The following is a 72,089-nucleotide window of genomic DNA, read 5'->3' as shown; positions in this document are numbered from 1 at the left end:
GAGAAAGACACAGATGAGATGAGCACACACACCCGGCCGTTGCTGCATCCTTCCTGTTGAATGGTGCCTGCAAGCTCAAACTGAAGAAGAAAACACGTGATGACCTTATCCATCATCAGTACCACCGCACAACGCACAACGCATCAATGCATCACCGGGGGAAAACTACCTGCCCTCCAGGACACCTACACCACCCGATGTCACAGGAAGGTCAAAAAGATCATCAAGGACAACAACCACCCGAGCCACTGCCTGTTCACCCCACTATCATCCAGAAGGCGAGGTCAGTACAGGTGCATCAAAGCAGGGACCGAGAGACTGAAAAACAGCTTCTCTCTCAAGGCCATCAGACTGTTAAACAGCCACCACTAACATTGAGTGGCTGCTGCCAACATACTGACTCACCTCCAGCCACTTTAATAATGGAAATTGATAGAAATTGATGTAAAAATGTATCACTAGCCACTTTAAACAATGCCACTTAATATAATGTTTACATACCCTACATTACTCATCTCATATGTATATGTTTATACTGTACTCATTTAAACTGCTGCATCTTGCTGCATCTACTGCATCTTGCCATCTCTATGTAATACATGTATCACTAGCCACTTTAAACTATCCCACTATGTTTATATACCCTACATTACTCATCTCATATGTATATACTGTACTCTATACCATCTACTGCATCTAGCTTATGCAGTTCTGTACCATCACTCATTCATATATCTTTATGTACATATTCTTTATCCCTTTACACTTGTGTGTATAAGGTAGTAGTTGTAGAATTGTTAGGTTAGATTACTCGTTGGTTATTACTGCATTGTCGGAACTAGAAGCACAAGCATTTCGCTACACTCACATTAACATCTGCTAACCATGTCAAATTTGATTTGATTTGATACCACAGAATTTTTGACAAGAGTATTTAAGTTAATGGAGCACGTGAAGAGGTGACACTACAAGTCCCTCTTGAAATAGCCTACTTGGCTTTTAATTAAACATGTCAATGCGACACTCAATGCTTCCATTTCTCAGAAGAGATTCTTAATGAAAGAACCTGGGTGAAAAAATAGGGTGAAAACACTCAACACATAACAGTGTAAGAACATTGTCATTTCACTTTGTCTGCGACGGACTCGAACTGTGAGAGAGACAGAGGATGTCTTTTTCGGGCATTGGACATTGTGTCTTGGGTTTATTTTCAAATGAGTCTATAGATAGCGCTATAACAAGACTTTATTGGAGAGAAAACATTTCTTCTGGTTTGTTGTTTTTAAACATTCTTGTCCCTTCTGACCCCTTGTACTTTTCGGGAGATGTGGCAGCCAGTGGCGAGGTGTGATGTCACTGACCAGAGCTAGGCTAGGTTTCTAGTACAGAGGCTCATGAGGCAGGGTAAATTCAAAACAAAATAGATTTTATAAGGTTCCAACCTAAACGATCTCTTCAAGAATCAAGAAATGTTCAGCAAATAAAACTTGCAACTAGAGCTACCTGCTCTCTCAGTCCTCTTCCCCGTGGGAAGGGAAATCAGCAGCTGATAAGTGTGGCGCCTGACTGAGTAGCCAGCCACACCCTTAACGAGTTTGTTGAAGTCAGCCGTGCCTGTTCATCTTCAAGCCAGTGTGCGCATTCCCGGCTGACTGGTTGGTTTCTGGTGCTGGTGAGGACATGGACATTAGGTGGATGGCCCTCATGGTGCCATAGTCCTTTCTTCTCATGAGGGAAGCCGCCAGGGGACCAATGATGACCCATCCCAAGGATTCAAGCTGATAGCTGAATTTCAGGCTGACCACCTGACTTGTAGTGCTGGTCGTGGTTGGAGGGCCCCTGACAGCTTCACAGGAGAAAAGAGAGGGGAGGAGAAAGGGGTGCATGGGGTTCAGAAAAGAGACAGGGATGATTTAACTCAAGTCTTCTTCCCTTTCACCCCACCCCTTTTACTGGGTCTTGCATAATTGTCTAATTTCCTTATCTCCTGTCTTTCTCTTGTTACTCTTTCTCTCTCTACCACATCTCTCTCTCTCTACCCCATCGCTCTCTAACTCTCTCTCCATCTCTCTCTCTACCTCATCTCTCTCCCCCATCTTTCTCTCTCTCTACCTTCCTCTCTATATCTAAACTCTCTCGCTCACCTCTCTACCTCATCTCTCTCTCTCTACCACATGTCAATTCAATTCAAAGGGCTTTATTGGCATGGGAAACATGTTTACATTGCTAAAGCAAGTGAAATAGATAATAAACCAAAGTGAAATACACAATGAGAAAAAAACATTAAACATTACACATTTCTCTCGCTCTCTCGCTCTCTCTCTCTCTCTCTCTTTCTTTCTTTTTCTTTCTTTTCTTTCTTTCTCTTTCTCCCTCTCTCTCTCTGAATGGTGAGGTGAGGCTGTTTATTCTACTCTGGGCTCCAGTCAATAAGGATTATGTTTTGGGGGGGAAATCACACCATCATGTGTCACAATATACAAACATAGAGTGATTGAATTAACAGTGACAAAGCTCCTTTGCTGTGCTGTAATCTTTTCAAATCTTTACCTTCCTTATCTTATCCTATCTTGACTTTATGTTATCTTTGTTGGCCTACTTTGTATGTCACCAAATCATTCACGTGACTGTTGATGAACCCCTTGGCCCAATGTACTTCATTGCTATGCTCGCTCCCTTTGGCCAACGTACCTCTCGCTATACTCTCTCTTGGCCTAGCACTACTCCGATCTCATCCACCCCTCCTTTATGTCTCTACCCATTCCCATCATTATCTCTCTTGTTATGCCCCTATGTGCGTATCTCTCCCCCAATTAAAAACAAAATCTGTTTTAAAGCTAATTTGCAGAAATGTTACATATTGTCACATGGCTTAGGCCCAGAGTGGAATTTAAAAAAAAATCACAGGTCAGGTGTATTCAGGATTTTTGAAGTTGAATTCACGCTCAAAACTCGATGACTTGGTTTGAAGATTATTTGGGCATGGAATTTAGATAATGCTAACTATTAATATTAGGTGGCAGTGGCTAACCATAGGACAGATTGCAGTTTCTCCTTGTCCATAGAAACCAACAGGCAAAATAATTAATACATTTGGGTGAATGATCCCTCTAAAATAGGACCATTAAAAATCCTGCCTAGAGGTGACTCTCCAAAAGGGTTGGCTGCCCATCTCTGATCTATGTTTCCCAAATACTACGGGCTTGAATATGTTCATGTGACATTTGACATTATACAAATGATCCCACATTTAACAAAAATCAATCTTCAGGTGGTTGAGGCTGATTTTCAAAAACTTGCCATCATCTTACTCTACATAGGCAAGATCTTTTGCAATTGCTCTTACCATTTCTGTCTGGCAGCTTGTGCACAATACTAAAATGACAAAACAGGATATTTGAAGCAAGGGGCATTTCAATATAGCCTGTCCTCATTTTATCATTTAATTGGTAAGAAGTGAAATAATAAAATATCGGGAATGACAGTGTTTTTGCTGCAATAAGCACACTAAGTAATTATTCTATATTATAAACCGAGTGATTTGAGCCCTGAATGCTGATTGGTTGACAGGCATGGTATATCAGACTGTATACCACAGGTATGACAAAACATTTATTTTTACTGCTCTAATTACATTGGGAACCAGTTTATAATAGCAATAAGGCACCTCGGGAGTTTGTGATTAATGGCCAATATACCACGGCTAAGGGCTATGTCCAAGTACTCCGCTTTGACTCTTGCCTAAGAACAGCCCTTAGCTGTGGTATATTGAACATATACCACATCCCCTAGGGCCTTATTGTGTAATTTTAGCCCAATGTAGGGGATGAGAATTATTCTAATGCCTTACATCAGCTATTGTGAAAGACCAGATAAATTAAACTGATAACAAAATCTTCTGAGGACAAGATGGCACAGGCTAAATTTACCCCTACACTCAACACAAATGATCTTTCAATGTACTGTCCCCAACTAGAATCAGTTCCGCATGTGGGTTTAAACTTCCGACTTCAACTGTATGTCCAAAGTTTGGGGCAGAACATGCATAAGGGGAATGTGAAGATGAGTCCAAGTAAAGTGCTTTAATTGTGGGGGTGCCCACAGTATTGCATATGGGGATAGTGCAGTGATGAAAAGACAGGTGGAAGTGCAGCAGGTGTGGAGTGAGTGTAAAATCTCATGTCAAATCAAATCAAAATGTATTGTCACATACACATATTTAGAAGATGTTATTGCGGGTGTAGCGAAATACTTGTGTTCCTAGCTCCAACAGTGCAGTAGTATGCAGAAACAGTGAAGGCAGTTCACACAGAAACAATTGGGGCACCTAGAAGAGCAGATAGGGATGCAGGTTGGGCGTGATGTAGGGAGCAGATTGGGGGCAAACATTTAAACGTGTTAACCCTCGCAAGGCTGCAGGCTCAGACGGCATCCCCAGCCGCGTCATCAGAGCATGCGCAGACCAGCTGGCTGGTGTGTTTACGGACATATTCAATCAATCCTTATCCCAGTCTGCTGTTCCCACATGCTTCAAGAGGACCACCATTGTTCCTGTTCTCAAGAAAGCTAAGGTAACTGAGCTAAATGACTACCGCCCTGTAGCACTCACTTCCGTCATCATGAAGTGCTTTGAGAGACTAGTCAAAGATCATATCACCACCACCCTACTTGACACCCTAGACCCACTCCAATTTGCTTACCGCCCCAACAGGTCCACAGATGACGCAATCGCAATCACATTGCACCTATGTAAGAATGTTGTTCATCGATTACAGCTCAGCATTTAACACCATAGTTCCCTCCAAACTAGTCATTAAGCTCGAGACCCTGGGTCTCGACCCCGCTCTGTGCAACTGGGTCCTGGACTTCCTGACGGGCCACCCCCAGGTGGTGAGGGTAGGTAACAACATCTCCACCCTTCTGATTCTGAACACTGGGGCCCCACAAGGGTGCGTTCTCAGCCCTCTCCTGTACTCCCTGTTCACCCATGACATGCACGCCTCCTACTCAATCATCAAATTTGTAGACGACCCTATAGTGGCTTGTTTACCAACAACGATGAGACGGCCTACAGGGAGGAGGTGAGGGCCCTCAGAGTGTGGTGTCAGGAAAATAACTTCACACTCAATGTCAACAAAACAAAGGAGATGATCGTGGACTTCAGGAAACAGCAGAGGGAGCAGCCCCCTATCCACATCGACGGGACAGTAGTGGAGAGGGTGGAAAGTTTTAATTTCCTCTGCGTACACATCACGGACAAACTGAAATGGTCCACCCACACAGACAGCGTGGTGAAGAAGGTGCAGCAGTGCCTCTTCAACCTCAGGAGGCTGAAGAAATTTGGCTTGTCATTAAAAACACTCACAAACTTTTACAGATGCACAATCGAGAGCATCCTGTCGGGCTGTATCAACGCCTGGTATGGCAACTGCTCCGCCCATAACCGTAAGGCTCTCCAGAGGGTAGTGAGGTCTGCACAACGCATCACCGGGGGCAAACTACCTGCCCTCCAGAACAACTACACCACCCGATGTCACAGGAAGGCCAAAAAGATCATCAAGGACAACAACCACCCTGTTCACCCCGCTATCATCCAGAAGGCGAGGTCAGTACAGGTGCATCAAAGCAGGGACAGAGAGACTGAAAAACAGCTTCTATCTCAAGGCCATCAGACTGTTAAACAGCCATCACTAACATTGAGTGGCTGCTGCCAACATACTGACTCAACTGATTTAATAATGGAAAAATTGATGCAATAAATGTATCACTAGCCACTTTAAACAATGCCACATTATATAATGTTTACATACCCTACATTACTCATCTCATATGTATATGTATATACAGTGCCTTGCGAAAGTATTCGGCCCCTTTGAACTTTGCGACCTTTTGCCACATTTCAGGCTTCAAACATAAAGATATAAAACTGTATTTTTTTGTGAAGAATCAACAACAAGTGGGACACAATCATGAAGTGGAACGACATTTATTGGATATTTCAAACTTTTTTAACAAATCAAAAACTGAAAAATTGGGCGTGCAAAATTTTTCAGCCCCTTTACTTTCAGTGCAGCAAACTCTCTCCAGAAGTTCAGTGAGGATCTCTGAATGATCCAATGTTGACCTAAATGACTAATGATGATAAATACAATCCACCTGTGTGTAATCAAGTCTCCGTATAAATGCACCTGCACTGTGATAGTCTCAGAGGTCCGTTAAAAGCGCAGAGAGCATCATGAAGAACAAGGAACACACCAGGCAGGTCCGAGATACTGTTGTGAAGAAGTTTAAAGCCGGATTTGGATACAAAAAGATTTCCCAAGCTTTAAACATCCCAAGGAGCACTGTGCAAGCGATAATATTGAAATGGAAGGAGTATCAGACCACTGCAAATCTACCAAGACCTGGCCGTCCCTCTAAACTTTCAGCTCATACAAGGAGAAGACTGATCAGAGATGTAGCCAAGAGGCCCATGATCACTCTGGATGAACTGCAGAGATCTACAGCTGAGGTGGGAGACTCTGTCCATAGGACAACAATCAGTCGTATATTGCACAAATCTGGCCTTTATGGAAGAGTGGCAAGAAGAAAGCCATTTCTTAAAGATATCCATAAAAAGTGTTGTTTAAAGTTTGCCACAAGACACCTGGGAGACACACCAAACATGTGGAATAAGGTGCTCTGGTCAGATGAAACCAAAATTGAACTTTTTGGCAACAATGCAAAATGTTATGTTTGGCGTAAAAGCAACACAGCTCATCACCCTGAACACACCATCCCCACTGTCAAACATGGTGGTGGCAGCATCATGGTTTGGGCCTGCTTTTCTTCAGCAGGGACAGGGAAGATGGTTAAAATTGATGGGAAGATGGATGGAGCCAAATACAGGACCATTCTGGAAGAAAACCTGATGGAGTCTGCAAAAGACCTGAGACTGGGACGGAGATTTGTCTTCCAACAAGACAATGATCCAAAACATAAAGCAAAATCTACAATGGAATGGTTCAAAAATAAACATATCCAGGTGTTAGAATGGCCAAGTCAAAGTCCAGACCTGAATCCAATCAAGAATCTGTGGAAAGAACTGAAAACTGCTGTTTTGCAAGGAGGAATGGGAAAAAATGTCAGTCTCTCGATGTGCAAAACTGATAGAGACATACCCCAAGCGACTTACAGCTGTAATCGCAGCAAAAGGTGGCGCTACAAAGTATTAACTTAAGGGGGCTGAATAATTTTGCACGCCCAATTTTTCAGTTTTTGATTTGTTAAAAAAGTTTGAAATATCCAATAAATGTCGTTCCACTTCATGATTGTGTCCCACTTGTTGTTGATTCTTCACAAAAAAATACAGTTTTATATCTTTATGTTTGAAGCCTGAAATGTGGCAAAAGGTCGCAAAGTTCAAGGGGGCCAAATACTTTCGCAAGGCACTGTACTGTACTCTATACCATCTACTGCATCTTGATGTAATAAATGTATCACTAGCCACTTTAAACAATGCCACTTTATATAATGTTTGCATACCCTACACTACTCGTCTCATATGTACTGTATATACTGTACTCTATACCGTCTAATGCATCTTGCTTATGCCGTTCAGCCATCACTCATTCAATAAGTTTTATATACATATTATTATTAATTCCTTTACACTTGTGTGTATAAGGTAGTTGCTGTGAAATTGTAGGTTAGATTACTTGTTAGATATATACCGCATGGTCGGAGCTAGAAGCACAAGCATTTCGCTACACTCGCATTAACATCTGCTAACCATGTGTATGTGACAAATCAAATTTGATTTGACTTGATTTGAGATTGGGGGAGAACACAAGACTGATAGTAGACATGAGGAAGGTTGTTACATTTCTGATAGCAGCAATCAATTGCAAAGAAACATTTAAATCTAAAAATAAGAAGATACAGATAATAGTGGAACAGGCAGTGAAGTATCTTGGGATCACAGGACTGACATGGGAAAATGCACAGGATGACTTCAATAAGATTGAGAATCAGTCCAGAGACGAATCATGTACTGCTTAATTTGCATTATGGTGTTAATCCTTAAATGGAATGCAAGGAGTTTGATGGTTAATGGGAAAGAGTTCAAACAGTTTCTTGAGGTGTTACCAGCCTAACCTGATGTGATATGTTTCCAGGAGACATGGCTTAAACCTACTCTGGATTTTGTAATACAAGGTTATGTTGCAGACCGTAGAGATTGGGTGGCAGGGGGAGGGTGTGCTACCTTTATAATGCGGGGGATCCCATATAGGTGTGTATGAGAGGGAGTTGGACAAATGTATGTCAGTGTAGAGGTGTGGTTGGGAGGGAGGAATATGGTAATAGTGAGTTGATTACCCTTGGGAATGTAGAAGGTCAAAATAGAAGACGGGTAATGTGGTGTGGAGATTTTAATGCTCATAGTACGCTCTGGGGAGGGGTACAGACTGATGTAAATGGACAATCATTGGAGGACCTACTGTATGTGAAAGGGATTGTGAGTCTTAATGACAGCCGGGGAACAAGGATTGACCCAGGAACTGGAAATAAATCTGCACTGGATCTTGCTCTGATCTCAAGTTCAATGGCAGGCAGATGTAGTTGTCACGGTTCATGAATCCACTGCCTCCCTCTCTCTCTCTCTCTCTCTTTCTCTTTCTCTCTCTCTCTCTCTCTCTCTCTCTCTCTCTCTCTCTCTCTCTCTCTCCCGTGTTTGTGTGGGCGTGGTTCCCAATCTCGGCCTGATTGTCTGTGCCAGCTGGAATCACTTATCTTCCCTTTATATGTTCTGTAACCAGTGTTTCTTGTTGTCAGATCGTTGTTACTTCTCTGAGGTTGTGTCGTGTGTCTGTGCTCATCTCTCACCGCCCTTGTGTGGATTATCTGCTGTGCTTCCTCCTACCCATCCGGACACACTCCCTGGATTTCTCAGCACGCTATCTTAGGAAGATGCGCCCTAGTCCCTGGGTCGGATTCCGTCTGAGTACAGTCTGTCTGTCCTGTTGCTGCTGTAAACTGTATTTATTAAACCATCGTTGCTTGCATCTTGCATCCGCCTCTGTATTGTTACAGAACGATCTGACCAGACCATGGATGCAGCGAGTTCAACGAGTCTGACCGAATTCATTTCCCGCAGTATCACGAGAATGGATCAACAAGAGGAGAACATCTCCAGCACAGGTCGGGCAGTACAAGCCCTTGCGACGCAGGTATCCCAGCTGACCCAACAATTACAACATCTGAGGGGTCTCGATGCGCCACCTACACCGGCAGTTCAACCCGCCCCGCCAGAACCGGATTCCCAGCTAGAGCCACGGCTACCGACACCAGAGGGTTATTCAGGTGATCCTGACTATTGCAGAGCTTTTCTTACGAGATGTTCCATGCAATTCTCGTTGCAGCCACGGACCTTCAACCGTGAACAGTCTAAGGTAGCCTTCGTACTCACACTGCTATCAGGCAAAGCGGCTCTTTGGGGAACGGCGGTGTGGGCGAACCAGGACCCATGCTGCACCTCTTTCCAGACACTCTCCGAGGAGATGAGAAGGGTCTTCGATCGGGCCGTGGCGGGTAGGGAGGCGGCCAGACTACTCGCTGACCTTCGCCAAGGAGACCGTTCAGTATCGGAATACTCCATCCAATTCCGCACTCTGGCCGCAGAGTGTCAGTGGAACGAGGAGGCGCAGTGGGACATGTTCCTGCATGGGCTGGAGGACCGGATCCAGAAGGAGATTTATGTTCTGGACCTTCCCAGGAATTTAAATGGACTAGTGGAACTAGCCTTGAGGGTCGACGCTCGTCTGAGTCGTATTGGCCGCCGAGCATGCCCTAACAGACCGTATAACGACACGGAGGGCTGGCATGCCAGCGGCGGGAACACGGCCAGTTCAGCATCCGCTCACGAACCCATGCAGCTGGGGAGAGCTCGGCTCTCCCGGGAAGAGAGGGAGAGGCGGAGATCCCAAGGACTCTGTCTCTACTGTGGTAGAGCGGGCCACTTTATCCACTCCTGCCCGGTAAAAGATCAGGCCCGGTAGTAAGCATGAGGCTACTATCGGGTGGTGTCACCACAGAGAAGACCTCATCATCTACTCTCCTCCCGGTAAGACTAAGATGGGCCACCCACACACACGACACCCAAGCCTTACTGGACTCAGGAGCAGAGGGTAATTTCATGGACTTCAAGCTCGCTCACAAACTCCAGATTCCCATCACCTCACTCTCGCACAAAATATCCGTCAACGCTCTCAATGGTCAAGAACTCCCCAACATTTCTCACACCACTGAACCTATTACACTCATCACTTCTGGCAATCACACTGAGACACTATCATTTCTACTCATGGACTCACCCCTTGCACCATTAGTTCTCGGCCACCCTTGGCTCACCCAACACAACCCCAGAGTTGACTGGGGTCATAACTCTATATCCATGTGGAGTAACAAGTGCCTTGAGTCCTGTTTGGTGTCTGCTTGTTCGTCTGTGTCTGATTCTGTGTTTCTAGAGGAGGCAGTGGAGTTGTCTAACGTGCCCGTTGAATACCTCGACCTGAAGGAGGTGTTCAGTAAGTCCCGTGCTGCTTCTCTTCCTCCGCATCGTCCCTATGACTGTGCAATAGAATTATTGCCAGGTGAGTCTCCGCCTAAAGGCAAGTTATATTCACTCTCTGTTCCTGAGAGGGAGGCTATGGAGAGATACATCTCTGGTTCTCTGGCATCTGGATTCATTCGTCCTTCCTCTTCTCCAGCGGGGGCGGGGTTCTTCTTTGTGGGGAAGAAGGACGGTTCTCTGCGTCCTTGCATTGATTACCGTGGGTTGAATAACATCACAGTGAAGAATACCTATCCCTTACCGTTGATGTCCTCAGCCTTTGAAAGGTTACAGGGAGCATCCGTGTTCACTAAGTTGGATTTACGGAATGCATATCATTTGGTTCGCATAAGGGGGGGGGACGAATGGAAGACCGCGTTTAACACCCCCAGAGGGCACTTCGAATATTTGGTCATGCCTTTTGGGCTATCCAACTCCCCAGCGGTTTTCCAGGCACTCGTCAATGACGTGCTGAGAGATATGATTGATCAGTTCATATATGTTTACCTGGATGACATACTGATTTTTTCTTCTTCTCTCCAGGAACACGTTCAGCACGTCAGACGAGTACTTCAGAGGTTGTTGGAGAATGGACTTTTTGTCAAGGCGGAGAAATGCATTTTTCATGCACAATCCGTTCCATTCCTAGGTTACATCGTCTCGACTGAAGGTATTCGCATGGATCCTGACAAGGTTAAGGCTGTGGTGGATTGGCCAAGCCCAGATTCCCGTAAGGCCCTACAGAGGTTTCTGGGATTCGCCAATTTCTACCGGCGTTTCGTTCGCAACTTTAGCCAGATAGTCGCTCCTCTTACTGCCTTAACCTCCCCAGAGTGACGTTCAGGTGGTCCGATACAGCCGAGGCTGCATTCGCCAAACTCAAGAGCCGCTTTGTTTCGGCTCCCATCCTCATAGCTCCCGATCCCTCGCGTCAGTTCGTGGTGGAGGTGGACGCTTCAGAGGTGGGGGTAGGTGCGGTACTTTCCCAACGTTCCTCTTCTGACGACAAGATGCACCCTTGCGCGTTCCTTTCCCATCGGTTATCACCTGCGGAACGCAACTACGACATTGGCAACAGAGAGTTGTTGGCAGTGAAGTTAGCACTGGAGGAGTGGCGCCATTGGTTAGAGGGTTCGGGGGTACCTTTTTATAGTTTGGACCGATCACAAAAATTTAGAATATATCAGAACCGCCAAGCGACTCAACTCCAGGCAGGCGCGGTGGGCACTCTTTTTCGGACGTTTTGACTTCTCTCTCTCGTATCGCCCGGGTTCCAAGAATGTCAAACCCGATTCTCTTTCTCGCATTTTTGACCATTCCGAACGCCCATCCACTCCCGAGTGCATCCTACCCGGGACCCTAGTGGTCTCCACACTCACATGGGAGGTTGAATCGAGGGTCAAAACGGCCTTAGAAGGGGTAACGCCTCCGCCCGGTTGCCCGCCTAATCGGTTGTTTGTGCCGGAGGGGTGTCGGTCCGATGTTATTCGGTGGGGGCATTGCTCCAACGTAGCGTGTCATCCAGGAGTCAGCCGCACTAGCTTTTTGGTTAAGCAACGCTTTTGGTGGCCACTGATGGCTCGTGACATTCACAGTTTTGTCTTGGCTTGCTCGGTTTGTGCCACTGGGAAGACTTCTAATCGACCCCCAGATGGGTTACTCCAACCGCTGTCGGTCCCTTCGAGACCCTGGTCCCACATCGCGCTAGATTTTGTTACCGCCCTCCCGCCCTCCCAGGGCAAGACGGTTGTTTTGACCGTGGTGGACCGGTTCTCGAAGGCGCTCATTTTATTCCCTTGCCTAAATTACCATCTGCCAAGGAGACAGCGGTAACTGTCGTGGATCACGTCTTTCGCTTACATGGCCTGCCGATGGACGTAGTTTCTGACAGGGGGCCCCAATTTGTGTCCAAGTTTTGGCAAGAGTTTTGTAGGTTACTGGGAGCGAGTGTCAGCCTGTCTTCAGGGTTTCATCCCCAGAGCAACGGTCAAACGGAGAGGGCCAACCAAGATTTGGAGAGAGTGTTGCGATGTTTGGTTTCTAAGAATCCCTCTTCCTGGAGTCAACAACTCTCTATGGTTGAGTACGCTCACAATTCGTTGCCAGTGGCAGCCACGGGTCTCTCTCCGTTTGAGTGTAGTTTAGGTTACCAGCCACCTATCTTTCCCAGTACGGAGTCCGAGGTCACTGTTCCCTCCGCTCACGCTTTCATCCAGAGGTGCCGTCACGCATGGAGCAGAGCCCGTGAGACTCTTCTCCGGGTGGGGGCGTGCACCAAGGCTAAGGCCGATCGCCACCGGTCGAAGCCTCCGGTATACGTCGTTGGCCAAAGAGTGTGGCTTTCTACTAAGAACATTCCACTCCGATCCGTTTCGAACAAGCTTGCCCCCAAATTTATCGGCCCGTTCAAAGTCACCAGGATCATTAGTCCGGTGGCGGTCCGGCTCAAGCTTCCTCCGGCGTATAGGAGAATTCATCCTACCTTTCATGTGTCTAAAATAAAACCTGTGTTTCAGGCACGTATTAACCCGCCGGTCCCGGTTCCCCCGCCACCACGACTTGTTGATGGGGAACCCACCTTTTCTGTCAATTGTATTTTGGACTCTAGAAGGAGGGGACGCGGATTCCAGTACCTGGTGGACTGGGAGGGTTACGGCCCGGAGGAGAGAAGTTGGGTACCTGCTAGGGACATTCTGGATCACTCCCTTATCGATGATTTCAATCGACAGGTAAATTCGCCTGGGAACGCCAAGAGGCGTTCCTAGGGGGGTATTGTCACGGTTCATGAATCCACTGCCTCCCTCTTTCTCTCTCTCTCTCTCTCTCTCTCTCTCTCTTTGTGTGGGCGTGGTTCCCAATCTCGGCCTGATTGTCTGTGCCAGCTGGAATCACTTATCTTCCCTTTATATGTTCTGTAACCAGTGTTTCTTGTTGTCAGATCGTTGTTACTTCTCTGAGGTTGTGTCGTGTGTCTGTGCTCATCTCTCACCGCCCTTGTGTGGATTATCTGCTGTGCTTCCTCCTACCCATCCGGACACACTCCCCTGGATTTCTCAGCACGCTATCTTAGGAAGATGCGCCCTAGTCCCTGGGTCGGATTCCGTCTGAGTACAGTCTGTCTGTCCTGTTGCTGCTGTAAACTGTATTTATTAAACCATCGTTGCTTGCATCTTGCATCCGCCTCTGTATTGTTACAGTAGTTGGGAGGTTTTGGAGGAATCTACAGGGGGTAGTGATCACTATCCTCTCATGTGTACTGTAGGAATGAAGGTGGAAGTTTCAGTAGGAGATGGATATTTGGGAAAGCAGAGAGGGATCAGTTTCAGGAGTTGAGTGAACAGGAGCTGTTTCAGGTTGATATCAGTTCAGATATAGAGTGAATGTGAACAGTGAATGATAGAATAAGAGGAGCAATAGTAGGGGCCTCAAGGCAGGTGATTCATATGGGTACAGGGGGGAGAAGGAGCAAGGCAGGTCATTCCTATGGGTACAGGGGGAGAAAGAGTAATGCAGTAACGCTAGTGGACAGAAGAGAGTAGAGAAGTTGTGAAGAATAGGAACAGGGCTTTCAGAATGTTGAAAAGGTCCCATAATTACCAGCACCTGATTCAGTATAAACAGGCACAAGCAGCAGTAAGGAGGATCATTCAGGCAGCTATGAGGGGGTGTTGGTGCCGCTTTTGTGGAAACATAGGTAGGACCACTCCTGTGGGAGAGGTATGGGGGATGATTAAGAGTGGGGTCAGACAAGATTGGGATCTCCCTGAGCTGAAAAGTTGGGAATTGTTGTAGTGAGAGATGGCAGAGATGTTAGCACAGGAATATGTGAAGGTGCACAGCTCAAATAATCTGACAGAAGAGGAGCAGAGTGGGAGAGAGAGGGTCAGAGGAGAACATTGAATGCCCCTTTTCCATTGGCTGAGATGAAGAGAGCATTAGCTAAAGCTGGGGTTGCATCGTCTGGGAAGGATGAGAAGTGTTACATCATGATGGCTCATCTCAGTGACATTGCAATAGGGAAAGTATTGAGCCTTTACAATAAGGTGGGGAAACTGCCTGGAAGTTGGACGCAGGTTGTAGTAGTGCCAGTAAGGAAACCAGGGAAAGACCCAACTAGTCATTCAAGCTATAGGCTGATAACATTGACATCTCATGTAAACTTATGGAGAGGATGATAACAAAAAAGGCTGACTTACTTTCTGGAGAGTAGAGGACTGATGTCACCAGATCAAAGTGGGTTCAGGAAAGGCAGGGGAACGATGGATCCTGTACTGTGTCTTGAGTCAGTCATACAGAAGGCACAGGCAAATAAGGAGGAGGTGGTAGCCATTTTCTTTGATGTAGAGAAGGCCTATGATACAGTATGATGTGGAAGGAAGGCCTACTTATCAAGCTGGATATCATGGGGTTTGGCAGAAGGGTTTTTAACTGGTTAAAGGATTTTCTTTTTGGGCGACCAATACAAGTGAGGATGGGGAACTCCAAATCAGAAAGTTATGAGGTAGATAATGGTACCCCTCAGGGAAGTTTCATTAGTATTTTGTTGTTCTCCATTATGATTGACAATGTATTCTCTCAGGTGAGACGTTATATTGATAGGTCATTGTTTGCAGAGGACGGGGCTCTGTGGAAGAGAGGGAAAAATATTACCCATACAGCCAGGAGAGTTCAAGGTGGGGCTTCATGTTTTCAGTTGAGAAAACACAGACAGTTTTTTTCTAGAAGGAATGTTGGGGTGGAAATAATACTTGAAGTTGTATGAATTAATCTGTAGAGGGAGGGTTTAGATTCCTAGGGGTCTGGGTTGTCACTCGAATGACACGGGCGGAACATGTTAACAGAGTTGTTGTCAAAGGAAAGAAAATATTGTGATGCATTGCCTGTCAGGAATGAAGTGAAGGGCAGATACAATGGCATTGAAAATGATATAAATAGCAATGTTAAGGTCATCACTGGATTATGGAAGTATAGCATAAGGATCAGCAGCTCAGACATTTTTTGAAACGCTAGATGTAATCCAGACCCAAGCCCTAAGAATATATTATGGAGCACTCAGGACCTCCTCGGTGGCAGCGATGCAGGTAGAGTTGGGAGAGATGCCGTTAAAGTTAAGAAGACAACAGCTGGCCATGACATATTGGGTAAATCTACAAGGAAATAAGGTTACACATCCTACGAAAAATATACTCCCAGAGGGCTGGGAACATGAACAAAATCTGAACACAAGTTTTGGGTGGATAGTCAATGGCATGGTGAGAGAGATGGGGTTGTTTGGGAGAGAGTTTAGCCCCTCTGTGGTTCTTCCTGCTATCTCACCTTGGTTGCTCCCTCAGCCAGTGATATATCTAGGGTTGCTTGAGAGGGTAAGAGCTGATGAGGAAGGAGCATATTCAGTTGTAAGTGAACATTTAAGAACACAGAATATATTTACAGATGGATCTAAGGACCCTAAAACAGGCAGGACAGGTGCAGCTTTTAGTGTTCCAGAGTTTAAGGTGGCAGTGACAAAAAGAGCATTGGATAATTTGTATTTTTACACAATGGAGTTTATGGCCATACTCTTGGCTGCAGAGTGGGTGGAGGAGGTGAGGCCAGACAGAGTAGTGATCTGCTCTGACTCCTGTGCAGCACTGATGAGCTTAAATTCCTTTGTGTCTCAGAGCAGACAGGATGTATTGTATAAGGTTTTGCAGTGCTTCCATAGGGTAAAACCGATAAGGGTATTTGTTCCTCTGGGTACCTGCTCATGTGGGAGTAGAGGGGAAAGAGGAGGTGGATGTTAACACCAAGCAGGCTCTTAAACATCCTAATGTTGAGATGGAATTGTCAATCAGTAAAGCAGAAGCCAAGGGGTTGATAAAAACAGTGGTTAAAAACAAATGTCAAGAGTTGTGGGAAAGGGAGGGAAAGGGAAGACACCTGTATAAGATTCAGGAAAAGGTGGGGACAGGGAGGTCATCAGGCTGAGAGAGAAGGGAGGAAAGAGTAATCACAAGGCTGAGACTGGGACACATAAGGCTCAATATTACATTGAAATTGGTTTGGAAACATCCAACTGGGAGGTGTGATCATTGTCAGGAGGAGATGGAGACAGTGGAACATAGAGCCAGGAGAGTTCCAGGAGAGTTCAACTGAAGTTGAGACAGTGGAACATGTTCTATTGCAGTGCCAGAAATATTGGAGGGGAAAAGGAGAAATTGTTATTAGATTTGAGGAGTTATTTGGTTGAAGAGCCAAGATTAAGTGAACTGCTGGGTAAATCTTCGGGGATGTAGTATTTAATTATCTATTGACTTTCCTTACAGATATGAGAATTCTGAGTAGGATTTAGACTGTCCCTTTTGCTCTTCCATACTCCAGTCCAGTTGGTGGCGATAATGCACCTGACAGTTGGTTGCCAACCGCCATAATAATCCACAGAAGAAGAAGAATATGTTATTTGAACTTCTTGCACGAACGTGCACACACACACACACAAACACACAGAAATCAGAAACATGGACAGCCACATCATATTTAGCTTACGTTGATTGGACTAAATGCTCCGAGAGGCGCAGCGGTCTAAGGCACTGCAGCTCATTGCTAGAGGCGTCACTACAGACACCCTGGTTTGAATTCAGGCTGTATCACAACCGGCCGTGATTGGGAGTCCCAGAGGGCGGTGCACAATTGGCCCAGCGTTGTCCGGGTTTGGCTGGTGTAGGCTGTCATTGTAAATAAGAATTTGTTCATAACTGGCTTGCCTAGTTAAATAAATACAATTGTTTTTGGTATCTTTTAGTTGTCACTGTATTACGGACTACGCATAGATAATTTGATGATGATGAAATGTTGAAGTTTAAATGGTGCTGGAATAGTGGAGGCAGCTCCTGTTTTCTTTGCGACTTGTAGTAACTCTGTGGTTCTAAATCAATAGTTCTTTAGTGGTCTGAAAATGCCGGGAAACATTCACTTGCTTGACCATGATGTATGTCACGTAAATGTTTTTTACATGCAAAATGCTTTGTGAACTTCACCGGACAGAGGTTCCTATCTGGTTTTGTGATGAAAGAAAGGTGTGGTTGAATTTATTATGCCATTCTTCTTATTATTATATCGGCCTTTAGGTTTATATATCACGGTTGTAAGAAATATGAACTAACAGGTTAAAGAGCAAGCAATGCAATTATCACAACACATAGGTTGTAATATGGCATTCTGTTTTGGCAATATAACAATAACACACTACGCCGCCAGGGACTCAAATCCTGCAGTGCCAGACGTGTCCCCCTGCTTAAGCCAGTACATGTCCAGGCCCGTCTGAAGTTTGCTAAAGAGCATTTGGATGATCCAGAAGAAGATTGGGAGAATGTCATATGGTCAGATGAAACCAAAATATAACTTTTTGGTAAAAACTCAACTTGTGGTGTTTGGAGAACAAAGAATGCTGAGTTGCATCCAAAGAACACCATACCTACTGTGAAGCAGGGGGGTGGAAACATCATGCTTTGGGGCTGTTTTTCTGCAAAGGGACCAGGACGACTGATCCGTGTAAAGGAAAGAATGAATGGGGCCATGTATCGTGAGATTTTGAGTGAAAACCTCACATATTATGTGCTCCGATTTCAAAATGATTTGCAGGCACAGTTGAAAAGTTAACGCACTGAATATATAGTGGATTAATTAGAAAATAAAAGCAGCATGGTTGAGAAATAAGAGGTGTGCTGTGTGAGCGTGTGAAGAGGGTCAAATGTGGGTGGCCCCTGGCCAATGCCTGAGAGTTGGCAGCACTGCCAATCCATGTGTACAATCGTGCAGTAGGTACAGTGTACAACAAGCAGTTTAGCAGTTACACCGGTGGGCCCCCCTGGGTAAATTAATAAAACCAAAAGTTTACCTTGACTTGGAAGAGTTGGATAGCCTTAGCCAGCTAACTAACATAAATAGCATTCCTCTCTGTTTGAGTCAAGTTGTTGAGTAAGCTAAATTAGCTGCATTAGCTAGCTAAGTAAGTGAAACTGAAAAAATACAACGAAATATAGTCATCTCTCGCTCTGCTGCTTCTCCTTAATTTTTGAAGAATTTAATTAGTTTAAAACTGTTAATCTATTGTCATTCTCTCGAGTCAACTATTCACCACATTTTATGCACTGCAGTGCTAGCTAGCTGTAGCTTATGCTTTCAGTACTAGCTCTGATCCTTTGATTGGATGTTCATGCTGCAAGAGCTCTGATAGGTTGGAGGATGTTCTCTGGAAGTCGTCATAATTACTGTGTAAGTCCATTTGTTTTGCTGTGAGTTTCACTTAGTAATGAAAAGATGTGGAACCCAGATCACGCTGCACTTTGGTCCAGTTATTATAACGATCATGACACACACACACACACACACACACACACACACACACACACACACACACACACACACACACACACACACACACACACACACACACACACACACACACACACACACACACACACACACACACACACACATACACTCAGAAAGTATACCATGGTTGGGCACAAAACAAATAATAAAATGTCACGTAACATAATATGAATCATGAGGCAGTGTATGTAACGGCAGTCAATTATGGCAAACTTACTAGAATTACAGAGCAGTATAGTGAATGTGTGGGGTGTGAGTCCAGGTGTGAGTGTGTGTGAATGTGGGGAATGGTGCTGGGGTTAGAGGGGAGAGTGAGGGAATGACAGAGCGAAGTGAGTTGTTGACTGCAGGAATCAGAGAAAAGTTGTGGGGTGAAGGGGTCAGACTGTGCTGACACACTGGGATCTGTGGTAGATTGTTTCCATAGGAAAGAATTCCAAGAATTGGCTAGGAGAGCTATCAGTAATATGCTGCGAGCACTCCGACAACAGTTTAATATGCACATGCACATTCTAGCACCCAGCACCCCAAGCCAACAACGGTGTGCGAGACACAATCCGTCCCCAGTGTCACTGTGGAATTTCTGATGTTATCGCTGCCCAAATGAAAGCTGTCGCCCTTGCTGACCACCATGTACTTAAATGGTTGTTCACACAAGGACATTGCCAAAGAAATTACATTTATCGAACAACATGGAGGGCAAAAGAAAGAAATGGATTAAAATCAGATGTCAGTTCACTAAGGGGTTATGTTATGTACTGTTGGAGCTAGTAACACAAACAATTTGCTGCACCTGCCATAATACCTGCAAATCTGTGTACACGACAAATAAAAACTTTGATTTGATGTAACAACTACATGATTAGTTCTCGATTTACTCCAACTTGATTGAGGGATGGAGTGTTGGACCTTTGAACTGAGTGGATTTAATGCTACTGTTACGATGATGCCAGATAACTGATTTGAACAAAAAACCTCTCTAACCTATACACTATAAACAATTAGAACCTGCAATGGCTTTTTTGTTTGTTTACTGTATTGTATCCTATACATTTTTAGCATTCTTATCACCAGTGTCATGACTATATAGCGGTGGCGACAAGACAAAGCAAGTCATGATTACTGATTGGCTGGGCCCAACCTTAAGAGAATCCAAGATGGTGTAGCTGTCGTACGTGTGTTTGTTTTGTCCCGTCTTGTCCCATGTAAATAGTCGGTTTCGTCAATTTCTTTGTATATATTTTAATCTCACTTTCCACCTACGATCTAAATATACTTTCCTGCAACCCACTTCACACAATGTGGTACAGATCTGCTATTTTTATATATGTTATAACTGTAACCTCTATCAGAAGCTAGCCAGCTAACTAGCTAGTAGTCACTGTTAGCCACGGCTAGCAGTCTTCACCTTTAGCTTGCACACTAGCCAGCTTTAGCTCGGTCAATACCTGCCAATCTGCACAGCGCGATATCAACCCAGAGCATATCGGATTGCCTTTCTTCACCACATCACCGGATTCCAGCCGCAAGCTCTGGGCCATTACACTGGATCATCGATCGCAGCTAGCTAGCTGCAACCGAGTGGCTACTGCTGGCTAACGCCTCTGTCCCGAAGCAAGCACCAGTTAGCCTTGAGCTAGCCTCGAGCTAGGCCCATCTCCCGGCTAGCCGAAGCGGTATACCCACTAATTCGTGGGATACAATACCTCTTTTGCCAATTGGCCTGGACCCTTTATTGCCGACACGGAGCCCCGCCGATCCATCATGAGTGGTCTGCCGACGTAATCGTCCGATGTGGTTTCAACAGGCTTTTCTGTTGCGATGTCGCCGAAGACCCATCTGCTATCCCTGGCCCGCTAGCTTTCTGAACACCGTGCCTCCTGCTTGCCTAGCATAGTAGCGACTACCGAATAGCTCCCTGATTCACCGATTGCTGCTTATTGGACCCTATGATCAATCGGCTACACATGACTCCCTCTAATGTCAATTTTCTTTGTCTTCTGCTGTCTTGGTTAGTTATTATTGTTTTATTTCACTGTAGAGCACCTAGTCCAGCTCAACATGCCTTAGATAGTTATTTTGTCACACATCCCACACATGGGGAGACCTCATCTGGCTTAACTGGTGTCTCCAGAGATGCAAGCTCTCTCATTGTCACTCAATGCCTAGGGTTACCCCCACTCTACTCACATCCTACCATACCCTTGTCTGTACATTATACCCTGTACATTATGCCTTGGTTTCATACATGTTAACATCAGAAGCGTCCTCCCTAAATGTGTTTTATTCACTGCTTTAGCACACTCCGCCAACCCTGATGTCTGAATCCTGGCTAAGGAAAAATACCAAAATTTAGGAAATTTCCATCCCCAACTACAACATTTTCCATCAAGATAGAACTGCCAAAGGGGGTGGAGTTGCAATCTACTGAAGAGATAGCCTGCAGAGTTCTGTCATACTATCCAGGTCTGTGTCCAAACAGTTTGAGCTTCTACTTTTTAAAATCCACCTTTCCAGAAATAAGTCTCTCACTGTTGCCGCTTGTTATAGACCCCCCTCAGCCCCCAGCTGTGCCCTGGACACCATATGAGAATTGATTGCCCCCATCTATCTTCAGAGTCCGTACTGTTAGGTGACCTAAACTAGGATATGCTTAGCACCCCGGTAGTCCTACAATCTAAGATAGATGCCCTCAATCTCACACAAATTATCAAGGAACCTACCAGGTACAACCCTAAATTCGTAAACATGGGCACCCTCATAGATATCATCCTGACCAACCTGCCTTCTAAATACACCACTGCTGTTTTCAACCAGGATCTCAGCGATCTCTGCCTCATTGCCTGCGTCCATAATGGGCCCGCGGTCAAACGACCACCCCTCATCACTGTCAAGCGCTCCCTAAAACACTTCAGCAAGCAGGCCTTTCTAATCGACCTGGCCCGGGTATCCTGGAAGGATATTGACCTCATCCCATCAGTAGAGGATGCCTGGTTGTTCTTTAAAGTGCTTTCCTCACCATCTTAAATAAGCATACCCCATTCAAAAAATGTAGAACTAAGATCAGATATAGCCCTCGGTTCATTCCAGACTTAACTGCCATTGACCAACACAAAAACATCCTGTGGCGTACTGCATTAGCATCGAATAGCCCCTGCGATATGCAACTTTTCAGGGACGTCAGGAACCAATATACACAGTCAGTTAGGAAAGCTAAGGCTAGCTTTTTCAAACAGAAATTGGGCTACCCCTTCCCCGGCCAACAGCTCTGCACCCCCCGCAGCAACTTGCTCAAGCCCCCTCCCCTGCTTCTCCTTCATCCAAATCCAGATAGCTGATGTTCTGAAAGAGCTGCAAAATCTGGATCCCTACAAATCAGCTGGGCTAGACAATCTGGACCCTCTCTTTCTAAAATGATCCGCCGAAATTGTTGCAACCCCTATTACCAGCCTGTTCAAACTCTCCTTCGTATCGTCTGAGATCCCTAAAGATTAGAAAGCTGCCGTGGTCATCCCCCTCTTCAAAGGGGGAGACTCTCTAGACCTATTTCCATCCTGCCCTGCCTCTCTAAAGTCTTCAAAAACAAAGTTAACAAACAGATCACCGACCATTTCCAATCCCGCCGTACCTTCTCCACTATGCAATCTGGTTTCCGAGCCACGCTCAAGATCCTAAATGATATCATAACCTCCATAGATAAAAGACAGTACTGTGCAGCTGTTTTCATCGACCTGGCCAAGGCTTTCGACTCCGTCAATCACCGCATTCTTATCGGCAGACTCAATAGCCTTGGTTTCTCAAATGACTGCCTCAGCTGGTTCACCAACTACTTCTCAGACAGAGTTCAGTGTGTCAAATCGGAGGGCCTGTTGTCCGGACCTCTGGCAGTCTCTATGGTGGTGCCACAGGGTTCAATTCTTGGGCCGAACTCTTTTCTCTGTATATATCAATGATGTCGCTCTTGCTGCTGGTGATTCTCTGATCCACCTCTACGCAGATGACATTCTGTATACATCTGGCCCTTCCTTGGACACTGTGTTAACAAACCTCCAAACGAGCTTCAATGCCATATAACACTCCATCCGTGTCCTCTAACTGCTCTTAAATGCTAGTAAAACTAAATGCATGCTCTTCAACCGATTGCTGGCCGCACCCGCACGCCCGCCTAGCATCACGACTCTGGACAGTTCTGACTTAGAATATGTGGACAACTACAAATACCTAGGTGTATGATTAGACTGTAAACTCTCCTTCCAGACTCATATTAAGCATCTCCAATCCCAAATTAAATCTACAATTGGCTACCTATTTCGCAACAAAGCCTCCTTCACTCATGCTGCCAAACATACCCTCTTAAAACTGACCATCCTACCGATCCTCGACTTCGGTGATGTCATCTACAAAATAGCTTCCAACACTCTACTCAGCAAACTGGATGTAGTTTATCACAGTGCCACCCGTTTTGTCAACAAAGTCCCATATACTACCTAGCACTGCGACCTGTGTGCTCTTGTTGGCTGACCCTCGCTACATATTCGTCGCCAAACCCACTGGCTCCAGGTCATCTAAGTCTTTGCTAGCAAAGCCCAGCCTCATCTCAGCTCACTGGTCACCATAGCAACACACACCCGTAGCACACGATCCAGCAGTTATATTTCACTGGTGATCCCCAAAGCCAACACCTCCTTTGGCCGCCTTTCCTTCCAGTTCTCTGCTGCCAATGACTGGAACGAATTGCAAAAATCACTGAAGCTGGAGGCTTATATCTCCCTCACTAACTTTAAGCATCAGCTGTTAGAGCAGATCACCGATCACTGTACCTGTACACAGCCCATCTGTAAATAGCACACCGGACTACCTCATATTTCCCCCCCCTTTTGCAACCCAGTATCTTTATCTGCACATCATCATCTGCACATATGTCACTCCAGTGTTAATGCTAAATTGTAATAATTTTGGCACGATGGCCTATTTATTGCCTTACCTCCCTAATCTTACTACATTTGCACACACTGTTTATAGATTTTTCAATTATGTTATTGACAGAATGTTTGCGTATCCCATGTGTAACTCTTGTTTGTGTCGCACTGCTTTGCTTTATCTTGGCCAGGAGGTTGCAGCTGTAAGTGAGATCTTGTTCTCAACTGGCCTACCTTGTTAAATAAAGGTGAAATAAAAACTTCTCACTGCGGTCCCACGGCCTCATCATTATCAGCCTCTCTGTATTAATAACTCTTCATGCACAGCTTTTTTTCCAGCAAGGAGAAAATGTCAGCTCATTGTTCTGTTTCCAGGGAGTGTCCCAAAGACCTTGGGAGTGCTACCTGGACAATCTGGGAGGCCCTTGCCCCCCTCAGTCCCAACCCCTTCACTTTGATGGACAGCTCCAGGTACAAGTCAATCAAACTTGACCAGACCATGTTACAAGCACAAAGCAGTGAATGACCTGTAAAATGTGTTTTCATAGAGACTTTTCATTTGTTCATGTGAAGTATAAGCATGTGTGTTTTCAGCATTGTACTATGTCACGGTTGCTAGCAACTCATAGCAATCTACGAATATCTTAACTGACTTAAGTATTAGCAATATGCTTCAGTAGGATGTAGAGATTAAATCATTTTAGTGCCTGAGAAGAGGGGGGAGGTTAGAAAACAGGAAGACGTGTGGTCTGTGCTGCTATATATATATTATGTATACATGCATCAAGAACAAGGCAAGATAAAGACGCAATGATGTGCAGGAAGTAAAACCAAAGGCACTAGATCCTGTAACCATGGCACGTAAGGGGGATAAAATGTTGTTTTACAAAAGAAGTTTGCTTTCAAGAAACACAATATGATACACTATAGGGTTACCCCAGAAAAAGTGGATTTTACCCCATAGCAGTGGATCTGCTTTTGCAACCTCTGACGTAGCACAAGGAATCAGTCAGACAGTTGAAAGCAAATTCAAATGTTTATTTACAACCTCTGTTCATCAGAGTAAAGTGGTCTAAATACAAAAAAATTACAGCAAAATGGCAGCTAATCTCCCTGAGTTTTACAAAAACTACACAGGACTTGTGGGTGACAGCAGAGAGAGACAAAGAGATATTCTGTACAGAGTTCTAATGCCATGTACAGGGAAATTAAATGTGCGAGAGAGAGAGAGAGACGTACACAACGCTTCATATACAGTATCATAAATGAAATACATAAGTAGTTTTTTCTGCAGAAAACATGCTTTTAACAATATACATCCTTCCAAGAAGCCTGGACATGGAGCTGGTGATGTAGAATATAAATAGAGAGCAAAACACCGTTGGTCATTCAAATGGCATACAAACCAAGTGGCAATTTATGAGACACGATCAATGAGTTAGCCAACTAACTAACTGACAAAGTGACAGACACCGGTAACTGTTTTCAAGATCAGAAAATTAAGCTACTTTTGAGGACTGGTTAGTAACAGTGCAGAGTCCATGAACCAATGCCCAATTTTATGAACTGGAAAATTGGAGTTTCAGAAATGTACAAAAGTTATCTGGCAAAGTCACTGACCACGCATCATGTTATACCTTACTTTTTGAACATTGAGGCTGACATACCCATCATGGATTTCAAAAGAACAGGAAGACTAGATTAGGGAACTCTGAGCTCGGGTGAGAATAACCAAGAACTAATTTTAGTCTCATGAATGTTTTGCGACAATAATAAAATAAACCAACCATCAACAGTAACCTCAGGTATTGGTTCTGAGGGCAAACATATATTTACATGTCCTTCAGTGAGTCTTTGTCCATTATAGTGACACTGTTGGTTTTAAATCACTACATAATCTCAAAAATATTTTGACTCTTACCGTCTCCCACTTCCAATACCTATCCAATGACATCAGGGGTACACAACAAGAACAAAATAAAAGCACATGAGTGCTTCAGGGCACAACCAGCCTTCATAACATACTGTACATATTATTAATTGTTACAGAATTAGGGAAGCGTTTCCTCTCTTTCCATCTCAGTGTAAAAAACTAGTACTTTACCCAACGGAGACCAAAGGTCTCCTTGTGTTTAGACAGTAACCCCTACTTCCTGTCAACCACCAGAATCCAACGAAACGAACAAAACAAACCCCACCAACCTATGCACAAGCACTGACTTTTAAAGACTGGCTATGAGATCCATAGACTGCAATGGCAATCACAGTCATGTATATTTCAATCCATATACTGAAGGAAAGTATGAAAAACAGAAGACCGCTTGGGTACCACAGCAGTAGTCTATATGGGTATGAGGAGTCTCTGGAGTCATGTGGCCAGCAGATTTGACCGAATGGTGTGGGAACTGTAGTATCCTGCAGTACTAGAATTGTCCATAAAGCCCAGAGCTGCTACCGTTTAACTGGGCCTCTATTTTGGGGTTGGTTTAAACTCTGTGTGTGTGTGTACTTTCATGCATATGGAGTGTGAGTGTAAGGTAAAGCAACAGAAGTGAAATCTGGAGAGTAGATAAGGTACTACATATTGCTTCTCTTGAGAGTGATGCTTTGGTGTCAAGGGAAGGAAAGTGAGCATCACTGACATGTCTGCCCCTGTTCAGTCTGTTTGAGTGGTTAGGTGCGAGTGGGATCTCCTGCTGGTGTGTGTAGGAGGGTGGGTGGGGTCTGTTTGGCTTCTAGTGCTCGTTGTTCTGCGTCGGCTGTCCAGTTTGGCTTTTGCCATGGTTCTCCTCCTCCTCACAGACAATGAACTCCTCCGGTGGCCAACGCAGCTCACCGCTCTCCACTTCCCCCTCCGTGGGCTCCACTACGATGGACGGCAGGCGGTCTTTCAGCTTACAGCAGCGCTCGAAGTCCGAGGGGTCCGGGAAGATCTGAGGAAAGGACAAAAACACACAGTTAAAGTCCTGGGTGCCCGATCAGTCTTTCATGCGGCTAAATTTAATAGCTTCAGAAGGCATAGTGCCAAAGCTGCTTTTAAGTGCTTACAAATGGGAAGATTATACGAGAGCTAATCATAGTATTGCAAGTCTACAGTAAGTTTGTTACAGTCAAGACACAGAGCACATTTTAAGGCAGTAGAGCTTTCTCTTAGCTTAACCAAAATAACACTAGGTGGTAGATATTGACAAGTAAAGTTTATTTGTCATATGCACAGGCTACATGTGGTACACAGTCAATGAAATGCTTACTTGCAGGTTCACTCACCAGGTTCACTCTGATAGGATGACTAAATAACCAATAATCCCATGATACTGAAAGCTAAGCAATGGGTAATATATCTCTGTGGAGTCTGCTCTTTTTTTATGATTTTGTCTGCAATAAAAGCTAGACCTAAATGGGTTGTGGGTGTGCAATGCCAGACTTGCTGAAGAAGAACCCAGGACGATGTGCAGACGTTTTTGGATCTAAAATGAAGAGCATGAGATACTCTGACAAGAGATTACAGCTATTCCTAGTCAAAGAACAGCATTTCTTTGCTGTTTGGATGAAGTGGAAGAATATTTTTAGAGCTGCATATTTCAGTGGGAGACATTGGAAGGGGAAAGCGATGTTGCTGTCTGGGCAAAAAGCCCAGTGCAAATAAAGCATTAGATGAGGCTGAGAGGGAGACACAGTGAGAGAGAGGGAGGAAGAGAAGGAGGGAGAGGCAGGAGAGAGAGAGGGTCCAAGTCTCCCTGAATACCATGAGAGGGGGATGAGGAGGAAAATGACTAAATGTTCTGAAAACTGCCGTGTTTCAGTATGTTTGGCTGCGAGTGCCTGGTTAGTGGGACAGATTTAGCATTTGCATCTCCAGACATCAGCTTGAGTGTGTGCATATGTGGGAGTGAGTATGAATGTTAGTCAGTGCCTGTGTGTGTGAGTATGTGTGTTAGTGCATGTGTGCGCAGGGAGGTTTAGTATCTGCATATCCTTGCCTGTGTTGTGAATGTCTGTGCTGTGAAGGTCTGTGCGTCAGCACCGAGGGGGATGGCAGAGAGTGACCTTGCTATAAGACCCCCAGCAACATCAGCACAGCTCAGTTCACTTCCAGCTGCAGGAAATGGCAACACATCGCTAGCGAGGCACAATGACAGCTATTTTCAGTTGTGGTAGGGTGGGGGTAGGGGGGTGGGGGGTGATAGGAGCTTTGGGCGATCAGGAATCACTCAAGTGCAGACTCCAAATGAAGCTGCTGCAGAGAAGCCCTCACCTCCGTAACCAACATCCAGTTACTTTGCTCTATAAATGCCTCCATGCTTCATTGTTTTGCAGATTTTTTTCTACAGCAACTCTCAAACATGGGGGTTATTCCAAAATGTAAGGCTGTGTTGCCTAACAGTCAGAGACGCAGTTGGCATTCAGGTGATGGACTCACAAATTGTATCAAAGTCAACATGTAATCCAAGATGGCGTAGCAGTCAGAAGTCTTCGTCCTGTCGTGTCCCTTGTATATATTGTTTAAATCTTTTAAAAATATTTTGCTAAACCTCAACTTCTAAATACTCTCCTGCAACCCGCCTCACCAAATGTGGAATGGATCCGTTTTTTTTTTCTTCTCCAAAAGTATTTATATTTACTTCGGATCTGGAATCCCTCAACTGAAGCTAGCCAGCTAACTTCCAGCTATCAGTCAGCAAACCATTGCTAGCAGTCATCAGCTAACCTTTAGCTCAGAAAGCTCTCGCCAGTTCGAACAACGTGACTCCAACCAGAGCATAACGGACCTATTATTTATTTACCCCCCCCCCCAAATCCCCGCAAACTGAACATTTTCATCTGGATCTTCGCAACTAGCTCACCGCAATCCCGGGTGACTACTCCTGGCTAGCGTTTACATCCCTGAGCAAGCACCAATTAGCCTGAAGCTATCCCGGCCAGGGTTCCTGTGCTACCACCGAAGCCTACTCCTGGGGTACAATTATCCGGACCCCTTCTACTGCCGGTACGGGGCACGGAACCCCGCCGATCCTCCATGACTGGAATACCGACATAATCTGCCCGAGGACTCCAACAGGCCCCTCAGGCGCGACACCAGCTGAAGGCCCATTCTGCTAACCAGCTAGGCCTGCTAGCTACCTAGAGCTACTTGGATCCCTACTAACTACACGACTGGTCTATCAAAAACAGGCAAAAACAGACTTACCCCCATCGCGACGTCTCCCAAAGGCTAGCTTGCCCGCCCCCGGTCTGCTAACCGCTAGCTTGCCCGCCCCCGGTCTGCTAACCGCTAGCTTGCCCGCCCCCGGTCTGCTAACCGCTATCTTGCCCGCCCCGGTCTGCTAACCGCTAGCTTGCCCGCCCCGGTCTGCTAACCGCTAGCTTGCCCGCCCCGGTCTGCTAACCGCTAGCTTGCCCGCCCCGGTCTGCTAACCGCTAGCTTGCCCGCCCCCGGTCTGCTAACCGCTAGCTTGCCCGCCCCGGTCTGCTAACCGCTAGCTTGCCCGCCCCGGTCTGCTAACCGCTAGCTTGCCCGCCCCGGTCTGCTAACCGCTAGCTTGCCCGCCCCGGTCTGCTAACCGCTAGCTTGCCCGCCCCGGTCTGCTAACCGCTAGCTTGCCCGCCCCGGTCTGCTAACCGCTAGCTTGCCCGCCCCCGGTCTGCTAACCGCTAGCTTGCCTGCCCCAGTCTGCTAACTGCTAGCTTGCCTGCCCCAGTCTGCTAACTGCTAGCCCCTGCTAACTGCTTGCTTGCTAACCCGGTCTACTAACTGCTAGCTTGCTTAGCCCCAGCCTACTAACTGTTAGCATCGGCCTGCTAACTGTTTGAGTTGCTGTTTCCCCAGTCAGCTCAACCACTCACTGGACCCATATGTTCCCTTGGCTACGCATGCCTCGCTCTAATATCAATATGCTTCGTCCATCACTGTCCTGGTTAGTGATTACTGTATTATTTCATTGTAGTGCCTCTAGCCCTGCTCAATATGCCTTAACAAACTATGTTGTTCCACCTCCTACATATGCGACAACATCACCTGGTTTAAACATCTCTAGAGACTATAGCTCTCTCATCATTACTCAATGCCTAGGTTTACCTCCAATGTACTCACATCCTACCTTACCTTTGTCTGTATACTATGCCTTGAATCTATGCTATCGTGTCCAGAAACCTGCTCCTTTTACTCTCTGTTCAGAATGTGCTAGACGGCCAGTTCGTATAGCCTTTAGCCGTACCCTTATCCTACTTCTTTTCTGTTGCTCTGGTGATGTGGGGGTTAATCCAGGTCCTGCAGTGCCTAGCTCCACTCCCTACCCCCAGGTGCTCTCATTTGTTGACTTCTGTAACCGTAAAAGCCTTGGTTTCATGCATATTAACATTAGAAGCCTACTCCCTAAGTATGTTTTACTCACTGCTTTAGCACACTCTGCCAACCCAGATGTCTTAGCCATGTCTGAATCCTGGCTTTAGGAAAACCACCAAAAACCCAGAAATCTCCATCGCTAACTATAACATTTTCCGCCAATATAGAACTACTAAAGGGGTCGGTGTTGCAATCTACTGCAAAGACAGCCTGCAGAGTTCTGTATTACTATCCAAGTCTGTACCCAAACAATTCAAGCTCCTACTTCTAAAAATGCACCTTTCCAGAAACAAGTCTCTCACTGTTGCCACTTGCTATAGACCTCCCTCTGCCCCCAGCTGTGCCCTCGATACCATATGTGAATTGATTTCCCCCCCCATCTATCTTCTGAGCTCGTGCTACTAGGTGACCTAAACTGGGACACGCTTAACACCTCGGCCATCCTACAATCTAAGCTTGATGCCCTCAATCTCACACAAATTATCAATGAACCTACCAGATACAACCCCAAATCAGTAAACGCGGGCACCCTCATAGATGTCATCCTAACTAACTCGCCCTCCAAATACACCTCTGTTGTTTTCAATCAAGATCTCAGCGATCACTGCCTCGTTGCCTGCATACGTAACGGGTCTGCGACCAAACAACCACCCCCTCATCACTGTCAAACGCTCCCTTAAACACTTCTTTAAGCGGGTCTTTCTAAATCGACCTGGCCGGGGTATCCTGGAATGACATTGACCTCATCCCGTCAGTAGATGATGCCTGGCTATTCTTTAAAAGTGCCTTCCTCACCATCTTAAATAAGCATGCCCCACTCAAATTTTGAACTAGGAATATAGTCCTTGGTTCACTCCAGATCTGTCTGCCCTTGACTAGTACAAAAACATCCTGCGGTGTTCTGCATTAGCATCGAATAGCCCCCATGATATGCAACTTTTCAGGGAAGTTAAGAACAAATATACACAGGCAGTTACGGAAAACTAAGGCTAGCTTTTTCAAACAGAAATTTGCATCCTGTAGTACTAACTCAAAAGTTCTGGGACACTGTAAAGTCCATGGAGAATAAGAGCACCTCCTCCCAGCTGCCCACTGCTCTGAGGCTAGGAAACACAGTTACCACCGATAAATCCACTATAATTGAGAATATCAATAAGCATTTCTCTATGGATGGCCATGCTTTCCACCAGGCTACCCCTACCCCGGTCAACTGCCCGGCACCCTCCACAGCAACCCGCCAAAGCCCCCACCATTTCTCCTTCACCCAAATCCAGATAGCTGATGTTCTGAAAGAGCTGCATAATCTGGACCCTCTCTTTCTAAAATGATCTGCCGAAATTGTTGCAACCCCTATTACGAGCCTGTTCAACCTCTTTCGTATCGTCTGAGATTCCCAAAGATTGGAAAGCTGCCACGGTCATCCCCCTCTTCAAAGGGGGAGACACTCTAGACCCAAACTGCTACAGACCTATATCTAACCTACCCTGTCTTTCTAAGGTCTTCGAAAGCCAAGTTAACAAAACAGATTACCGACCATTTCGAATCCCACCGTACCTTCTCCACTATGCAATCTGGTTTCAGAGCTGGTCATGGATGCACCTCAGCCACGCTCAAGGTCTTAAACGACATCACCACCATCGATAAGAGAAATTACTGTGCAGCCGTATTCATCGACCTAGCCAAGGCTTTCGACTGTCAATCACAACATTCTTATTGGCAGACTCGACAGCCTTGGTTTCTCAAATGATTGCCTCGCCTCGTTTACAAACTACTTATCTGATAGAGTTCAGTGTGTCAAATCGGAGGGCCTTTGTTCAGACCTCTGGCAGTCTCTATGGGTGTGCCACAGGGTTCAATTCTCAGGCCGACTCTTTTTTCTGTATACATCAATGACGTTGCTCTTGCTGCTGGTGATTCTCTGATCCACCTCTACGCAGACGACACCATTCTGTATACTTCTGGCCACTCTTTGGAAACTGTTAACTAACCTCCAGACGAGCTTCAATGCCATAAAACTCTCCTTCCATGGCCTCCAACTGCAAGTAAATCTAAATGCATGCTATTCAATCGATTACGGCCGGCACCTGCTCGCCCGTCCAGCATCACTACTCTGGGCGGCTCGGACTTAGAATAGGTGGACAACTACTTGGGTGTCTGGTTAGACTGTAAACTCTCCTTCCAGACTCACATTAAGCATCTCCAATCCAAAATTAAATCTAGAATCGGCTTCCTATATCGCAACAAAGCATCCTTCACTCATGCTGCCAAACATACCCTCGTAAAACTGACCATCCTACCGATCCTCGACGTCGGTGATGTCATCTATAAAATAGCCTCCAACACTCTACTCAATAAACTGGATGCAGTCTATCACAGTGCCATCCGTTTTGTCACCAAAGCCCCATACACTACTACTTGCGACCTGTACGCTCTCGTTGGTTCGCCCTTGCTTCATACTCGTTGCCAAACCCACTGGCTACAGGTTATCTACAAGTCTCTGCTAGGTAAAGCCCCACCTTATCTCAGCTCACTGGTCACCATAGCAGCACCCACTCGTAGCACGTGCTCCAGCAGGTATATCTCACTGGTCACCCCCAAAGTCAATTCCTCCTTTGGTCATCTTTCCTTCCAGTTCTCTGCTGCCCATGACTGGAACGAACTGCAAAAATCTCAGAAGCTGGAGACTCATATCTCCCTCACTAGCTTTAAGCACCAGCTGTCAGAGCAGCTCACAGATCACTGCACCTGTACATAGCCCATCTGTAAACAGCCCATCTACCTACCTTCCTCATCCCCATACTGCATTTATTCATCTTGCTCCTTTGCACCCCAGTATCTCTACTTGCACATTAATCTTCTGCCGATCTACCATTCCAGTGTTTAATTACTATATTGTAATTACTTCGCCACAATGGCCTATTTATTTCCTTAATTTACCTAATTTGCACTCACTGTATATAGACTTTTTGTTTTCTTTTGTTCTACTGTATTATTGACTGTATGTTTTGAGACATTATCGTGCCCTCTTGAAGACTGTGGACCATGATAGATCCTTAGTGATGTGGACTGAGGAATTTTAAGCTTTCGACCCATACCACTACAGCCCTGTCGATGTGAATGGGGGCGTGTCGGCACTGTATTCCACGAGCAGATCCTTTGTCTTTGTGAGGTTGAGGGAGAGGTTGTTGTCCTGGCACCACACGGCCAGTTCTCTGACCTCCTCCCTATAGTCTCATTGGCATCGATGATCAGGCCTTACACCGGTGTCGTCTGCAAACTTAATGGTGTTGGAAGTCGTGCGCGGCCATGCAGTCATGGGTGAAGAGGGACTACAGCAGGGGACTAAGCACACTCCCATGAGAGGCCCGCGTGTTAAGGGTCAGCGTGGCGGATGTGTTGTTTCCTACCCTTACCACCCAGGGGCGTCCCGTTAAGAAGTCCAGGATCCAGTTGCAGAGGGAGGTGTTCAGATCCAGGGTCCATAGCTTAGTGTTGACCTTGGGAGGTCACTATGTTTTTGAATGCAGAGATGTAGTCAATGAACAGCATTTTCACATAGGTGTTCCTTTTGTCCAAGTGGGAAAGGGCAGTGTGGAGTGCAATAGAGATTGCGTCATCTGTGGATCTGAGCAATGACCAGTCTTTCAAAGAATTTCATGGCTACAGATGCGAGTGCAATGGGGCGATAGCCATTTAGGCATTACCTTGGCGTTCTTGAGCGCAGGGACTATATCGATCTGCTTGAAACATGTAGGCTTTACAGACTGGGTCAGGGAGAGGTTGAAAATGTTAGTAAAGACACTTGTCAACTGGTCAGCGCATGCTCCGAGTACAAGTCCTGGTAATCCGTCTAGCCCTTGGCTACAGAGAGCATGATCACAGTCATCCGTAATAGCTGGTGCTCTCACGCATGGTTGAGTGTTGCTTGCCTCAAAGCGAGTATAGATGGCATTTAGCTCGTCTGGTGCCCCGCTCCTTGAAAGCGGTAGGTCGTCTTTAGCTCAGTGTGGCTGTTGCCTTTAATCCATGGCTTCTGTTTGGGATATGTACGTATGGTTGGTCATGTAGGAGATGACAATGTTAATGCCCTTATTATTGAAGCCGGTGACTGATGTGGTAAACTCCTCAACGTCATTGCATGAATCCTGCAACATATTCCAGTCTGTGCTAGCGAAACAGTCCTGTAGCTTAACATCCGCTTCATTGGATCACATCACTGGTACTTCCCATTTGAGGTTTTTTCTTGTAAGCAGGAATCAGTAGGATATGGTCAGATTTGTCAAATACAGGGCGAGGCAGATGTACATGTGATCTGTTTTTTTTTAGTTGCACAGGTGACATGCTTGTAGAAATGAGGTTTCCTGCATTAAAATCACCAGCCACTAGGAGTGCTGCTTCCTAGTGGCCTCACAGGACAGACACAGCTTGGGTGTAAATTGTGAGAGGAAGGCAGCCCACCTTCCTAAAGGGTCAGTCTGCATCATCTGGGTCTCTGACACGTACAGTCACAGACACTCGTAAAGGAGTGGTTTTGCCTTAAAATGTCTCAGATTCTTTCCAAACAATAAAACTTGTCAAGGCCACCTGATGGCCTGCTACTCAGAAAGTTGCCCATCTGTGAGTTGTATTGTCGTGACATGCTATCAGTCCCCCACAGTAAAGACCGGAAGATTCAACTAACTCCTATTAATGTCCTTTGCATGTTTTTAAAAGTCTGTGCAATCATCTCGAACTCCCTGCAAAGCTACACTCAATCTCAAGGCAAATATATTTTTTTCTTCTTAAATATCCCCTCATGAAATCCCCCCAAAAGGTTGTTTGCATAACTTGTTATAACAATAATAATGCTAATGTTTAGACCTTCTGGTTAGAAAACAAAACCTCTCGCTACCCATGGTCCCCTGGGTGAGCTGCTTACATTAAGAACCGTGATTGAACATGCAGCCCTGTCCTTAATCCAACCTCAATCTTTTGTTAAAAATCCAAGACCATTTTTGGGTTACTAAGTGGCGAGGACTTTGAACAGGGACGTGTACCATAAACCAATTAAAACTAGTTCACCCTCTGCCTCCTAGTTTGGCTTCCCCCATATAAAAGGGATCTACAGTGTGACCATTTTACTCGCATATGCACCTAAATATTTTTCTGTGCGACCTGGAATTTGAATTAAACAGTACCAGAGTGCCTAAAAAAAATGAAAGTAGGATTCTAGCTTTATTACATCAAATATTTTTAAGTGTGCTCCTATATTTCTCTGTGTGTGCTCAGATTTTCCAATTTAAGCATACAAGTACTTCTTGTAAAAACAGTCAGCGTAGAGCCCTGCCCTTATGGGTTATATACCATGATTTTGCTGCAAACCAATTTCCCTTTAGGACAAAAACTGGTGTTAGTATGTGTGTTAGTTACCTGGAAAGAGAGCCGGTCCTTGCTGGGGCTGAGCCTTCTGTCCTCCATGGGGGTGCTACTGATCATCACCTCAGTCATGTCTCCGCACGGCACAAACACTGGGCTGGACAGAGACATAAGGGAAAGGACTGGGTTATTCCACCATTCAGGATCCAATATAAGTCCCAAACTTTCAAACTGAGGAGCAGAATACAATCATTTCAAATTCCTTATTTTGAGCAAACCAGGAAGCACCATTTTCTTGTTTTTATTTACTGATAGCCAGGGAACAATCCAATACTCAAACATAATTTACAAACAAAGCATGTGTATTTAGTGAGTCCGCCAGATCAGAGACAGTAGGGATGACCAGGGATGGTCTATTGTTAAATGGGTGAACTGAACCATTTTCCTGGCCTGCTAACCATTCAAAATGTAACAAGTATTTTTGGGTGTCAGGGAAATCGTAAAAATTATATTATTTTCTTTAGGAATGTAGTGAAGTAAAAGTTGTCCAAAATATAAGTAGTAAAAAAATGTAAACGACTTAAATATTTTTACTTGAGTACTTTACATCAATGCAGAGCCGGTACATGTGTCCCAATCATAGTGCTGTACAAGAGGCTGCATAATGGAGAACGGATAGGTTGGTGCAATATCATTTACATGTAGCTATTACTTTGGCAAGTGTTATGCAAATTAATCCTAACAGCGAGAATGTCAGAGTACAACTTTGTCATGTAGTTGCATGAGATTTGGCCCTTTGGTATTATTTTTGCAATGAAAAAGCTACACATAAGCCTTGTTCAGTATTTTGTTTAGTCTCTATGCATGCATTTGCTTTCATTTTGTCTGACCACTGACAGGCTCTGCAGCATACATTTGGTGCACTGCAAAGCTACACCACCACTGATATGTGGTTTGCATTGGGTAGCCATATCTAAATACAGTACGAGGTATGCTTCAACTAGGAGAGAGGGGACACAGTCATAGCGAGAATGCATTGTGGGCGTGCAGTGCAATTTGACTGGGACCGAAAACATTCCATTTTAGTTGAAGTAAGGCGCACTGTATATGCACTGTAAGAAATAACTGAACAGGAGGATTGAACTGAGGTACTATGTGGGAGGAAATATATTCTTGGGACGTTTGAGAACCAAGACGGCAGCCGAGCAGAGCGAGAATCTCAAGCTTTCTATTTCAAGTCTGGTGGCACAGCAGCCAGTGTCCACAGGACTGCGGTCAGGGTGGCCAACCCACCATAGGGGACAGGAAACAGAACATAGATCACAACCTGCCTCAGATGAGCAGAACAAGAACAGACTTGTTCCAACTATAACAAGTCAGTTTGTTTCTGCAAAAAAAAATGAATATTGGGTGCCATTAACCTCCTTTTACAGTATAAACAATTGAAGGTTTAGTGGTTAATCATGTGAACATACCGCAGCCATGACCAACGAAACATTTTAGGTAAAACCAATGAAGTGCACTTCAAAAAAGGAGCCTACATTATTTTCATATATATGTTGCTCCGGATGGATTCTTCGTCTCAACTTCATCTTAAAAGCTCTCTTTTCCAAATATTTGTCAAGTTGCCTCTGAGGTATTTTGACAGTACTGCTATGTACAATGTCAGACAAGACCCTGAACTGGACTTCAAGACTCTTTATGGAGAAATCAACAGTGGAACCTCAGGGACACTTTCGGTTTGTAAACTTTCTGTGATCGGAAAATGAAAATGTTTTCACCATAAGAGATTGTGGGCAAAAATAGAGATGTGTCGTATGACTCATAGTTTGCCACTCACTCATGTCCCTTCACTGCTTTGTTGAATTCTTTAGAAGACATCCATGGTTATTATTCAAGATCCCCACACAGTAAAGATAAGACAGTCTGCAGTGGGAATCAAGACCTTTCATCAAAAGTGTTCCCTCATACTCTGATTGGAGAAAAACAAATGGAGATCAACAACCATTCTTTCATTCTATGGGGATTAAGTTAAAGATTAACTCTTTAAATTTATGTCAATCCAAAAATAGCAAATAAAGCCCTTAGGCCATCCACATTTTCCAACACGTCACTTTCATGTAAAAAGGCTTGGCCTTATGGTACCACAATAAAAAAGTACTGAGGTGGATGTATTCATTCCTTAGAATAAGGGACAAAGCTCCTATACATTATATAGTTAATCTATCCTGAATCTGTCAGAAAGAAAAAGTCAATTGCTTCAAACTGAAAAGGAGAGATGCTGTGTAAATTTTTTCACACAACACATTGCCACACCCTGAAGCAATGGCTACTGCTGTTTAACAATCAATATTTCCATTTCCAAATTTGCATACCATGTGTCACATTCAAATTGGGAGAAGGAAAACTATTTTTGTGCAGGTGGGGGCCACGGGGGGAAAGCACAAGCCAAGACCCAATGGCAGAATAGGTTTCTGGAATCTTCTCATACGTTTACAAACTAGTCGACCTGGTTCAACGACAACAATAGCAGGAAATCTAAAAATAAAAACTAGTCCAAAGGATATGCAAGGTTGTGTGTGGAAAATATGTCAAAAGACCCATTTCATTCTTGAGACAGGAGAGAGGGTAAGCCAGAGACACATGGAGAGGGATGGACATCGAGTGGTGACAGCACAGACCTGTGCAGAAGTGTGGGGAGAAAGATAAACACTCTGCCTTTGCCAGTCATATTTCTGCTCGGGGATCGCATAAACATCCTGCTCAGCTAAGAATAACAGAACATCGTCCTAATAGAACAAAGGGGCACAATGAGAAGTGGAGGAACACATGTACTGTAACAATTGAACCAGTGAGAGAACATACCATTCAAATCCATTACTGCTAAAAGTTTCTGCCCGATGTTACAAAACGTGTCCTTTTTTTCAAAAAAGAATGTGAAAATGTCTTCCTCAAGGAGCCATGTTAAGTGTTCTGTATAATTAAACAACTCCAAATGTATAAGGATAATGATTAACATGGGCTATGCAGTTAAGAAACACTTCACAAGTTCATTGTGCATGAGTTGGCCTTTGTGCCAACTAATTTGTGAAATATTTGTGAAATATTGTGCATTCCTACTTCTACCCTGGCAGCACCCATCAAAGTACAAATTAATTCTAAAAGGGCACCACAAATTCTATAATGGCCACTGCCAAAGATCAGTTAAGGCAAAACCACTTTAAAAGTATCTTAATCTTAGACCAGGATTGGCCTGAGATGACTCCTTTGACTATTGACAAGTAGAACTTCTGTCTGGACTTGCTGTCCCATCTTCCATGGGCATGCAACATGACCAGGTACTGGCCAGCTTGGCACTTCAGTGACTATCTTTAGCACTGTCAACAGAAACAACTAGGCCTACATACTGTACACAGTCACATGGACTAATGCCAGTCTTATGTGGGCTAATGCCATTCCTATGTGGGCTAATGCCAGTCCTATGTGGGCTAATGCCAGTCCTATGTGGGCTAATGCCAGTCCTAGACACATTCCAGTCAGAGGTCTGGCATGGGCATGAGACGGGGCATCTCAGACTGACACGTGTCCTGGCTAAATAAATAAAACTAAGGATCACAGAGGTTGCCTGCTGCTTTGGCTGATCATTAGAGCACGTGTGAAGGTCTGTCTGTCCAACATTACATTTACAGTGTCAAAGATATTTTTAGAAGAATCTGTGGTGAGGACAGTGTGATGACTCCAATTCCTGGATTGATGCCAGTCAGGATTTGTTCTTTAGGGTAGGTATCTCTACAAAGCTGCACAATCCCATCAACTCTAAATGGTAAATGACTCAGTAACTAAAAATAATATTACCCTACCCTCTATGCTGTATCATCCTCCAAGTGTGTATGGTATGGAAACGAATTGAGGACACATTGTTCTACAGTCTTGCCAAGTCATCTGCCAGTCTGTGCTGACAGAGACAAAACGTATATCCCCATAGCAATGCGACCCGGTGCACACGATAGGATATTACGTCTTGCATAATTAACACTGTTTCCCCTCTACTCCTCCCGAGTCTCGCTATGTGCATTATACATCTGAGGAGGCTTGGCGAAAAGGCGAAGCTGCTGCTGAGATTCCATACCAACACAGGGCGGTAACACTATTTGTATAGTCCATCTGTAGATGTTCTACAGACTACCTTCTCTAGCACAAGAGCTACTTTTAAAAAATTAAACATGTCGCAAGACATCTTTCAAATAGGCAAATTCTTCTCTTCTCCACTCCCCTGCAACTCTTCACTGGGTCCTTATTGTACAAGAGAAAGTAGCGCACTGTTTTCTGTCAATACACAGTACCTGGTAAAATAATTGTTAATAAAAAAAAACTATGGGGGGGCCCACATAAAATCTGTGATTTGTTTTCCAAATGATTTCCCAGTAAAAATTGCTGGATTAATTTTTTTTTCTTCACTCAAATGAACAATTGTTAATAGAAAAACAACTAAATTGGATGTCGAGTGTCAATGATTAAATCATATGAGAATACAATTTCTTTTTTTGGTCTGGAAGAAAATGAACACATTTAGATTAGAGTGCAATTCCCCTTTAATCTGTCCCTTTAATTGCGCATCTAGGGAGTGAGGAATATGCAGTCTAGCGACGGTTCTGTACCGCTGCTGCTCATTTAATGGCAAAGTTTGCAAATAACAAATAATACTACTTCACAGTTCACATTTAATTGAGAAGGTTTTGGGTAAGGCATCTCTGTCAACCCACCAGACGGTTATGACATCAACTGGCTCCACACGGAGTCATAGACAAATGTGCGCACCACACAGGCAGAAAGGCAATACTGCTGGAAATTAATTGCCAGATAAGATTTTTAAGCCAATAGTGGCTAACCAGGGATGGGATCATGTCAAAGTTCCATTGATTAGATATTAGTTGGGAGCTTGCAGTGTCTGATACTTGTGAGATTGGTTTATGACAGTTGGCAGTGGAACACGTGAAAATTGTATTTACTTTCAGAATTGTTTGGCGAACTACTCATAGGTGAGCTGCAAGCTACAGGTAGCAAGCGATCGACCTGTTGGAGACCCATGGTCTACAGTAACATTTCAATGAACTATCCTCACCTTGCCCCTAACCCTTATTCTAAACCTAACCGCAAGTTCGGCTCTAGCTTTTTTGAGGCCCTAAGCGAGATTTGGTTGGGGGCCCCTCCCCACCTCACAGGTTCAACATTTTAGTGCCCCCCCCCTCGACAGCGGAGAGAAATATTTACATTTTAAAACCTTGCCCCATGTGTGTTCCAAATATCTCTAATGGTCGCCCCAACGTGAGTTGTTTTATGCACGTGATGTCAGCATGCACTCACTGTTCCAAAATGTGATTGTTAGGCAACAGAACAGTTAACTCAGTGTTGCCGACAATTTATGTTCGAGGGTTTATTGAACCGGACAAACTTCCCTCTTCGAGGAGAGCTGTTCCCCATTTTTTCCTTCTGCGCATCAAGTATGTAGACATGTGTAATCTTGCATGATCTGACACATTTTCTGGATGGCACTCGCATTGCCCCCATTGTTGTTACATATGAGAAAAACTGCTGATGCACAACCAAATTTCCAACTTGCACTTTGTGTATTCTACTATTCTAAGAAGACCGCTTATGCCTGGAACTGGATGGCCCTGCCTAACGGTAACCTTAGCAAGCAGTTGCTTATCAATACAGCTTGTTGATAGCATGACCAGCTGTAGAGCATCTACAGATGGAAAATCTGGACTATCCAAATAAAAGTGTGACCGCTGGGCTGCCTGGCTCCCGGTCAAATCACACAACCTGGAGGCGTGTGTGTGTGTGTGTGTGTGTGTGGGGGGGGGCAATCAATCTCTCTGAAATGTGTTGGAATTAATGGGCCATATCCAGATTTCTGCTCCAGCCCATAGGCTTCTTTGCTGAGCTAGGCCTTCTCAGAATATAGGAAACACTGTTACTGTGTTACTGACTGGACAGAACATGGTAATTTTTAGGTCCAGCTCCAGCACAACTTGAGTCCATAATTCCAAGGTGCCAAAGCAGAGGCATTTGATCCACAATGACCTGATCACTTTATAGGAGAATTACATGTTCTTGTTTCAAGAGTTCAAACGTGTAAAAAGAAAATAAATGAAAGTAAAGAGGTCTTCCTGTTTACCAGGGGTGAGATAGTGTGAGTCGTCACTCACCTACAAGTGTAATACCCATAAATGCAACAACTGCCCCTGGCAAAACATTGAAAGCTATCAAATGGCTCCTATGGGATTGCACTTATGACTTATAACATGATAAACCTGAAACAACTTTTTTTTTCCTGCAGTGAGCTTTGAAAAATAAACTGCAAAGTGCTATATTAGGCAGCAATGCATGGGGAAACAATAAGAGATCTTAGCAAAAGGGTCCCCCATGTAGCAGTGATATCTGAAGAACAGCGCAGCACACAAAGCGGAGACGAGAAGCTTTGTGGTTACTGTAAGTCACAGGGTCGGGTCTTCACTTCCTGGTGCACGCAAACAGACTTGCAGAGTAATTTTTTTATTTATTTAAATAAAGAAGCAAAAAAATGTATTGCATGAAGTCTTGGACGAAGTCTTCTAATCCTTAATGAAATGTTACATACAAGCCTATATGGAGGTCGGAGTACCCAGAGTAAAATGGAGAGATTGAGTCACAGGCCTCCTCTGGGTGATGGATGGACTGTCAATGGGTTAAGAGCCTCATTCCACCTCCCTCTATTGCATCCCACCACAATAGCTCACCAATAAAAGGTCAATTGTCTAACCACTAAAGGTCAAACAATGTGAAACAGTAGTGTGGTTGAACAGTTCCATATCATTGCTTGACGAGAAACCAAGGTAGGCTCATGTTATTACTTCTGCAATTATCAGTAGTTTGACTAAAAGGCATTGCGTCGCGAAACATTAGGTTGCCAATCTAGGATGTGCATGTTGACATTTATTTTCATGAATCTTGCCCTGGAGGCAGAACTGAGGGATTTCGGCTAGATGTCAAAATTGATTATATTGTAAAATGATTGAAAACAAAACATGTGCATTTGGTTTAAGGTTAGGTTTCAAATCCAGTTATGACTTGGTGGCTGTGCCAACTAGTGAACACTCTGCAAAAAACGTTAACCTGCCTATGATGTCCCCTTATGAAAGGAAAAGGGTCAACCTCAGACATGGCACCTGGATAAGGAGTCTTGGGAGGACAGCTCGACACCTGTCACCATTTGAAAAACAGACCTCCAAAAATGTGGAGTGCTTTGTTTGTTATCTGACTTTTCTTTCAGGTGGCGTTATAAAGGTTCTAAAACAAAAACAACGCCACTGACTGCACCCTGACACATTCAAGAGCGCAGTTGAAATGGTTTGAAGCAGTAAATACTTTCTTTTGATTTACATACATTCTTCCAAGCATCTTAGTTTTCTATTGATTATACCTGTTATGGTCATTAGCAAATATAAAGGCAATGCTAAAAATCACATAGGCTACATGCAATAATGAAACTTTATCCCAAAATGTTTCATCAACATCGAACTGAAGTCTCGGGTGTAAAAAAAATACATGACAAAAATCATACTTACCAGTATATTTGGTCAGAATATACAGACATGAATTCACACGTGCAGTTGATTATGATTATTAAGGAATTACTTCGATATTGACGCCTTCTTTAAACAAAAAAAAACAAAAAACGTTCCGCCTGTCACACGTAAATTAAAAGCAAGCGTTTGTACAGAAAAGCAGTACTCGAAGCTGAGTCGTGACCTTGGTTAAGGAAACAGCTCCGGTGTATTTTGCCTTTTTTATATCTCGACTAGGAGAAATTACATTTTTATATAAGAGGCGTGTACTGTCACTGCAGACACACCCCCTTTATACGGGCTCCAAATTCTTCAATGGCAGCAGGATCACTACGGACCAATCAAAGGACAGGTGCCACGTACCGCGGTGACGATAGCAAGGGATAAACAATTTCGTTAAAAAAAGAAACCATAAATGATACTGCGTCATGCTCTTCATCATAGAGGATGAGTGAAAGCAAGAGGTTTCACTCTCGCTAAAATACGTTTAAAAAAAGAACCACAATGCATTTCTATGGGTTTATTTTGGACCTGAACTTGTCGCCTTTGGGACAACTATTACCATTGTTAGGGTGAGCATCTCGTCATTGTATAAAAATATTTATCTTCATTGATAAGTCACTAAGGCAATATGAAATTAAGCCGAATGAACAAAAAATAGTCACACCACACCATTGTCTACTTATTTCTCACTTTCATAACGATTTATATTATGTAACACAGGTCAGAATATCCAAGTGTTTATGTCCAAAGAAATATACATTTGTTTTTCAATTATTGCACGTATATTTGCATAACTGGAGGGGTTGATGATACGGCACCAGAGCAGGAAATGAAGCTCTTTTTCTGAATACATTGACATACAAATGTCACCGGTTAAGACCAAGAAACCCGGAATGCAGATTTTAGGCTAAACAATACTGAAAATGTTAAGATCACAAGTCATCAGAGGTAGCCTATATACAATATTTACAAGACCATGTAAAGGTTAAAGCTGGGGAATGTCAAATTACAGTCCTCTCTAGCCCTGCGACATAGCAAGCATTTGGCAGACTATAAAATTCTGTGTGTATGTATTCTATCTCCACCTTGTGGCCGTAATTATTTTAACTGACCCGTAATTACTGACTGTTCCCAATAACCTCAAAAGAAGATAATTGAAAGTGTGCAAAGCCTTCATGGAATCGAAAAGTAGGACAGCATATGTATTGACAGGGTGACATTTTTATTGCAACACGTTTTAGAGGGGCATCTTTTCTGAAATTCAACATCAAAAAAGAGAGGAACATTTGTGTGCTTGCCAGGAAAGACCTTTACAGTTATCAACAAAGCACGTTAACCTGTAGTCATTTAATTTAAGTCAGAAATGTACATTTAGGATTTTCCACCATTTAGTGGACATTAGGGTCAGTCAGACACAATAATGAATAGTACATGACACATCTTTGTGGTTTGACTTTGAATTCCAAAAATCCTTAAAGGTGCAATATACAGAAATCACTCTGCCATTTCCTGATTGCAAAAATTCTAGTAGTTTGCCTAATTTCAGTTTATGTGACAAAACAAGCAATTTTGTAGAATGTCATTGTACCATATAAACCACTGAAATATATTTTTTATAACCAAAAATATTGTATTGTCAGCTGTTTGAAACGGCTGTACCAAACCGAAAGTAAAAGATGCAAAAACAAAACTTAAATAGCACACATAGAACAGATCTACAGCTTCTTAGACTTGCTTTTAATGAGAATGACAGGTCTATAACTCACATTTCTATGTAAATTTGGTCGGGTTGCCCTAGAAGTTAAATATTGCAGCTTTAAGGATATTTTACAGTGACTGGTGTATTTTTCAGTAACATCTGGATGGGCATTAAGAGAATCATACGAAAGGACATAAGATGGTTGGCAGACAATTTAAATATGTATTCTTATGCAAATTAGACAAATATGAAAACAAACCACATTTCACCACATAGGTCTGTAAAAATGGAGTCTAAACATCTAAAACGGTCCATGAGCAGGGCCGCTGTTAAGGGGGTTTAGCCAGCCCTACCGTACCTCCTTGCTCGTCCAAATCAAATATTTAAATGTTGATCATTTATTTGACCGAGACGCATGCTGACAGAAATACTCATCAAGAGCATTAAGAGAATCATATGAAAGGACATAAGATGGTATATCTGTTGTATAGTAAGACAGGGGGGTGCTGTTTCACTTGCTCTGATTTTTTATCTGGTGAGATAGTTTCAGCCAAACGAGATTCCATAAAAACACAACACTTCGATACAGCTATGACCGGAAGTGACTTTTTAGTAGCAGATTAGCGGAATTTATGCAGCAGGATAGGAAAATGAGGTTAAGGTTGGGAAAAGAGTTAGATAAAATGCTCTCCTAATCTGTATCGAAGTGGTGTGTTTTTACGGAGTCACTGGGCCAAACCCCCATGTTTTCGTTCAAACTCTATTTTGTCTCTCTCACAACACAAGCAGTAGGCGGCTTCTGTTGTGAAAAGCAACTGCGGATACGGGCTTAAGCATATTTTACACTGACTGGTCTATTACTCAGTAACCTCTGGACGGGCATTAAGAGAATCATTTGAAAGGACATAAGATGGTTGCCAGTTTAATTAAATATGTATTCTTATACAAATTTCAAAAATAAAAATCTAAACATATATTTCACCACATAGGTCTGTATTAGTGGTGTCTAAACGTCTAAAACTATGTCTTTGAGATATACACTTGGAATGCAGTAAGACCACAAATATGATTGTTTTTGCTGTCTGTTCCTTTACTCTTTCCAGCCTCAAAGAATGCCATTTAAATTACTATATTATTTCCTGATAGGTTGGTTGGTGTTATTGTCATATACGATTGTAGTACAGATTCGTTTCCAGTTTCTTGGAATCTGCAGACTTGCGAACTGATGTGTTTTTAGGGAGTCACTGGGCCAAACATCCATGTTTTCGTTCAACTCCACTTTCTCTCTCTCACAACACAAGCAGTGGGCGGCTTCTGTTGTGAAAAGCAACTGCGGATACGGGCTTAAGCATATTTTACACTGACTGGTGTATTACTCAGTAACCTCTGGACGGGCATTAAGAGAATCATATGAAAGGACACAAGATGGTTGCCAGTTTATTTAAATATGTATTCTTGTGCAAATTTCTAAACAAAAAATCTAATCATATATTTCACCACATACTATAGGTCTGTATTAGTGGTGTCTAAACATCTAAAACTATGTCTATGAGATATACATTTGGAACGCAGTAAGACCACAAATATGTTTGTTTTCATCATCCGTTCCTTTACTCTTCCAGCCTCAAAGAATGCCATTTAAATTACAAAAACATTTCCTGATAGGTTGGTGGTACTATAATATATGCTTGTAGTATAGCTTGGTTTCCAGTTCCTTAGAATCTGCAAACTTGCAAATGGCCTTTTATTTGACCTATATTTAACTAAGAACAAATTCTTATTTACAATTTGACCACCTAGGATCAGTGGGTTAACTGCCTTGTTCAGGGGCAGAATGACAGATTTTTACCTTGTGAGCTTGGGGATTTGAGCCACCAACCTTACGGTTACTGGAGCAACACTCTAACCACTAGGTTACCTTCCGCCTTCATGTAATCTTCCTGAGTCACATACTCATGGTCAGCATGGATCGCAAACATACCTGGGAAACACGCATAGGAACAGACAGTGAGTGAATGGCTTGTTTTTACGATGTCAAAATACAGTTCTACAGTGTATTGGATAGGTTCCTAACCTGCTTCAGTGCACACATTCCTTAAATCAGCTCCATTAAATCCATCAGACTGCTTCACAATAGCCTCGTAATCTGCAAAGAAATTCAAGTTAAAGCCCGTCATGAAATGAAAAACATGCCATTCAATTTCATCATTCAATTCAGTCACATCCACAGCACAGCATGGGCAGCTCAATGAGCAGGCTTGGATGGACATTCTGAAGATCCACGTTGGACCAATCACAGAACAGCCGGAATCTTAAATTCTGGGTTTGTATCTACAGACGCTGAGCTGCCCATGCTGTGCTGTGGATGTGACTGAATTGATTGATGAAATTCAGTCGCATGTTCAGACACCCCATCCAACCTGACAGAGCTTGAGAGGATCTGCAGAGAAGAATGAGAGAAACTACCCAAATACAGTTGGGCCAAGCCCGTAGCGTTATACCCAAGAAGACTTAATGTTTTTAAAATTGCATAACTGCCTTAATTTTGCTGGACCCCAGGAGGAGTAGCTGCTGTGGTGCTGTGGGGATCCATAATAAATACAAACAGAGGAAGTGTATGTTGGGAATTAGGTGAATTTATGACCATACTGTATTGTGGTTTAAGCTCAGGAAAGGACAAACCTGTCGAAGGAGTAATTGCTGGAGTCTCGGAGGAAGTGGTCATCGAGGAGCTGAAAGGTATTCCTGGAGTGGTTGATGCACGGGGGATGAATCATTGGGTCAATGGCAAGAAAGAAAATAGCTTGTCTATTCTGTGTTTTTTTGATGTGGAGTCCCTCCCGATCCAAGTGAAGCTGGGGTATGTAAGAGCTTTTATTTCCAGGCCGTAGCAGTGTAAATGGTGTACAATGTTTGGATATGTAGAGGAAATCTGCAGGCGGAGGAATCCAAGATGTGGAAGATGTTGAAAATACGGTCATGATCAATATTATGAAGAAGATATGAAGTGTTGCAACTGTGGTGGAAAGCATGTAGCTACATCTTTGGAGTGCCTGACGAGGGTGAAGGAGAATGAGTGTGCCAAAGTCAGGGCGGTCATATGCAGAGGCTGTCAAAAGGGTGGAGGGAACAAAAGGTACTCCTGAGGACTCCATAGTGTTGAGTAGGCCTTCAATGCAGGCTGAAGAGTTGGGTTCCCACCAGCAGGATCCAGGGATGTTAAATGTAAAGAAGGTAGCTTTGTGGACAGGAAGATGTACATTATTGTGGATGCGGCAGAGTGGTTCCTGGGACCAAAATATTTCTCAGGGAAGGAGTTACATGAGGCGCTGTCACGAGCAGGGATACCACAGACAGAAGTTGTAACCAAGACACATCAAAGGGGCTATAAAGCTGAAGCATCCGTTTAAAAAGTTCTCACCACCAAATGTGGTAGTGAGAGGAAGTCCAGTCGCGGGTAATGGCAGAAGATGAAACTAGCTGAAACTGGGCAGACATTCTGCAAATGTTCTCATCGATGAAACATCTGATCTCAATTAATGTTTCTTTTAACCAAGCCTAAAATCTATTACGAACACAGTGCACTAAGTTTAATAGACTTGACGCTTTGCCAAAGTTTGAAAAAATTGCATTGATTAGGAGTGCACTTCAACAGAGGAGATTTTCCCTAACGGAAATACGCAAATAGGATTTCACTAGCTTGTGCTTGGCTTTGCCAACCTCCTTGCTTGTTCTGCCCACTAAGCTTCATTTGCTCCCATTGCAAATTACACAGATGAACTATTTGGGTTAGTTATAAATATCTTTGTTGAGCTACGGGAGAGGGTTATTGAAGAAATTAGGGAGTGGGAAGAGTGTTGCATGATGGCAAAACGACATGGACAGTTGTTTTGATTGAGTCAAATAGTGTCTGTAAAGCCTGGCTATTGACGGAAACGATGTGTCATGCAAGAGAAACTGATGTTAATTTTTAATGAGTACATACTGTACATTTCTTCTGTAATCTTGACGTCTCTTGTCTCTGGGATCCGCCATGATGCCTTGAAAAAAACAGTTCTGCTCAATTGTGGGTTTGAAAGTTGTGACATCAGAGAAAGTGTTTTGCTGGTTTTATGATTTTACATTTTTACATTCAGCATCACTCAGTCAATAAATAAATATTTATTTATTTCAGAATGTTGTGTATCCCAGGAAATAATCTGAATTAATGTAAACATTACAGCTTTGAAAACATAGCTTGTCCAAAAAAAGTGGTCTCTTGGCACGGGTATGGAGTATGTTGAGTTGCGGGACAGGGTAATTTAAACCGCCTACACATTTTTGTACTGAATGAAATACTACCACAACCTTTTTAAAAACATGTATATCTTTATTTCCCCAAAACAATTCATCACAATCACTTTTTGCTCTTTAATAATTTTAAGCATATTTTAACACAGACTTAACACCTAACAAACACTTTTTAAAACAGTTTTAACATAGGCTAGGCCCTGTTCTTACCTCATATCCCAGCGATAATGCCTTGCATTACACCTGGGAAGAAAACACTTGCCATTGGCTCAAACATTTGCTCAACTTACCACAAGGCAAACATTTGGACTACATTAGCCCACATAGCTACAAGGATGCACTTTCATGCTAGGTTTAAGACCTCATATTGGAAGCTTATAGAGACTCAAACTGATGTATAGAACAATTTTTAAACTATATCCTTTGTTTTTTACACAAGCACCATGAAACCTCTAACACAATACATTTATTTGACGTGGTGAAAATAATTTGCTTACCACTTTTTCCATGTGTTTTTCCCCCATGAAATAATGACCTTTAATAAATATTTATTCAAATTATTAATTTTGTGTATGGTTTCCTAGAAACAAGGGTGGCTCAACTTACCCCACTCTCCCTTATGTATTCCCAGGCACATAATCATTTATTTAAAGTGGATTGAATTGTGCTTTGATTTAACTTTGCCTTGAGAACATGTGAAATTGTTGTGAAGACATTCATTCAAAACAACATATTTTGTGTAGGGGCTTTTACATACACTAGCGTTTCTTTCAATTGTATCTGGTTGCACAAAAACAGTCCATGGGATGCCAGAAGTGAAATACAATTCCATTTCAACTTACTGTGCCGATGAGCAGGAAGGTTGGTCATTATGATGGGGCAATTTGAGATGAAAATATCTAAAGGATTGTATTATTAAACAGACTTTCCAAACTTGGATCTATTTTAGACCCACTTCCTCTCTGCTTTCCTCATGTCTAAATAGTTCCCCACGTTATTCATTTTTTTTTGTCCACATATGGCGCACATGCAGGACTTTTCATTTGACATGAGGTAACCAGAGAGTAAGTGAGTCTACAGCAGACCGACATTTGGAATGTCTGTTTAATAGTACAATCCTTTAGATATTTTGTCTCAAATTGCCCCATCATAATGACCTACCGTCCTGCCTACCGGCACAGTTAGTTGAAATGTGTAGATGTAGATGTATTTAATTCTGGCTCCCCACGGACTGTTTTTGTGCAACCCAATAAAATTGAAACATTTGCTAGTGTATGTGAATACACCGTGTTGCTAAAAGCACCTATATTTTGTGGTGCTTTTGAAAATTCATTCCGTTTACTGCTTACCTGCACATGAACATGAAAAACATTAACAAAATGTCCATAAGATGTCACTATTGTCTTAGAAATATTTTCAGTTCTCTGACAGACTTAAGGCTGAAAGCACGAGGACGGGAGGAAGTAAGGATTTGAAGTTACAACAACAATGTGCCATGGCATGGAGGATTCATTTAAGCTCTCAGTTGTCAGAGGCTCAGTGGGCCTGCATCACTCTGGCTTGAGTCAAAGTGCAGAGGGCAAGGATGGTCAGTCAGTGGGGTGATGGAGTTGAACAGAGGTTATTTGATGCATGGGGTTACTTAAGGATTGTGGCAGTCAGGGTTTAAATAGCTTGGAGAACTTGGTAAGAACTTTGTAAAAACAAACCTTGGTTTGGGAGTGAACTAAAGATTGGAAAGCTACACTCTAGACCCAAACTGCTACAGACCTATAGCTATCCTACCCTGCCTTTCTAAGGTCTTCGAAAGCCAAGTTAACAAACAGATTACTGACCATTTCGAATCCCACCATACCTTCTCCGCTATGCAATCTGGTTTCAGAGCTGGTCATGAATGCACCTCAGCCACGCTCAAGGTTCTAAACGGCATCATAACCGCCATCGATAAGAGACATTACTGTGCAGCCGTGTTCATCGACCTGGCCAAGGCTTTCGACTCTGTCAATCACAACATTCTTATTGGCAGACTCGACAGCTTTGGTTTCTCAAATTGCCTCGCCTGGTTTACCAACTACTTCTCTGATAGAGTTCAGTGCGTCAAATCGGAGGGCCTGTTATCCGGGCCTCTGACAGTCTCTATGGGTTTTCCACAGGGTTAAATTCTCGGGCCGACTCTCTTTTCTGTATACATCAATGATGTTGCTCTTGCTGCTGGTGATTCTCTGATCCACCTCTACGCAGACGACACCATTCTGTATACTTCTGGCCCCTCTTTGGACACTGTGTTAACTAACCTCCAGACAAGCTTCAATGCCATACAACTCTCCTTCCGTGGCCTCCAACAGCTCTTAAACGCAAGCAAAATGAAATGCATGCTATTCAATCGATCACGACTATGGACGGCTCTGACTTAGAATACGTGGACAAATACAAATACCTGGGTGTCTGGTTAGACTGTAAACTCTCCTTCCAGATGCACATTAAGCATCTCCAATCCAAAATTAAATCTAGAATCGGCTTCCTATATCGCAACAAAGCATCCTTCACTCATGCTGCCAAACATACCCTCGTAAAACTGACCATCCTACCGATCCTCGACGTCGGTGATGTCATCTATAAAATAGCCTCCAACACTCTACTCAACAAACTGGATGCAGTCTATCACAGTGCCATCCGTTTTGTCACCAAAGCCCCATACACTACCCACCATTGCGACCTGTACGCTCTCATTGGTTGGCCCTCGCTTCATACTAGTTGCCAAACCCACTGGCTACAGGTTATCTACAAGTCTCTGCTAGGTAAAGCCCCACCTTATCTCAGCTCACTGGTCACCATAACAGCACCCACTCGTAGCACACACTCCAGCAGGTATATCTCACTGGTCACCCCCAAAGCCAATTCCTCCTTTGGTCGTCTTTCCTTCCAGTTCTCTGCTGCCCATGACTGGAATGAACTGCAAAAATCTCAGAAGCTGGAGACTCACATCTCCCTCATTAGCTTTAAGCACCAGCTATCAGAGCAGCTCACAGATCACTGCACCTGTACATAGCCCATCTGCAAACAGCCCATCTATCTACCTACCTCATCCCCATACTGGTATTTATTTATTTAGCTCCTTTGCACCCCAGTATCTCTACTTGCACATTCATCTTCTGCCGGTCTACCATTCCAGTGTTTAATTGCTATATTGTAATTACTTCGCCACCATGGCCTATTTATTTCCTTAACTTACCTCATTTGCACTCACTGTATATCGACTTTTTGTTTTATTTTGTTCTACTGTATTATTGACTGTATGTTTTGTTTATTCCATGTGTAACTCTGTGTTGTTGTATGTGTCGAATTGCTACGCTTTATCTTGGCCAGGTCGCAGGTGCAAATGAGAACTTGTTCTCAACTAGCCTGCCTGGTTAAATAAAGGTGAAATAAAAAACTAGGCCTATCAGCTGTCCATAACAATTGTCACAAGGCTGATTGGTTGTTTTGTTCTATTTATAATGGTTCAAGGCAAAATGAATGTGTCACAGAACCCATCCTGAACCTGTCATGAACTGCAAACGATAGGCTAAAGCCAGAGTGGTTAGTTTTTCCTAGCGGTGGTCACGGCAGCACCCTCTACCGTTTGCTGGGAGCATTCTCAGGCCGGCTCTCAGGACCGCTGTTCCACATAAACAAAGGCACATCTGGACAGGTGGGTGGGGCGGGAGGCCACCCGCGCAATGTGTAAATGGACGAGGCCCCTGAGGGGACGGCTGTCATCAAGCACCCGTCGTTCTCTTGGCCGCGTTTCCAAGGAGGCTTAAGTTCCTTCTACGGGGCTCTGAACATTCTGTGTTCCTTTATTTTTCTTCTTCTCTTCATCGTTGTTTTCAGCTGCTGGTCGTTTCGTGTACACACCCTTGAGTTTGTGAGAAGGGTCCTTGCACATTGCGTGCTGCAGAGTAAACAGATGTACTGTATAGTGTATACTTGTGCTTCTAAAGCCAGAGTGGTCAGAGATCCTGTAGAGGGCGTGAAGGGTCAGCTCAGCGCATCCCGTGTGCCTGTCCTGTCATCTCTGGGACCTATATGTGACACAGCTGTGTATTACTGAGATTGGTCACACTATCAGCAGTTAGAGAGGCACCTTTGTGACTTCATTTTGGTATTTTTAGAATGAATGCAGTGGCAGTGAGTATGTGCATAGCTGGTCAGCCCTACAAGCTTTTCAAGTTTAGTGTGTCTATGTAAATGCGTGTGTGCTTGCTTGGGACATTTTTAGACAATGTCCGTGAATGTGTAACTGTGTTTGTGTAACTGTGTATGCGTGTGCTGTGGGACATCCTATCCTCTCGCTTGCCGCACTCCACGCTTGCTTGCAGGTGGTCTGTCATGCTCGGGGGCCGGCAGCAGATTTAATATTTCATAGGAGCACAGCATGCCCCTGGACGCCATCATTGAGTCCACATGGCAGGCCGGAAAGGCGCACTGTGAGCACTTGGCTGAAATATGTGGCTTGCCAGCCCCCCTTTCCAACATGCCGCCCGCTCGCTTGCTGGGCCTCACAATTACAAGCCAGCCACAGCTACAGATATTGGCAGCTGTCTTTAACCCCTTGGATGCATTACTGAAGCCCTCTGTTTTAATGACCTCTGTGGCTTCTTTAATCAGTGAATAATTGAAAATGCTATGGGGATGTGAATGAAGGAGTCACACAGAAGGAGAAATCTATCTTCTGATAAGCTTTGCGATAGAGAAACTTTGCACAGTTTCATTACTAACTATTGCTCTTTTTATCTGTGTATGCCTATAAGAGAGTGAGAGTGAGAGATGCCATTGCCCACAGCATTTGAGACTGAGGAGCCCCAGTGGGCGGAGATACAGTAGTTCAGCTCCAGACGTCCTGTTTTAATGTCCTCTCCACTTCCACAAACCATATAAACAGGAAGCATAAACCAAACATGTTAATGACACAATTGCAAAATCTGTTGTACAGAGCTGAAGTTTAGCTCAGTATTCCATTCAACAAGTCCAAAGGGCCCAGTAAACATCTACCTTTTAAAACGATATGAGCTCTTCTTTTCCGTTTGTTGTAACTTAAACTTGCACATTGTGTAAAGTTCAGGTTGGCTTGCAACCAAAGAGAGCAGAAGGAACATAACTAGCATCATTATTCAACAAGGTCAAAACCAATTTAAATTTGGAACCTAAGCCAGAGCAGGGCTTCTTGAAACTGTTAGGAAACTATTCCTGATCTTAAACAGACCAGGGGGACTATGTACATCTCCCTAAAATGCCAATTTACTGTATGTACAAACGCTTTGTTTAGTCAAGCACCTTTACAAAACTGCCACACACACACACACGCATATATATACACAATCTATGCACCCCTGCCATTTCTGCATATGAGAATCCACAGAGCCCCTCGCTGTGTGCAGTCTCAAGCCCCGTCACACACACACACACACACACACACACCCCCCCCCGACCAAACCGGACCAGAGGAGAAAACAACAAGTCTCAGACACTAACCATGTCAGCCTATGGATTCATCTTGTGTGTTGTAGAAGCTTTATGTTATCAGTTCAGTCATGGGAATATACTGTAAATGTGGAACTAGTATTTAATGTACTTCTCTAGATGATTGAGCCAAACATTTCACAAGTATGTTCTTAACTCTCATAATTCTTAGCACAAAACTCCAACTCTGCATGGTTCTCGACCAAACCCTGACCTTATCATCCTGTGGTCTACCCATTTCGTTGACCATAACCCAACAAGGTCAGAGTTCTGCTACTGTCTCTAGGTCTGAGGCGTGAAGCAGAATACTGCATGTTTGACACAACCATTCCCCATTCACAGTAGAGTGTTCAAAGTAAACACATACCTTGTTACTAGGGAGCTGTGTGGCTGTTCCCCGTGTCTCTTACACTCTTACATCATGTAACGGAGGAGACAACTGACAGGGTTAACAAGTGTTAACTTTCACTGCTATGCAGATGACACACAGCTGTACATTTCAATGAAACATGGTGAAGCCCCAAAATTGTCCTCGCTGGAAGCCTGTGTTTCAGACATGAGGAAGTGGATGGCTGCAAATGTTCTACTTTTAAACTTGGACAAAACAGATGCTTGTTCTAGGTCCCAAGAAACAAAGAGATCTTCTGTTGAATCTGACAATTCATCTTGATGGTTGTTCAGAATCAAATAAAACTGTGAAGGACCTCGGCGTTACTCTGGACCCTGATCTCTCTTTTGACGAACATATCAAGACTGTTTCAAGGACAGCTTTTTTCCATCTACGTAACATTACAAAAATCAGAAACTTTCTGTCCAAAAATGATGCAGAAAAATGTATCCATTCTTTTGTCACTTCTAGGTTAGACTACTGCAATGCTCTACTTTCCGGCTACCCGGATAAAGCATTAAATAAACCTCAGTTAGTGCTAAATACGGCTACTAGAATCCTGACTAGAACCCAAAAATGTGATCATATTACTCCAGTGCTAGCCTCTCTACACTGGCTTCCTGTTAAGGCAAGGGCTGATTTCAAGGATTTACTGCTAACCTACAAAGCATTACAGGTGCTTGCTCCTACCTATCTTTCCGATTTGGTCCTGCTGTACATACCTACACGTACGCTACGGTCACTAGACGCAGGCCCCCTAACTGTCCCTAGAATTTCTAAGCAAACAGCTGGAGGCAGGGCTTTCTCCTCTAGAGCTCAATTTTTATGGAATGGTCTGCCTACTCATGTGAGAGACGCAGACTCGGTCTCAACTTTGACGTCTTTATTGAAGACTCATCTCTTCAGTAGGTCCTATGATTGAGTGTAGTCTGGCCCAGGAGTGTGAAGGTGAAAGGAAAGGCACTGGAGCAACGAACCACCCTTGCTGTCTCTGCCTGGCCGGTTCCCCTCTCTCCACTGGGATTCTCTGCCTCTTACCCTATTACAGGGGCTGAGTCACTGGCTTACTGGTGCTCGGCCTTGTCTCAGGATGGTAATTGGTGGTTGAAGATATCCCTCTAGTGGTGTCGGGACTATGCTTTGGCAAAGTGGGTGGGGTTGTATCCTGCCTGTTTGGCCCTGTCCGGGGGTATCGTCGCACGGGGCAACAGTGTCTTCTGACCCCTCCTGTCTCAGCCTCCAGTATTTATGATGCAGTAGTTTATGTGTCGGGGGGCTATGGTCAGTCTGTTATATCTGGAGTATTTCTCCTGTCTTATCCGGTGTCCTGTGTGAATTTAAGTATACTCTCTCTAATTCTTTCCTTCTTTCTTTCTTTCTTTCTTTCTTTCTTTCTTTCTTTCTTTCTTTCTTTCTTTCTTTCTTTCTTTCTTTCTTTCTTTCTTTCTTTCTTTCTTTCTTTCTTTCTTTCTTTCTTTCTTTCTTTCTTTCTTTCTTTCTTTCTTTCTTTCTTTCTTTCTTTCTTTCTTTCTTTCTTTCTTTCTTTCTTTCTTTCTCTCTCTCGGAGGACCTGAGCCCTAGGACCATGCCTCAAGACTACCATGCATGATGACTCCTTGCTGTCCCCAGTCCACCTGACTGTGCTGCTGCTCCAGTTTCAACTGTTCTGCCTGCGGCTATGGAACCCTGACTTGTTCACCGGACGTGCTACCTCTCCCAGACCTGCTGTTTAATCTCTCTAGAGACAGCAGGAGCGGTAGAGATACTCTGAATGATCGGCTATGAAAAGCCAACTGACATTTACTTCTGAGGTGCTGACCTGTTGCACCCTCGACACCCACTGTGATTATTATTATTATTTGACCCTGCTGGTCATCTATGAACATTTGAACATCTTGGCCATTTTCTGTTATAATCTCCACCCGGCACAGCCAGAAGAGGACTGGCCACCCCTCATAGCCTGGTTCCTCTCTAGGTTTCTTCCTAGGTTCTGGACTTTCTAGGGAGTTTTTCCTAGCCACTGTGCTTCTACACCTGCATTGCTTGCTGTTTGGGGTTTTAGACTGGGTTTCTGTACAGCACTTTGAAATATCAGCTGATGTAAGAGGGCTTTATAAATACATTTGATTTTGATTTTATTTGAAGTACACACACACACACACACACACACACAGACCCATGTACACTCGCATGTACGCACACACAGACACACGCAGGCATGCACTCCAACACACCTCCTTGCCCATTCTTCTACCCCCACTGCCTGTCTCAGGAACATTCTTTTAAGTAAATTCACAGCTAAAGCAGAACTAGGCAGCAACGTTCTGGGAGCGTTTTATCATTAACAGGGGGCCTGCCTGGTCCCTGGGCTGCAAGCTGTGATGTTGTGTAAGTCCTTCGCTCTGCTTACACACTCCAACAGAGGAGCATAAGGGCCAAAACAAGCAGGTGTTTGCTGATCCTGTGGCCCTCTGGTCCCCCCCACCAGGGATCCCTGGCCATTTTAGATGTGCTTTATTAGTTAGGGAGTGTGTGTGTGTGTGGGAGTGATCCCAGCTCTGGCAACACGCGCCTCTGCAGTACAGGGCTGGCCTGATGGGGCTTGCAGCTGTGTGTTTAATAGCTCTGTATTGCTGTTGTTCTCTCTCTCTCTCTCTACAGCGACAGGAGGAAAGAAAAGACAAACCCTGACCCAGGCAAGCACCTGTGAGGTGGAGTACTGATACACCTGGCTATCAGCAGAGCCTTGTCTGGCAGAGAAACAGTTAATTCAGCCTCATTTACTGCCTTTTTAGAAAACATAGCTGATATGGCTGACTTGCTTAAACAAATGCGGTTTCTAATGATAATTGAGATGTACAAACTATGGCATAAGTGAACGATGAGCGGATAAGAGACGAATGTAGTCAATATAGCTATTTGTTCAGCACTTTTGAAATATATAGCGACATAAATCAGAACATGGACCGTTCTTACAGCATATTGCATCATGTATTCAGCAACATACAAGACATTTTTGGACTCACCTTGTTGTGCTGTGCTCACTTGAACAGGAAGGTGGTGCGGCAGTCCTTCTTGCCAGCAAATTTTGTCATCAAACTTTGTCATCAAAGTCTGGCATTTTCTGGATTTATGGTGCTTTCGAGACAACTGGGAACTCTGAACCATGATGTTGGTGATATTCAGGTCAGAGCTCTAGAAAGAGGCCAGAGTTCCCGATTTGGAATTCCGAGTTGGATGACCGTTCCAAATGTATATTCCCAGTTTCTGAGTTCCCAGGTGTCTTGAACGTGGCAGAAGTCATGCTGGATTGACAGCATGGCCAATATATTGAACCTTTTCTGGCCCATGGTGTTGCATGGGAATGTTTATCTTTTTGTGCAAAGTGGTCATAGAAGTTAAGGGTGGCTACCTTGAAGAATTTCAAATCTAAAATATATTTACATTTGATTAACACTTTTTTGATTACTACATGATTCCATATGTGTTATTTTGTTTTGATGTCTTCACTATTATTCTACAATGTAGAAAATAGTCTAAACAAAGAAAAATCCTTGAATGAGTAGGTGTGTCCAAACTTTCGCCACTGCAGCTCCTATTCTCTGGGAAGTATATCAGTCTGCTTCTCAGTCTGCAGTCTTCTTCTTCCCTCTTATTCACTCCCATCTCCATTAAGATAGTACAGGTAGACACTGTTCCTAGGCCATCATTTAGAATTTGTTCTTAACTGACTTGCCTACTTAAACAAAAAAAATGGACTATTGATATGCTTCCAGTCCCAGGGTGTTTGTGGCTTGATCTGTGCACCACTAGAGGGCAGTGTCTTCAAGTGAGATGAGGTGTGTCCTGACTACCCCAAAGCACCAGCCACCTCTTCCCTGAATGGATTCAGCCTTAGAATGTGTAAAACAGCAAGAGGAAATGAACAGAGTTGTTGTTGCACCAGATCTCAGTAACACAGAGAGGTGGCAGTGTTGTATTATGGGAGCGCCTCATAAAGAAACGTAGTCCAGCCATTCTACAGTTCCACAGAGGAACATGTTTGCTCATGCCGCAGGGCGCAATGTTTTCAGAGGAACAGCAGGAGCGATGAGAGGTAGAGATGAGGGAGGCTGAGGGAGTCTGGTGTCCACATGTCCCTTCTATTGCTCAGTGCCCGGTTATTGCAGGGTAGGGTTACAGGCTAAAGATTCACGTAGAGGCTGAAAATAAAACTCTCCAAACACAGGGGCTTGGTGGTGGTGTGGTGAGGACAGACCATAGCCTCCACATCCCTCAGCTTTAGCTCAATTAGACTGCCCTTTAGCAGGGTTCCCCAACTGGTGGCCCTAGTGCCGAATTTGGTCCTTGCGTGATTTTATTTGGCCCCCCAAGTTATTTTGTTTAATTGCTGGACATTAAACACTGTAAAAACACCAGCAAAACATCTCCAAGGGATTTTATTTTAGAGATCTGTTTGAAAATATTCCAATGCATAATAGAGAGTTATATGTCATCGTATGCAAACGTAAGCAAGGTTTGAAATTATTATGTTTTAGCCAAATATTACATATATTTGGCTTCTTGCGGTCAATTTGCAGTTGACTAATTATTTGTAATTGTGTTCCGGACCCCTGACCATCCACTCAAGAAAAGAATTGGCCCATGGCTGAATCTAGTTGATGGTCCCTGGCCTATAGTATACTCTTCTGAACCCCCTCATCCCCACCGCATATAACCCCTGACACATGCACACACTGGTACACACACAAACACACAACATAGCATTTGAAATATATGCTATGTCAAAACATATGAATACAAAGTTTCATGTGAATAAGCTGTAAAAGGAGAAAAACAACAGTAAAAGCCTAGCGATCTTCAACCAAAGAGATGCACAGATATCTGCCAGACAGTGTCAAATTAACTCTGCAGGGTTGCAGTCAATTCCATTTCAATTACAGTCAATGTAGGAAGTGCACTAAAATTCCAATTAACTTCAATTCTTTTCAATTAGAAAAATGTGGAATTTGAATTTGGTTTGCTTTCTGAATTGATTGGAATTGACCCCAACCCTAGAAAGCTGTGCAACATTAGCAGCCTGTAAAACATGGAAAGAAGACTTTAATTGCCATTTGCCATCCTTTGAAATGTTTCCACTCCTCTATAGAACACGTTCCACTGCCAAAAGAGAAGTTAAAGTTAGAGCGGAGTGGGGGAACCACATCAAACAGACTTTGTGTATGAATCTGTCAGCATTGAAGGGCTATTACTATAGTAGCAGTACTGTGCCTTAGGGAGGATTCTGTCAATTTCCTCATTAAAGGGTCTTCACCTTCACTGAGAGGTTTTAGATGGTTCACTCAAGGCACTGCAACTGTATCTGTTCTGAAGGCTTTTACAGAACCTCAGAGCACTGTGCTTCAAGCAGGATAATGTGTAAGAGAGAGAGGGTAGGTGTGTGTGTGTGTGTGTGTGTGTGTGCGTGCGTGCGTGCAGTGTGTAGACCTATGTCCATGAGTGTGTATTGGACTTTGTGTGTGTGCACATGCATGCATGCGTCCGTGCGTGCGTGCATGTGTGTGTGTGTGAACGAGTGTCAGAGGGCCACTTAGGAGCATCTGTGAAATCAGCCCTCAAATACTAACATATCAGACCCCTTGACAAGTCAACTCCTGAGAACAGTTATTAGAAAAGCATCCTCAACAGAACACTGACACTGACAAACGCTTACACGACTTATCAACCTTTTCCCATCCAAGAAGCACACACAGCAGGGATACCGCCAACCCACACTAACATGGAATGGAGCTCCAACTGGTATCATGAACCTGTCTGTCTCCTGTCACATTAGACTGATGTTACCCACACATCCAACCCCATCCATACCCACCCACTGCACTGCCTGCACTGAACATACATGTGATTGCTGACAGGCATTTCAGGAGTCAAGTAGAGCCTCTTAAAATGTGGCCCGGGGGCAAAGTTCATCCACTAATGAGTAAAAGCTTTTCTTTCTTTGTTTCTCCGTGGGACTGGTAGGGAGAGGAGGAAATGTGCTCACTAGGTGGTGGTTGGGAGAGGGGGGTGAGTTGGCGGGTGGGGGTATGGCAGGGGAGCAGTGGGGTACCAGCACCACCAGTGCATTGTGTGAAGGGATAGGTGGGTGGGTGGGTGGGAGGGGGGGCAGGAGTGAGGGGGAAGCGAGAGGTGAGTTCTCAGGTGAGAGTGGGTGTGTAACGGGATTTATCTTCCTCTGATGAGGAGTAAGAGAGGTCGGACCAATTTGCAGCGTGGTATGTGTCCCTTTTAATAATACAAACGGAACACTATACAAATACAAAATAACAAAGTGAAAGACAGAAACGAAAACTGAAACAGTTCTGTGTGGAACACACAGACATAGAAAACAATCACCCACGAAACACTGGTGGGGAAAGGCTACCTAAGTATGATTCTCAATCAGAGACAACTAACGACACCTGCCTCTGATTGAGAACCATACCAGGCCAAACGCAAAATACAACATAGAAAAACAAACAGACTGCCCACCCCAACTCACGCCCTGACCATACTAAAACAAAGACAAAACAAAGGAACTAAGGTCAGAACGTTACTGGGTGGTAATGATTAACAGTGTTTGTCTGTTTCACGGAAACATGGCTCTCTCGGGATATGTTGTCAGAGTCGGTACAGCCACAGGGATTCTTTACGCGTCGCGGCGACAGAAATAAACATATGTCTGTGAAGAAGAAGGGCAGTGGTGTATGCTTCATGATTAATGACTCATGGTGTAATCGTAACACCATACAGGAACTCAAGTCCTTTTGTTCACCTGACCTAGAATTCCTCACAATCAAATGCCGACCATATTATCTCCCAAGAGAATTCTCGTCGGTTGTTGTCACAGCCGTGTATATCCCCCCTCAAACTGATACCATCACTGCTACTCTAATGCATACAAGGCCCTCCCCTGCCCTCCTTTCGGCAAATCTGATCACGGATACATTTTGCTCCTCCCGTCCTATTGGCAGATACTCAAACAGGATGTGCCTGTGACAAGAACTATTCAATGCTGGTCTGACCAATCATAATCCACGCTTCAAGGTTGTTTTGATCAAGAGGACTGGTACATGTTCTGGGTAGCCTCAGAATAATATCGATTTATTCGCTGATTCAGGGGGTGACAAAGTGAAGTCGCAATTCAACGGTTCAGACATGAGACGTGTTTTTATTTATTACCTTTTTGATTTAACCTTAATTTAATTAGGCAAGTCAGTTAAGAACAAATTCTTATTTACAATGACGGCCTACCCCTGACAATGCTGGGCCAATTCTGCGCCACCCTATGGGACTCCCAATCACGGCCAGTTGCGATACAGTCTGGAATCAAACCAGGTTCTGTAGTGACGCCTCTAGAACTGAGATGCAGTGCCTTAGACTGCTGCGCCACTCAGAAACCCATGTGGCAGGGTCTACAGGCAATTACGGATTACAAAAAGAAAACCAGCCACGTCACGGACACCAACGTCTTGCTTCCAGACAAACTAAACACCTTCTTTGCCCGCTTTGAGGATAATACAGTGCCACCAACACGGCCCGCTACCAAGGACTGCGGGCTCTCTCTCTACTTCTCCGTGGCCGACGTGAGTAAGATATTTAAACGTGTTAACCCTCGCAGGGCTGCCGGCCCAGGCGGCATCCCTAGCTGCATCCTCAGAGCAGACCAGCTGGCTGGTGTGTTTATGTACATTCAATCTCTCCCTATTCCAATCTGCTGTCCCGACATGCTTCAAGATGGCCACCATTGTTCCTGTACCAAAGAAAGCAAAGGTAACTGAACTAAATGACCATCACCCCGTAGCACTCCCTTCTGTCATCATGAAGTACCTTGAGAGACTAGTCAAGGATCATATTACCTCCACCTTACCTGCCATCCTAGACCCACTTCAATTTGCATACCACCCCAACAGGTCTACAGATGATGCAATCGTCATCACACTGCACACTATCCCATCTTGACAAAAGGAATACCTATGTAAGAATGTTGCATATTGACTTCATCTCAGCATTCAACACCATAGTACCACCCAAGTTCATCATTAAGCTTTAGGTCTCAACCCCGCCCTGTGCAATTGGGTCCTGGACTTCCTGACGGGCCGCCCCCAGGTGGTGAAGGTAGGAAGCAACATCTCCACTTCGCTGATCCTCAACACTGGGGCCCCACAGAAGTGCGTGCTCAGCCCCCTCCTGTACTCCCTGTTCATCCATGACTGCTTGGCCATGCACGCCTCCAACTCAATCATCAAGTATGCAGACTACACAACAGTAGTAGGCTTGATCACCAACAACAACGAGACAGCCTATAGGGAGGAGGTGAGGGAAATCAGAGTGTGGTGTCAGGAAAACAACCTCTCACTCAACGTCAACAAAACAAAGGAGATGATTGTGGACTTCAGGAAAAAGCAGAGGGAGCACTCCCCTATCAACTTAGACGGGACAGCAGTGGAGAAGGTAATACGTTTTAAGTTCCTTGGCCCATACATCACGGACAAACTGAAATAGTCCACCCACACAGACAGTGTGGTGAAGAAGGCGCAACAGCTGAAGAAATTTGGATGTCACCTAAAACCCTCACAAACTGTATATCTTGCATTGTTCATCCCAAATGTATATACTGTATGTTTATACCATCTATTGCATCTTGCCTCTGTGCTCGGTCATCGCTCGTTCATAAATGTATATGTACACTTCCGTTCAAAAGTGCGGGGTCACTTAGAAATGTCCTTGTTTTTGAAAGAAAAGCATCAAAAATTGTCCATTAAAATAACATCAAATTTATCAGAAATATATAGTGTAGATATTGTTAATGTTGTAAATGACTATTGTAGCTGGAAACTCTAGATTGTTTATGGAATATCTACATAAGCGTACAGAGGCCTATCAGCAACCATCACTGCTGTGTTCCAATGGCATGTTGTAACGTCTGCTTCCATCTCACACTCTCAAACACGTAGATCCCCTGAACGCAGCTCCCTTTCCAGCCCACTTTCCAGCTCACATTCTCAAACACATAGATCCCCTAAACGCAGCTCACTCTCCAAATCCCAATTACCTGAATTCTGATCACCTGTTCACACACCCGTATATCATTATCACACACTATTTAGTTAAGTTCTTTGCACCCCATCATTGTGAGGTATTGTTTGTTTTGTGACACACATCTAGTCAGAGCTCTGTTTTTCCTGTAATCTAATCCTCCCGTGTATGATAGTATTGGCCTGCCTCACTAACGACGCCTTTTGCCTATTCCCTGCCTGTCGGATTTCCTGTTATCAACCTATCGCCTGATCTCCCGGATGACGTTACTAGCCTTTTCCCTGCCTGTACTGTTGCCTTTTTGGACCCCCTGTGTATGACCTTCTGCCTCCCTCTGGACCCAGCTACCTGCCTCCTCCTGTGGTCCTTTACCAATAAACACCTGCTGCGCCCTGTTCTTGAAAACAGCTCTGTCTCCAATCATGTTCATTACACACGTTGTGTTAGTTAATCCAAGTTTATCATTTTAAAAGGCAAATTGATCATTAGAAAAACCCTTTTGCAATTATGTTAGCACAGCGGAATATTGTTGGGCTGATTAAAAGAAGCAATAAAACTGGCCTTCTTTAGACTAGTTGAGTATCTGGAGAATCAGCGTATGTGCATTCAATTACAGGCTCAAAATGGCCAGAAACAAAGACTTTCTTATGAAACTCATCAGTCTATTCTTGTTCTGAGAAATGAAGGCTATTCCATGTGAGAAAATGCCAAGAAACTGAAGATCTCGTACAACGCTGTATACTACTCCCTTAACAGAAGAAGCGCACACAGGCTCTAGCCAGAATAGAAAGAGGAGTGGGAGGCCCCGGTGCACACCTGAGCAAGTACATTAGAGTGTCTAGTTTGAGGAACAGACGCCTTACAAGTCCTCAACTGGCAGCTTCATTAAATAGTACCCGCAAAACACCAGTCTCAACGCCAACAGTGAAGCGGCGACTCCGGGATGCTGGCCTTCTAGGCAGATATGGGATATGCTTAACACCCCGCCAGTCCTACAATCTAAGCTAGATGCCCTCAATCTCACACAAATCATCAAGGAACCCACCAGGTACAACCCTAACTCTGTAAACAAGGGCACCCTCATAGACGTCATCCTGACCAACTGGCCCTCCAAATACACCTCCGCTGTCTTCAACCAGGATCTCAGCGATCACTGCCTCATTGCCTGTATCCGCTACGGAGCCGCAGTCAAACGACCACCCCTCATCACTGTCAAACGCTCCCTAAAACACTTCTGTGAGCAGGCCTTTCTAATCGACCTGGCCCGGGTATCCTGGAAGGACATTGACCTCATCCCGTCAGTTGAGGATGCCTGGTCATTCTTTAAAAGTAACTTCCTCACCATTTTAGATAAGCATGCTCCGTTCAAAAAATGCAGAACTAAGAACAGATACAGTCCTTGGTTCACCCCGGACCTGACTGCCCTCGACCAGCACAAAAACATCCTGTGGCGGACTGCAATAGCATCGAATAGCCCCGGGATATGCAACTGTTCAGGGAAGTCCGTAACCAATACACGCAGTCAGTCAGGAAAGCTAAGGCCAGCTTCTTCAGGCAGAAGTTTGCATCATGTAGCTCCAACTCCAAAAAGTTCTGGGACACTGTGAAGTCCATGGAGAACAAGAGCACCTCCTCCCAGCTGCCCACTGCACTGAGGCTAGGTAACACGGTCACCACCGATAAATCCATGATTATCGAAAACTTCAATAAGCATTTCTCAACGGCTGGCCATGCCTTCCGCCTGGCTACTCCAACCTCGGCCAACAGCTCTGCCCCTCCGGCAGCTCCTCGCCCAAGCCTCTCCAGGTTCTCCTTTACCCAAATCCAGATAGCAGATGTTCTGAAAGAGCTGCAAAACCTGGACCCGTACAAATCAGCTGGGCTTGACAATCTGGACCCCCTATTTCTGAAACTTTCCGCCGCCATTGTCGCAACCCCTATTACCAGCCTGTTCAACCTCTCTTTCATATCGTCTGAGATCCCCAAGGATTGGAAAGCTGCCGCAGTCATCCCCCTCTTCAAAGGGGGAGACACCCTGGACCCAAACTGTTACAGACCTATATCCATCCTGCCCTGCCTATCTAAGGTCTTCGAAAGCCAAGTCAACAAACAGGTCACTGACCATCTCGAATCCCACCGTACCTTCTCCGCTGTGCAATCTGGTTTCCGAGCCGGTCACGGGTGCACCTCAGCAACACTCAAGGTACTAAACGATATCATAACCGCCATCGATAAAAGACAGTACTGTGCAGCCGTCTTCATTGACCTTGCCAAGGCTTTCGACTCTGTCAATCACCATATTCTTATCGGCAGACTCAGTAGCCTCGGTTTTTCGGATGACTGCCTTGCCTGGTTCACCAATTACTTTGCAGACAGAGTTCAGTGTGTCAAATCGGAGGGCATGCTGTCCGGTCCTCTGGCAGTCTCTATGGGGGTGCCACAGGGTTCAATTCTCGGGCCGACTCTTTTCTCTGTATATATCAATGACGTTGCTCTTGCTGCGGGCGATTCCCTGATCCACCTCTACGCAGACGACACCATTCTATATACTTTCGGCCCGTCATTGGACACTGTGCTATCCAACCTCCAAACAAGCTTCAATGCCATACAACACTCCTTCCGTGGCCTCCAACTGCTCTTAAACGCTAGTAAAACCAAATGCATGCTTTTCAACCGATCGCTGCCTACACCCGCATGCCCGACTAGCATCACCACCCTGGATGGTTCCGACCTTGAATATGTGGACATCTATAAGTACCTAGGTGTCTGGCTAGACTGCAAACTCTCCTTCCAGACTCATATCAAACATCTCCAATCGAAAATCAAATCAAGAGTCGGCTTTCTATTCCGTAACAAAGCCTCCTTCACTCACGCCGCCAAGCTTACCCTAGTAAAACTGACTATCCTTCCGATCCTCGACTTCGGCGATGTCATCTACAAAATGGCTTCCAACACTCTACTCAGCAAACTGGATGCAGTCTATCACAGTGCCATCCGTTTTGTCACTAAAGCACCTTATACCACCCACCACTGCGACCTGTATGCTCTAGTCGGCTGGCCCTCATTACATATTCGTCGCCAGACCCACTGGCTCCAGGTCATCTACAAGTCCATGCTAGGTAAAGCTCCGCCTTATCTCAGTTCACTGGTCACGATGGCAACACCCATCCGTAGCACGCGCTCCAGCAGGTGTATCTCACTGATCATCCCTAAAGCCAACACCTCATTTGGCCGCCTTTCGTTCCAGTACTCTGCTGCCTGTGACTGGAACGAATTGCAAAATCGCTGAAGTTGGAGACTTTTATCTCCCTCACCAACTTCAAACATCAGCTATCTGAGCAGCTAACCGATCGCTGCTGCTGTACATAGTCTATTGGTAAATAGCCCACCCATTTTCACCTACCTCATCCCCATACTGTTTTTATTTATTTACTTGCTCTTTTGCACACCAATATCTCTACCTGTACATGACCATCTGATCATTTATCACTCCAGTGTTAATCTGCAAAATTGTAATTATTCGCCTACCTCCTCATGCCTTTTGCACACATTGTATATAGACTCCCCCCTTTGTTTTCTACTGTGTTATTGACTTGTTAATTGTTTATTCCATGTGTAACTCTGTGTTGTCTGCTCACACTGCTATGCTTTATCTTGGCCAGGTCGCAGTTGCAAATGAGAACTTGTTCTCAACTGGCCTACCTGGTTAAATAAAGGTGAAATAAAAAAATAAAAAAATAAAAAAGAGTTGCAAAGAAAAAGCCATATCTCAGACTGACCAATGAAAATAAAAGATTAAGATGGACAAAAGACTCTGGACAGAGGAAAATTGCTCATAGTCATACAATTGGGAAAAGTGTTATGCACAGACAAATCTAAGTTTGAGGTGTTCGGATCACAAAGAAGAACATTCGTGAGATGCAGAAAAAATGAAAAGATGCTGGAGGAGTGCTTGACGCCATCTGTCAAGCATGGTGAAGGCTATGCGATGGTCTGGGGGTGTTTTGGTGGTGTTAAAGTGGGAGATTTGTGCAAGGTAAAAGTTATCTTGAAGAAGGAAGGCTATCACTCCATTTTGCAAAGCCATGCCACACCCTGTGGACAGCGCTTAATTGAAACCAATTTCCTCCTACAACACAACAGGACAATGACCCAAAGCACAGCTCCAAACTATGCAAGAACTATTTAGAAAAGAAGCAGTCAGCTGGTATTCTGTCTATAATGGAGTGACCAGCACAGTCTCAAACCTACTGAGCTGTTGTGGGAGCAGCTTGACCGTATGGTACAAAAGAAGTGCCCATCAAGCCAATTCAACTTGTGGGAGGTGCTTCAGGAAGCATGGGGTGAAATCTCTTCCGATTACCTCAACAAATTGACAACTAGAATACCAAAGGTCTGCAAGGCTGTGATTGCTGCAAATGGAGGATTCTTTGACGAAAGCAAAGTTTGAAGGACACAATTATTATTTCCATTAAAAATCATTATTTATAATCTTGACTATATTTCCTATTCATGTATGTTTTCATGAAAAACAAGGACATTTCTAAGTGACCCCAAACTTTTGAATGGTAGTGTATATATTCTTATTCCATCCCTTTACTTAGATTTGTGTGTGTTAGGTATTTGTTGTGGAATTGTTAGATTACTTGTTAGATATTACTGCACTGTCGGAACTAGAAGCACGAGCATTTCGCTACACTCGCAATAACATCTGCTAACCATGTGTATGTGACCAATACAATCTAATTTGATTTAAATCATTTGCTTCTCTCGCATGTGTGTGTGTCCTCATGTCATCACACTGTTGCTTTCCTGTGCTTGACCCCGTTCAGGTGTTGTAAGAGGCTACATTCTTTCTTCCTTTCTTCCCTCCTCTTTTATTTCCTTCCTCCTTTAAGTGAAGGACACATATGACCCACTCACTGACGAAATTGACTTAGTCATAGTTTCCACCATATCCCATAAAAAATGTCTAGTCACAGAGAGCTCAATCAATAATCACATTGAGGAAGTTATGACATAGGAAGGATGCATTCCTGTGAAATTAGATTGAATGCACTGCCCCAAAGCTTGAATATTTGATTTCACACTCAAGTCCCATTCTGTTAGCAGTCATTATTCAATCCCACCTCATAACATTATCTCCTGTGTTCCTGTCTCTATCTATCTCTTTCCCACTTTGTCATATTGGCATGGCTGGTCTGAGAGAGAGAGAGAGAGAGAGAGAGAGAGATACTTAACATTTAGTGCCTCTATGTTGAGGAGCGCTATGGTCCAATTGGCTGTCCTCGGTGATCAGGGTGTGAGTGTGTAGAAACTTTTGTCAGTATATTGGGTGAGTTCCTCCAGATGTTGTCATAATTCTAGTGGACTGTGAGTTTGTGTGTATGCGTACGTACGTGCTTCCATGTGTGTGTGTGTGGTGGATGGGTGTATGGAGGGGCATGTTCCAACTAGCAATGGGTAAACTGTTGATGTAAAAAAAAAACTAAAGATAACATTTACAGGCCATGTTTTTATGATATTTCCCATCGCTCAGTCCTACTCAGGCCTACATAGCAGAATTAGATGGATTCTTTATCCAAGAGGCTGGCTGGCTGTCCAATCAAATTGCCTATTATTTTGAGGCATCATTCATCTTGTGTAGAGTGTGTCCATTTTGGCTCCTGAGTGTGGGATTTGCATCATCCACCTAGTGTAGAGAGTGTCCATTTTGCCTCCTGACTCTGGGGTTGTCTTGTGGGACATCCATCCCCTTACCTTTCGGCAGGTATGACATGCCCTCTGTCTGTGTGCTGCCTCTGTTTTCTGGTCCGGCTCCAACATTCACATCCCCAGCTCTGGTCTTTAAACTGTAGGAAGCATGATTTTTTTTACTCACCAATGTAAAAACACAGTGTGGTCAAAGATTTAGCAACTTATAGGTAACCAGATCGTGACTACAGTATAGTAAAAACATAGTAAATATGTAATAACCCATGGGTCAAGTCCAGGTGATCACATGTAGTAATTAGTAATAGCACCACCCTCATGCACAGGTAAGTACATGTTCATACATGACATATCCATTTCTTTAGATGTTTTGCTGTTTTCTCTCAACACGTTTCAACATTTTTACCTCAACATAACAGACATCACAATTGTCATCACATTGTTGTTGTCTTTTCTAATGTACTGTTTGATTTATATACAGTTGTAACGCTCGTCGATGGACGAATCGGACCAAGGTGCAGCGTGGTAGGCGTACATTTTAATTTATTATATGAACACCGAAAAAACTACAAATACAAAACGAAACATCTAGTAGGGCTAAACAGCACAGTACCAAAAACAAGATCCAACAAACTACAGGTGGAAAAAGGCTGCCTAAGTATGATCCCCAATCAGAGACAACGATAGACAGCTGCCTCTGATTGGGAACCATACCCGGCCAACAAAGAAATAGAAAATATAGATTGCCCTCCCTAGTCACACCCTGACCTAACGAAATAGAGAATTAAAAGGATCTCCAAGGTCACGGCATGACAACAGTCTGTTTTTGTCAGTCTCTTTTTAATATCAGTCTTTCAATACTGGTAGCGTTTTGGCAATCTGAAAGGTCTTTCAAGGGGATTTCACTGGTGTTTCAGTGGTTAGTTTGTTGCTTTCCACTGTTTGTTTTGGTGTTGGAACTGGAGCTGGAGAACACACAGGTGAGTAGTTTTCTTCCAGGGTGACACTTGTTTCAGGTTCTCTTTCCACAGGATAATGTAAGTCCATTATGGTTTCTGAGTGTGTCATTTCATGTATTTTTAACAGGTGTCTTTGCTTCCTTCTGTAGATTCTCTCTTGTTTGGTGTTTGTTCTATGTATGACCTTAGCTGGTCATGTTATCCAAGTACAATTGCTGGTTGCCATTTGTTGTCTTGTCGTTCTCCTTCCTTCATGACCAAAAGTTTACATGTGCCTTGGTCGAGGTAATGTTTTTGTCTCTGTTGTCTGCTTATGAGACGGCTCCTGGCTTTAACAGTCTCTTTGATGTCAGAATCTTTGTCTTCAGCATCCTTCCCATTAGTCAAATCAAATCAAATCCAATTTTATTGGTCACGTACACATAATTAGCAGATGTTATTGCGGGTATAGTGAAATGCTTGTGCTTCTAGCCCTGACATAGTAGTTGTGCAGGTGAGAGACCTACTCCTTCCAGGGGTATGTTTTTGTACTCAAGGAGAGCTATGTCATACTTTTTTCAACAAGTTCTTCACAGTCTGAACTGCTCTCTCAGCTTAGCCATTTGACTGTGGAAATCATAGGCTCGACATGACATGATGGTAGCAAACATTTCTTGACTCACCAGTTGTCTTCCACTGTCAGAGCACTAAACGCTGATGTGTTTGCTTGTTTTCCTGTTGAGCTTTGAGATTTCTGGGTATTTTGAGCAGTAATTCACAAATAGTAGATGTTTTGCGTCATTGTAATGGAAGAGGTCCACTCCAACTTTGGCCCAAGCTCTCTCTTTGATTGGATGAGACATAAGGGGCTCTCTTTGGTTGTTGTGTTTCTCTGTGTTGCAGACTGCACATTTTGTTACAACATCTTTGATATGTTTAGCCATGCCTGGCGAGAACAGAACATCCCTCGGATTTTGCCAAGATGCTACTAGCGATGATATTAAGTTTGAATTTCTGGATCCACTCCCTCCTGTATTTGGCTAGATTGCCCTCTAGGCTCAAAGGAGTTGGCGGTCTCGTTTGTTCAATAGTGTCAACCTTTGCTTTTTATTACTTTTTAACTTCTGACACCATGTAATATACAGCACACTGAGGCCGGGATGCGGGTAGAATAACAATATTTCTATGATGTCATGTAGTAAATAGCGACAGCGCCACCATCGGGCACTCCAGGTAACTACATGTGCCAGTTACAATCCACCAATCATGAGGAAGTGTGATGTAAACA

General features: G+C 44.1%; 1 protein-coding gene across 1 annotated transcript; it reads right to left on the bottom strand.

The window, feature by feature from the left end:
* Nucleotides 1–24,906: 24,906 nt before the first annotated feature.
* LOC112232885 (protein LBH-like) lies at nt 24,907–43,446 on the bottom strand. The gene is made up of 3 exons (XM_024400155.2): nt 43,192–43,446; nt 35,636–35,738; nt 24,907–26,816 (listed from the first exon to the last, which is right to left on the bottom strand). The coding sequence occupies exons 1-3, from the start codon at nt 43,218–43,220 to the stop codon at nt 26,619–26,621; spliced, it is 330 nt and encodes a 109-aa protein (XP_024255923.1). The 5' UTR covers nt 43,221–43,446; the 3' UTR covers nt 24,907–26,618.
* Nucleotides 43,447–72,089: the final 28,643 nt, after the last annotated feature.

The sequence above is a fragment of the Oncorhynchus tshawytscha genome, linkage group LG08 (genome assembly GCF_018296145.1).
Source record: "Oncorhynchus tshawytscha isolate Ot180627B linkage group LG08, Otsh_v2.0, whole genome shotgun sequence".
Classification (NCBI taxonomy): domain Eukaryota; kingdom Metazoa; phylum Chordata; class Actinopteri; order Salmoniformes; family Salmonidae; genus Oncorhynchus; species Oncorhynchus tshawytscha.
This window is presented reverse-complemented; position numbering and strand designations above follow the sequence as displayed.

What these genes read in the sequence shown, in the direction of transcription:
- LOC112232885 (XM_024400155.2), bottom strand. Translation starts at nt 43,220, where the DNA reads ATGTCTGTATATTCTGACCAAATATACTG. An exon ending in TATTCTGACCAAATATACTG is followed by an intron (nt 35,739 to 43,191) that starts GTAAGTATGATT and finishes GTCTCTGTCCAG; the next exon opens with CCCAGTGTTTGTGCCGTGCG. An exon ending in AGGACCGGCTCTCTTTCCAG is followed by an intron (nt 26,817 to 35,635) that starts GTAACTAACACA and finishes TCCTTTCCTCAG; the next exon opens with ATCTTCCCGGACCCCTCGGA.